This window comes from Protomyctophum parallelum (assembly GCF_964188405.1).
Source record: "Protomyctophum parallelum genome assembly, chromosome: 16".
Taxonomy (NCBI): domain Eukaryota; kingdom Metazoa; phylum Chordata; class Actinopteri; order Myctophiformes; family Myctophidae; genus Protomyctophum; species Protomyctophum parallelum.
In genome coordinates this window covers 16,658,035-16,730,123 of record NC_139711.1, presented here as the reverse complement: position 1 = coordinate 16,730,123, position 72,089 = coordinate 16,658,035, and the positions used below count along the sequence as shown (strand labels likewise).

The 72,089-nt window shown below is 41.4% G+C and overlaps 1 protein-coding gene across 1 annotated transcript; it reads left to right on the top strand.

Moving 5' to 3' along the window:
- The first annotated feature begins 13,788 nt into the window (after positions 1-13,788).
- On the top strand, positions 13,789-70,682 carry tnmd (tenomodulin). Its single transcript, XM_083785837.1, has 7 exons — positions 13,789-13,936; positions 19,729-19,863; positions 49,285-49,425; positions 53,599-53,706; positions 57,653-57,815; positions 58,532-58,638; positions 69,365-70,682. The coding sequence occupies exons 1-7, from the start codon at positions 13,808-13,810 to the stop codon at positions 69,572-69,574; spliced, it is 993 nt and encodes a 330-aa protein (XP_083641963.1). The 5' UTR covers positions 13,789-13,807; the 3' UTR covers positions 69,575-70,682.
- Positions 70,683-72,089: the final 1,407 nt, after the last annotated feature.

The following is a 72,089-nucleotide window of genomic DNA, read 5'->3' as shown; positions in this document are numbered from 1 at the left end:
CCCAGAATTAAAACTAAAATGCAGTCTTGGTGTGAGCGACCTATTACCGTTATTACCACTTTATTCACATCTCACAAACTGTATACAAAGCTATAACTTGTACATAAGAGTTCATGCCATTGTTAGAATCTGTGTCTTGATTTTTCTTTTACTCCTACGGTACAAGCCAAGGTCTCTGACTCACTTGAACATTGCTATGTTTTGTATTGTATTTGTATTTATTGTATTGTAGTGCATTGCTGAACGACGACTACATATTTTCATCCAGTAACTCGCTGTTGAAGGTCTGTTGATAGACCATTCTGTATATAGTACATTCATTCTCGTATTCATTCAGACAGTCTGTGCCTACTTTACTGTACAGTATATGACATGTTTAGTGATTCAGAGTCCCAGTACAGATCTATAGTGCCATTACTAAACTATATTGTTTTAATTTTAATTCTAATCTAGTTTTGATTCTTGTTGCTGTACCTCGCGTTTACCCTCACTGCTGTTGCTCGACACCAATTATGAAATATCATGCAATTCTCCAAGGACTAGAGGTCAGAATAATTTTCAACTAATTTCACCATAGCTTTAATTCATGATAAACTAGTACCAAGCAGCGATAGTATTCAGCAGCCAGTTATCCAGAGCATATCACATACTAAGTGACTATTGAAATAGCCTAATAAGAAATTCCAGATGAACTTTTAATTGGTTTGATATGCCTGACCATAATACCGTTGCCATTGGAATTTTGGAAATAGTGGGAAGAAGTTTCAATTTAGTCATCACAAATGTCCAGCTAATCACAGCACAGCAATTATAACTAATCCTGCCTTCATCTGTTCATCTGGAATAAGAAATTCCAGATGAACTTTTAATTGGTTTGATATGCCTGACCATAATACCGTTGCCTTATGCAGTGAGGAATTTTGTAAATAGCCTCCCCCTGCCCCTGCTACCAGGGAAACTCCTCCTGTCAGGTGTAAAGGAGCAAATTGGACACTCATGCATGAAGGAAGCATGAGTTCAAGTCCGTTGCTCTCCCCAGGTTGGTGGAGGGTGTGTAGAGCCCAGGATCACATTAGATAATTGACACAGGGGTGAAAAATGGGTTACAAAATCGTGGGATAATTTTTTTTTATAAAGAAGAACAAATGTCCAGCTAATCACAGCACAGCAATTATAACTAAGCCTGCCTTTTATCTACTGTAAATCAATCACATTTAGAAGAGAGGGTTCATATAGGTTGATTGTATTAAAAAAAGAATACAAATCATAAAGACGCTCTGTGAGCTCTCTGCATAATACAATGCTGTACAACAAAGTATAGGACAGGACTTAAAGGGGGTGTAACTGATAGTGTATATTATTTGTAATAAATAAATAAATAAATCAATAAATCAGTAAATAAATAAATCAATAAAGTTAAAGCTCGATATTGAGTCTCTCCAGCTCTTTAGTAACAATGCATTTTTAGGTCAGGATACCACTTTTATCCAATCGGGAGAGAGAACTCGAGAGATAACTTGTTTATTCCCTATCCTGAGCTCTCAATGTCATCATGATTGGATAAAATGGTTATCCAGCCAGTCACTGAACAAATACTATAGCAATAAAACTCCTGTAGAGTTATTTAATGCTAATTGTAAACAAAACATATTACTTACACCCCCTTTAAGCAGTTAAATTGATCATGCATTCGATTATTTCAATTAGGAAAGGCTGAAGTGTTATGCTTTGTCCATTTACCATTCATTTGCACATAATCTATGTTAATCAGTTTTTTTGTCAGTTTCATTAAATTGGCAAATGTAATCAAATACTAGTGGTGTGCTGCCTCTGTGTGACGTGTGGTGCACGAGCACAGGAAATAAGATGTGTTAATACGCAGAGATATGATTTGATGGCCGGCAAGTATGAACACAACCTTCTGTTCAAACACTTCAGGCCTTTATTAAATTAGTCAGGTGAAACTTCCACTTTTAAAATGATTATTTTGATTAAGATATCTGTTCCCGCATGCAGCTTTCATGAAAACCAATGAAGGTCACTCAAAAGCTCTTAACTGAAAGTCCATCGAAAAGTTGAAAAAGTCTATTATTTAAATAAATATGTTTTAAAACATTCCCCACAGTCTCATCTTACATTGTTAGCAATACAATTAAAACCAGTGTTACACCATTCAAAAGTATTTTTAAATACTTAACCCTGTAACACCCAGCATTGCAATAATACAACATATTTTAATTAATAAAAAACAAATTGTTATTTTTTCATCTAAACATCATCATTGATGTTCATTGCAATGCCATTGGTCATGATATTTGCATATAAATACCCCCCACAGAGGCTGAAATTCACACAAATAAAAAAATCTCTGGACTGTAATTTTGAACCTATGACCTTTGACCTTTAACCCTGATAAAAGTAAGTAAAATAACTGTAATATATGTTTTTTGTGATCATTAGAATGTCTAGAACATGTTTTATTTATTATTGTGAAAGATATCCCCCAAATGTAAATTAGGGGGATTATTTTATTATTTTAATAATTATTATAAATGTGCATACAATTTGCAAAAAAACGTCCTCTGATAAGTCCTAGTAGTAAAAAGTAGTAGTAAGGTTGAAATCTTTTTTTTGCAAGTAGAAATTAATCCGGGTGTTAGAGGGTTAAGTATCTCTGCCAAACCGACAGGCCAGGAGTGTTTTCCAAAATGCCAAATTCCAAAAAAAGGATATTATTTAATCAATAACTATATCGGCGCTGTTAACCACATCCTGCCACACTAATAGCCAGCGCAACACCCCATCCTTTGTCCGCCTTCTCCTACCAAACCACACCGTTTGCACACATCTCACCATGCACAACACCAACAGCATGCCAACCACTACTTTGCATCCATGCAACTGTCATATTTACAGTACAATACCCATTTCTATGAAAGAACACATTCCACCAAGACCAAGACCACCAAAATCGTCACCACTTTCCCGAGTTACGCCAACTCCGTTCACTTCATAGGGCCAGTTCAATGGCGCATTGTAGTCTACGGCCTTCACAGTGACACACGCGTTACATGAACCACACGACCGGGATGATTTCCAACCCCTCAATGTCCAACCTCGCTGCCTCTGCTCCACACCAGCTCATTCTACCTCAACCCCCTCCCCCTCTGGCTGCTGTGCCGTGAGTGAGTGCGTGCAACAACACATAATAATAATTAACTAGAACTGCACTCTGTCGAGTGCATACTTGCTTGTTGCACACTAGTAGGCCATAAATGGCCAACTAGTGTGCAAGCAGAGCGCGCAAGTACTTTAGACAGTTATAAACTGTCACTTTTGATGCGTTTGCACCGTCCCTGCAAATTGTGCCTGATACGGCAGTGGTGCCAGATTACATACATGTAGACCAGGGGGGCAGTCAGCCAGATATTTCGTGAAGCCTCATTTGAAATCGGTAGTTCATATAATGGCCTGTTGTGGCGCTGGACTGGACCCAAAAAGCCCCATAGCTCCATAGAGGCCCATGTATTTTGGCCCAACTTCACCTAGACTGTATTACCTTAATAAACATGGTCATGAATACTTTCTTCTTCCAGTCACTAGTTTAAAGTCTCATTTCTAATGTCATAATATTCTTTTTGGAAAATTATGGTCCCATTAATTAAAAAAATGACCATAAAGTCGCGTATGTTCTGAGGGGCGTGGCTACCGTTACAGTCTATGATCGGGATTCCCCTCCCACTCAAGAGTCTTCTCCTCCCACTCGAGTCAAAATAAAAACCAACGGAGAAGAAGGGGGGAAGTCCCGCCTCGTTGTCTGGGCAGCCAATGACCAGCTGGTACAAAACGGAGCCAGCCAATGGCCAGCTGGTACCAAAAGATGGCGACTTACATCAGGAATTAGCATATCATTACAGGCTTCATTTTACGTTCATGTTAGACCCGGGGAACGCTTTGTCCATATTTTTTACAGTCTATGATGTAGACACAGGAGCATTACCTTTAATCCTCCCAACACTAAAACATATCGTCATTACGTCACCATCGAAAACCAATTACACTCTGGCATTGGGTCCTTTAATCCACATATTTCTTACGTCATCATTGAGAGCTAGTTATACATATACTATGTATATGTAATTTGTAAGTTGATTAGCGGTATACTGTGGTTACTTTGCGCCAAAAACCGTCCCAGCCAACCCGCCACTTTTGATGCGTATGCAAATAAAACAGCAAATTGTGCCTGATTTGCTGGGACCAGATTACATACATGAACATATTTCTTACGTCATCATTGAGAGCTAGTCATACATATACTATATATATAATTTGTAAGTTGATTAGCGGTATACAGTGGTTACTTTGCGCCAAAAACCGTCCCAGCCAACCCGCCACTTTTGATGCGTATGCAAATAAAACAGCAAATTTGTGCCTGATTAGCTGGGACCAGATTACATACATGACCATATTTCTTACGTCATCATTGAGAGCTAGTCATACATATACTATATATATAATTTGTAAGTTGATTAGCGGTATACTGTGGTTACTTTGTGCCAAAAACTGCCCCAGCCAACCCGCCACTTTTGATGCGTATGCAAATAAAACAGCAAATTTGTGCCTGATTTGCTGGGACCAATATTACATACATGACCATATTTCTTACGTCATCATTGAGAGCTAGTCATACATATACTATATATATAATTTGTAAGTTGATTAGCGGTATACTGTGGTTACTTTGCGCCCAAAACCGTCCCAGCCAACGCGCCGCTTTTGATGCGTATGCAAATAAAACAGCAAATTTGTGCCTGATTTGCTGGGACCAGATTACATACAAATTTGTGCCTGATTTGCTGGGACCAGATTACATACATATTTCTTACTTCATCATTGAGAGCTAGTCATACATATATACACCATGTACTCTGGTCCCAGCAAATCAGGCACAATTTGCTATTTTATTTTACAGATTATATATATAGTATATGTATGACTAGCTCTCAATGATAACGTAAGAAATATGGTCATGTATGTAATCTGGTCCCAGCAAATCAGGCACAAATTTGCTGTTTTATTTGCATACGCATCAAAAGTGGCGGGTTGGCTGGGACGGTGCATACGGACTGGGCGAAAATATTACTTGCGCGCTCTGCTTGCGCAAGTAATATCCCATCCGTTACTACACTACTGCAATTTCCTTCTTCCCATATTGCGCTGCAACGTAACTCCGTAAAGGGCGGCGAAATTCTAGTTATTTTAATTTCCAACATTAGAAAATGATGTGATAACCAGGTATAGTCTGGTGACCACCGGAGACACGGGTGACAGCCGGAATGTAGACGGCACCCCGGGAGCAGTATGGGTTGACGCCCCAGCCTGCATCCTCTGTGAGGATGAGGCCTTTAGGAGGGCCATTCGAGCCACAAGTGGAGCCTGCAGTACCACTGTTGCCCAGGTGGAGCCTGCAGAACCATTGCGGCTCAAGAATCCACCACTCCTGAATGAAGTGTCTGGTGAGTCCTGGCTGTACCCCTGGTGAGAGCAGGAGTGGACCTGGTGAGACGTAGGAGGGGCCCGGACAGGAGTCAACCCACAGAGCCTAGTCGCTCCACATGCCAGAATTGTGCCTCCCAGTTCCGGCAGAGTAGTTCCGGAGTGGTTCCAACGGATTGTGTGGCCCTGGTCTTTCCCTAGTGGGTCTGATCGAGGGTATAGCTACTGTGACGTAAGTCGGGACTTGATCACGCCCGCTGGGTCACCCGAGTGAGGGGTATGATGTTCGCGAGACCCGAAACCCCGATGATACATCACTGAGGATACGTCCCAGGTGCATCCATGCGATGTATTTCCGTTCTCTGTTGCCCCATCTTTAAACCTTCCAAACGGTCACTATCCTCCAAATGCAACCCATGCAAACCCAACCCACACGTCTCCTATGTGTGGGCTAGAGTGCTTGATGGTAGTTTATGACAAAATAGACGCAGGTGAGCAGAAAAGCTCGAGTTCCATTATAGGACTTTAGTTACAATGTTCCCTTGTTTGTTTATTTTCACTTTTTAACAATGTTACAAAGTCATTAAAACATGTGAAGGAGAAAGCCTAAAGACCCTCCAGGGGATTAAGACCAAACCGTTCTTAAGGCCAAACGGCACCAATGTAACTAGTCGCAACTGCCATTGGGGATAAAGTATTTGCATGTTGCAAGGAGTTGCATGGTGAAATCATTGGTGTTACAGGTAATAGTCAAGAAAAATTACGTGTTTCCTCTTTGACTTCCTTAACCAAGGTCGACCTTAAATAGACTACCATACCTTTCCATTCCTTGGGCTGAAACTGAACACAAAATAAAATACCCCCCAAAAACCATTACTCATTTATAAACTGCATATCAAATTAAAAGTGATAAAGTGAATTATCCCTCTTCGAGTAATTAAGATATAGTTGTGTGCAGTCCAAGTCTCACTTTAATGAAAGCGCCAGAAAAATGGCTACATTAAAATAATTTAGGGGCCCACTTTCAATAATGACTCTTAGAGAGTAAAGGTCCATTCAAGTACTCCATAGCCTATATAATTCCTTTTTCAAGCTGTAGAGAAAAATCATGATAATGAATGTGCAGTACAGGTCTGTTTGGTCCCAGTGTTGAATAATACGTGCCTATACAGTATATGGAATACTTTTCATCTATTTGTCTCATGTCAACTTTACTTCAGCAAGTTCCAACAGATGACATTGAAGCAATTTACATCAACACGAACAGAGGATTTCTTTGCATGTGGGTCTATATTCTATTTGCAGTGTGAAATTGCCAATCAGATTACTTGTGCTCATATCTTACTACTTGTCAGGTTCAGTATTTTTCTTCACTCACATTTCCTGCCGTTTCAAATTATATTAAACCCACCGTTTTCAAACAGGGAGCCACAGGTAAATCTGACATCTATTTGCCTAATTGGAGGCAAGACACGTCCTAGTTTTATCTGTTGATTATTTATATTCTTTGAGACTGTACACATACAGTACAGCAATTTCGGGTCATGGCCGAATCCGCAATTCCTTCATAAACACAGGTTTCACCATTGGAATTGCATAATGGAAGGTACTGAACATATAACACGTTACATTTTATGGGTTTATTAGATCAAATAGATCGAAACGAATTCTCAATAAAGGTCTTTCTTGTACCTGTGGTGTGCGGGCTCCATCCAATATCTACTGAAGTTTCTTTAGCCCAGCACCCAGCCTGTCGATGTGCGTGTTCTGCATCCGCTCTCTCTTTATTACGTCATAGAACAACATATGAAGTATTGTACTGCAGGTAATTGCAACAACCACATTGTGAAAAATGAAAATGGGAATGGGAAAAAAAATGAAAAGAATATTCTAAACTTTCTGCAATTTTGCCAATAATCATATTCTTTGAACCACACATCCAGGTTTTTACCAGGTCAAATAAGGAATCATGTCACCTTGATTCCTTTCCCCTATTCGCTCATAATAGTTCTAGGACATGATGTGTAGGCAGAAGAATGGTGCTCTTCAAATTATTCTAGTATTATTTGACTTTGTTCCCAGCAGTATCTCAACGAATAAAGCAACTATTATTTTTGACATTGCCTGCTGTTTTGACCCTTTCCCTGAAGGGAGTGCAAAACCATTACTTTTGAATGTAAAGAGTAGCTCAGTAGAATCAAAAGGGGAATTCTCTTAAATATCTGATTCATACATCCATTATTAAGTCAATATGCCCTGCTGGTTGTGAGATCTGAACAGAACTGAGCCAACATAGTTGCTAATATGTACTTACTTCACAGGACCGAAAGCCTTTATGAAAACGGAGTGGAGAACTCTTGTAATGATTCAGTCTATAATGGTCCGCTGCTATAACCTACAGCGACTCGCCAATAGTTGCTTAGGAACCAACGAAGCCCCATTGTGAGAGCTCCCTGTACAACTTAATTTTTTTCTGCTTTCCTAAAGCCTGCAGGTTCAAAAATGTGTCATTCACCATTCACCTCCCACTGCAGCAGCTTTTGGCAACAGACATTTAAATTCTTCACTAAAGGCAGAAGATCCAGATGGATCCTCTGTTCACTTTTACATTCCAATTAAAATTCTCACTTTGTGTTGGTATCCAAAATGAAAAATGTAACCTTTGACAACTGAAGATAACTGCGGTATAAACATCATATTATGTGCTCACCATAGCCCATGATGAATTAATTACTAGTACTTACATACATTTGTGAATTGTAATGGTGATATACTGTAACTGTAACTTTTCACTGATTCCAGTTCTGTTCCAAGAACAGTTCTCCCTCATTTATGTGGGTCAGTGCTTGCTTTCGAAGACATTGTACACCTACACTGTGGAATTAACATGCATTCTGATATGAAATAATTCAGAGTTCTCAAAGCAGGAAAAAATAGGGATATTTGGAAACATGTCACCAACCCTTTTTTACTAAAACCAACAGATATAGAGGAAGCGCTGATTGAGACACATATCTTAATTTGCAGCTCCCGATGAGCAAAATTATAGTGGTGCTGCTGAACATAATGAGACACGTAATAAGTGCATAACATAATAAGTTAAGCGTATCCATTGCCCTATATGGAACATTGCGTCCGCCTGTAAATCTAGAAAAGCCTCTGGGACCCGAGGCTCACTGGCCTTTTACCTGTTGTCATTCACCTAGAGGAGTCAATTGGGCTGCTCCTGCATGGTGCAGAGGTAATTACTCTTTGACTATGACTTACGGTCAGCCATGTTTGTCTGCCTCTGCTCTGTGCCTACAAATAGTGGGATATTGGGGACTGGAAGCTCATTTAGCAGACTTTTGCTTTGACCATGCCAGTCAAATGTTCCCCCAGAGAGCTGTGCGGCTATAGCTAAACAAAGCCCAGCCAGGATAGAGCCCTGATTGCCAAAGCGGGGGGAAAAAAAGAAAAAACTCCACCGTGTCTATCTTTTACTTCAAGTGATTTATTTCTGGGAACACCACTTTCAATGCATCCTTTAAAAAACAGTATTCTCTCTATCAGTGCTGCCTCCCTGCTATTTTAAGGTGACTTTCCCAGAGAAAAGTTGCAACATAAGGTGAATGATATTGCAATTCTGCTGCCGAGATAATTTTCATCTGCCTTTCTTCAAACTCAGAATTGTATTAAAAATGTAATCGCATTATAAATTGGATGAGGAATACAATTATCTAAGTAAATACACCTGTCCCACCAAGCAAGAAATTGAGAAAATCCCCACCAGGTAGCTTTCCTCTGAAGGTGAGATTTACGAAATGAATGTATAAAGTTGGTGAAGATTTGCAGCGTCGTAATCCGCATTTCCATTCATTCTTCTAGTATATGTCAATTCAAAAAGAACTCGGTGGATATGATGTAGAATTATACCTCAAACTTATATTTACACTTTTTTCATCACAGAACTACCGTTCTAAACATCTATTCTAAACATGATGTTTTTTTAACACGGTACTATGTACACAGTATGTGCTCAGCTATTTCACAGTGAATAGAAGTTCTTCTCACATTCATCTCACAGAGTAGAGCCTCTGGAGCTATTGCTGCAATCTCAACAGTCTATGAATTATCTTTTTTTTTCTTAATACATGCTCATAAATATGACACAACAGCTGCTAAACCACAATACGTCAATTCAGCCACGTGCATGGTCATGAACCACGAGACAATGGGGGTCATTTGCAGGGCGACTGTCGCTTCTCCAAGCATTGTTGGCAGAGAGAAAATACAATAGTGCATTGTGACAGCGTGTCAGGGTTCCACTACGGTCTGCTAAGCAGCCAAGTGACTCCTGGGAAACAGAGTGACTTACAAGCTAGCTGTGCTGGACTACACTTCTTCCACACCTTCACTGAAGCGTGTGGAGATGAACCTCGAGAAAATAGATGGAGAGACAGACAGAGAGAGAGAGAGAGAGAGAGTGTGATTGAGTGAGAGAGAGAGGGAGGGAGGATGAGATTCTCAGATCCTTCCTCCAGCCCAAGTCCGTTTCCATGACTGCCCCTTCATGTTGTCACACATCCCCAGCCCACTTCCACCCCACCTCCTCTTCCCCTGTAATGAAAGACTTGGAGCTGCAGCAAGGCAGGAGGTGGATAATCGAATCACAGAGGATAATAAGCCATATTTGACCTGTCCGTGCGCGTGTGCGTGCGTGCCAGAGTCTAACTGTGTGCAAGGAGAGAGGGCGTGTTGCAGTGCTCCATTCCTCTCTTGCTTCCTTTCTCTCTTTTCCTTTCTCCTTGTGCTCTCACCCGTCATGTGGGCGGGACTGTTAATCTGTGTCGCTGCCCGCCGACTGTGACAAGATGGATGTGGGCCTGCAGTAGAGAGTGACAGGGAAGTACAACCAAGCATGTAGCCGGCTGTGGACAGGACAGACGTGTGGGTGTCAACCATCATGAGTCGGTTCCTCAGTAAGGGAGAAATCAAAGCGATACTTTGTCAAGCGATTAAAAAAAAAAGAAGAAGAAAAAAAGAAAGGGAAAAAAAGAACAGGAAAACTGGCAATTACTTTCCTGGATAGCATGGCTACTGTGAAATATGACATGGTATATTGAGGTAGTGATTGATTGGTGTGCCACAAGTTCATTTGGATAGAGCTGTGTAGCTGAGGTGCGGCCCAGCGTTCTTAGAGAAACACTCAATTTAATGAAGCAAATTACAATTGCACTACTAACGGGTATCAAAGAGCTGAAGGGTTTGTGTTTGGTGTTTTTGTGGCACTTGAAATGTGTTGAATTATCACTTTCATATCATGAAAACTGACACCTTTCTGCTCTGTGGCCTGGAGTGAAATCCATCTTCGACTTTTAATGGACAAACGCTCCCATGAGCTGTAAGCAACCGATACAATTTTGAATCTAGAATTTAAGCAACTGAACTGATAGAATTTGTTCTTTCTGCATTACACCTATTATCACGACCCTTTGTTTGATTTGTAATTGGCCTTCCTGTGGCATTCAATGTGTGCAAAAGATATTAAAACATCCTATCAGTGCTATCAGGACTGAACCTCGGAGAGGGAGAGAGGGAATGTTTACGTTCACGTTCTTCCCGGCTTGCTTTGGCTGCTCACACTAACACCTGCTGTAATCTGCGAGTATCTGTCATGCACTCTAAACTAAATTGCTGTTTATTCTTTTCTGTGGGCGTCAAAGCCTCGGTCTGGCTTTGAATGCTGCCGAGGGAATTGGGGGTCCCTGGATGCTCGACTCTGATGCTGACACAACACTATTCCTGAAAGACCTGCCACTTGATTTACCCAAGCCAAATGTCACAGTAATTGTGAAGATTTATATCAATAGAAAAGAGCTGACTAGGTCGTACAGCTATCAGATCTGACAGACTTAATGTGTGCTCGAGTGTTGCCTGCCTGCCACGCTTGCAGCCTGACCAATTCTATCCGTGATTTTCCTCTCTAGTGTTGAGTGAATTTTTATTCTCCCCTTGTCTATGTTTAGAGGGATTTTTAATCTTGATGGAACACTGGAATGATTTCAAATGTGTCAGAGCACAGTAGCCTATTTGACAGTAGATCACTGTTTAAAGTCTTGCTTTTTTTTATCAGACAACATAAAAGAAAGGTTATTGGATTGTTTGTATTGGCAGCTGATTTTGTGCAAGTCAGTTTATAAAGCTATTATCATGAATTACGCCATCACTTCCAGAAGATATTGATGTTTATTTTTTACAGTCCTGAAAACGAAAGGGATAGGAACATGTAATTCTGTAAGAACAATTCTGCTGCGTTATTGTGATTGTCCAGGAACCCTTTTTAAAATGGTACTAGTTAAGTGTAACGTAACACACAACACACACTCACAACATACAGTAGGCACAATATGATGCAGCTTTCACTGCCATGAAGTTAACGTTCCCTAAAATGCTAAATGATCTGGAAACTCACAGAATTCCAGATGTTTCCTCCTCTGGAGGTTTGCACTCCCCTGCCTTTCAGAGGCACACACAATCGAGAATGTTCTTAAGTATGATGTATTAATATTACTGTAAAAACTATGAGTGTTATACAAATGTATCCATCCCCAGAGCTGCACTGCAAAAAAGCAGGATTTTTGCAGTCTGTGTACTTTTATTACAATGAAGGCTCTGGGGGTTGCCAGTCTGAGAAGGACTTCAATTACTGGGTGTGTTCTTTAACCCCTACTGGGTGAGTCTGCAACTCATTCAATGTTAATTGCATCCCAAATACAACCAAGAGGCTTCTCAAAATGAAGTTCCACACAAGCATAATTTTCCCTGATAATTCAGAACATACTTATTTACACGCACCTCGACAGTGGGTGCAGGGCCAATAAAGCAAACATGGAAGGAGGTAGCGCGCGCACACCATTCTTTTGGTAAAGTATTACTTTATTGAAAAAAAACGTTTCGATCTTAGTGGATCATCGTCAGGTCAGTATCAGTGACGAAGTCATACTGACCTGACCAAGATCCACTAAGATCGAAACGTTTTTTTCAATAAAGTAATACTTTACCAAAAGAATGGTGTGCGGGCGCTACCTCCTTCCATGATATTTGCCATAAAAGGAGTAGTTCACCCCAAAAAATACTTACTTATTGTCTCCACCAGGCCGAAGGCATGGGAAGAAAGTATGTTTTGCACTCCGTCCGTCCGTGTGTGTGTTGTGTCTGTCCGTCTGTGTACAGATAATCTCCGGCACCGTTAACCCTGTCGATGCCAAATTTTCCACACACTCCCTGCATGCCAACGATGAACCTCTGCACCAAACTTTCAAGAACGGCCTGTTATAGCGCCACTTATAGGCCGACTTTTGTAAAAAATTTAAATTAAATTACTCCTCCAGATTCTGTCCAAAAATCGTTACACAGTATCTCTATAGTCATGTGTTTAAGACGGATCTGTCCAATATTTCATATTCCATCCTAATTGGCTAACATTGGCTTTCAAAGTATGCAGGATTGGCCAGTTTTGAACAAAAAGCCTCAAATCATGAACGCAGCGTGCAATTTACATTAAATCTTTCACAGACTTTCCTACTAGGCTCAGGAATATATCCCACCCTTTTCACATTGGCCTGTTATAGCGCCACCAACAGGTGGATTTTTGCAAAACAAATTTTTTGGAACAAAATGCCTTAAATCATCCAATTGCCATCCAAGGCGTAAGAAGAAATGCCACCCTTTTCACAATGGCCTATTATAGCGCCACCAGGAGGCCACAACCTGACCTGCCCTGGTGGAGACCTGTGCCCCGAGGGGCACTTTATCTAGTTTGATACTCCTTTCCTCACTTATGTAGGCTACATGTGTTTTGTCATAATGCAAATACAGTAGCTACATAATTTATTGTATTTATCAAACTAAGCCTAGCCATCAACAAATCGTCACCCAGCTCCTTTACCTTTCTATGCAAGGCACCTAAATAGGCTATGGAATAAAAGCAACAAATACTACTCTTTAAAAACCTATAGGCTATGACTGAACATATAAATATATGTAAATTCTGTTATTCTTACATTCAACAAGGTGTATCTTCCATGGGTGAAAGTTCAGAAAGTGCCACTGCTGAACCAATTGTCACTCAAAGTGCTGAAATGTAATTTACTGAATGAAAAATGCATTGTCTCTCAGTTTGCATAATGATTTCTCACCATTCAACTGCATAGAGCAGTGCAGGAGACATCTGCTAAGCTTATAATGGGGATCACAAGTGCTTTTGTAATTCCACTCCATCTGAAACTTCCCTCCCCTTCAGCACACGTACTCCCAAATTATCAATGGAATGAAGCTGACTCTGCCTTCCAGAGTCTCAGTATTTTCTACCCCAGCTTGGAAGAAGGAATCTTTCTGTGCTCTATTCATTATGGAAACTAGATCTCAGGCCAGCAGTCAACAGGTTCTGTGGAAAGATGTGAGTTAAGAAATATGATGATATTTATTTATTTCCCATATTGTGCTAAAGAAACTGTGGTTAACTGTGTGACGTCATCATTATACAGTCAGCTTTAAAAAAAAAAAATTGAATTGATCTGTAGTTTTTGCTTGCTTTTTTGAAAATCACACCTTTTAGAATTGTGCTTCTCATTGAAAGAAAATATGTAGGTGGTTGTCAGAGGTGGCTTGGGGGAAAAGGAGAGGGCGGAAAAAAAGCAATAATGCTTTTCTATTTTTTTTATTTTTCTTTGCCACAATATTTGACATTGCTGTTGAACTTCTAAACTTGAACACAAGCAAAAAATGTGAAATAGCACAGGGCTTTATATCTGAGCGAGTGATGATGATATCAGAACATTTTCAGAGAAATCATTCTTCCTTCTGCCTTGACTGTTAGACTCTCTCTCCGTCTGTCTCGGCTCCACCTGCCCTTGCTTTATTCTCACCCCCGTGCCTCACCTTCATTGAGCTTTGAAATCTTCCTATCATTTCTTTTTCCCTTTTTCTTCTGTTGTGAACTCATGGTCAAGTGGTGTTGCAGGCAGGCACAGTATTGGTTTTGAAATCCAAATCTCTCATATGCAATACTATACCACAGGACACAGACGTGCAGGTCGAAAGCAGCGCAGGGCTCTGGCTCTGCAGCGTTATTACCCGTGATGAAGCATGCTTTCTAGCCATCCATCATGTCCCCCCCCTGCCACAGCAATGCCAATCGATCTAGCAGTCGCAGAAACGTTGTCCATGGTATACGTTGAGAATTATGATTAGGAAACCACCTGTGGCTTCACATTCCTGGATGTCAGCCAATAGTTTTCAAATGCATTCAGTTGCAGTGAATATTAAATCAACCGTCCTCATCTTGTCTGATTGTCATGAAGCAATGTGATACAGTACGCTGTTAGCAGATGGTGTCTTGAACTACCTTGATCAGTGAGGTACAGTAGTACATACTCAGGGGTTCTGTGATTGATGTGTTCTTTCTCTTTGACCTGAACACGTCACTGTGAGGTGACACTGCCAGAACAAACTACCTGCTTTTTAAGATATGCCGTTGCTGGGCAAAAAAGGTTTTGTTTTATGTAGCCTAAGTAAAAGGATCAATACTGTAATGTAGAAACACTCGTACAATAAAAAGTTTGGTAATCAAACTTGACTTGTAAAAAAGTACAAAAGTGTAAAATATACTTAATTTTCAAAAAAGCCAAAGTTGAAATAGGGCTGAAGTGGTTAATGTTTTGTAAGAAATAATCAAAATATACAAACTAACTACAGTAGTAACTAAAGTTTTCAAATACTTGTAGTGGAGTAAAAGTACAATATTTGAGTATATGAGTATATGAGTAGAAGTATAAAATAACACTACAGTAAATGTATCTCAAAATTGGACTTGAGTAGATGTTCTTAGTTACTTTCCACCACTGGCTCCTTTTTTTAAGGACGGGTTCCGTCTTTTCACAAGAACAGCAGGGGGCTCCTTGGCCCTGCTCATCACAGAGCACCAGGCGTCTGAATCTCATGCCCCAGACGCCTTGAACACTGACCGTCTGCTTTGGTGTGTGCGTGCGTGCGTGCGTGCGTGCACACACACACACACACACACACACACACACACACACACACACACACACACACACACACACACACACACACACACACACACACACACACACACACACACACACACACACACACACACACACACACACACACACACACACGTCTTTCTCTATATCTGCCTCTCTTCTGACTGTATCCCCCTCCTCCTCTGTGAGTACCGCAGACGGAGGTTTGTCCTCCAAGTTAAGTTTCCATTGCTTTTGCTTCCCTCCAGAGCAGAGCAGAGAGAGACAGACAGACAGACAGACAGACAGACAGACAGACAGACAGACAGACAGACAGACAGACAGACAGACAGACAGACAGACAGACAGACAGACAGACAGACAGACAGACAGACAGACAGACAGACAGACAGACAGACAGACAGACAGACAGACAGACAGACAGACAGACAGACAGAGAGAGAGAGAGAGAGAGAGCAAGAGAGAGAGACAGACAGACAGACAGAGAGAGAGAGAGAGCGAGAGAGAGAAGCCACATTTTTCTTTTCCACTAAGAGATTCTCTATGTGAGGAATGTCTGGCTCTGTGATTAGGTCTTCTGCTTCTCATCATACCTTGCTGCAGGCTTCATGCTTTGATCTGAATCACTTTTTGTTAACGACCCACTGTCGCAAACACGTTAAATGAATAACAACGATGAAATATTCAATAATATAAATTAGTAATTGAATCCCATGTCTAAAATGCATTACAAAAACACGATTAATGCATTATACTGTAATCTGCTTATAGCATAATCATAGTTACAGGAAGTATGCTTTATAAGAATTATCACAAAACATTCTAAATCATTTTAGTGTATAATGGCATTGTATGTATAAATGCATTGTAATCAGCTATAAGCTGATTACAATGCATATATACTTATGTCATTATACACTGTATAATTACAGTTATAAGCTCTACAAGCAGTAGATAAGTACTCATAATGCAATTATAGACCATTATAAAGCCTTTTATAATGACTTACGAGGGTAACTTTCATAATACTTACTGGTCTCACAGACTTTGTAGGTGTTGTTGTTAAATACAGTGTTCTAGTAGCCCCTACTTTACTGCCACCTCCTACAAAGAACTATCGCATGTGTTACTTACATTTTTAGACCACACAGTGTGCGGGAAACTCTAGTAAACCCTATATATTTTGACTAGGGTTCCGTGACAGATTCTACAAATGTCTTTTAAATCAGTAGTGCTCACACTTAGACACACTTAGACACTCCCACTTGGACACTTTCCAGCCGGGCTCATTCATTCCAATGTAAATATCATGGATTTTACACATTAAATACTGGTTCATTTTTGGAACCAGACATTCAAAATCTCTTCCAAATCCGTCAACAAGGCCTGCCATATGCACTGGAAAAATATGTGAGTGACATATATTTTTTTAAACAATGTTTTATCATATAGGAAAACTATTGGTGGAGAGGTTTGTCTACTCTAACCCATGTTATGCTTAGCTGTGATTGGACCATAGCAGTTTGAGGAGGGGCTTAGCTATAGGCCAATTGGTGATAGTTTTACTTCATCCTACGGTCTGGGGTGTCAGCAGGGAATGAATGGGAGGAGGATGGTGGGCGGTGGCGCTATACATCCTCCCGTTGAGGCTCCTCACTGGCAGGTGAATCAGTAGGATACAACAGCACGTGACAAACACACAAACGTGTGGAGTTAATTGGCATTTACAAAATTGGGGAGAAAATAGGAAAAAATTAAATAAAATAAAAACAAAGTTAACAAGAGTATGTCCCTAAACCGTTTTATAATGAATAAGGAATTGATAAAGTATTCCCCAATCCACTGTAGCCAAACTACCGTAACAACCTCAATCATAATGGAAGGGCAAGGCTGCTTCATCATCACTACACACACAAAAAGACATGCAGATAAGCAACACCAATGTTTCTAATTGAAGTTGGTTCAGTTTTTACTTCGCTTTCTTTTGTCTTCTGAGAGCTTCAAAAAAAAAGTCCAGTGTGAATGAGACGCTTTCATATAGTCTCCCTTGGAACTTTGTTGGAACAAAAGCTTGCCTTTATTAATTTGTGGCCATAAGCTTGGGGAATTTCACTATAGCAGGGAGAGTTTTAATTTGAGGAAAAGTTTAATAAATGTGACCTTTTTGAAGTGCGGCTCCACCATATGCTATGCCTCGTGTATCATTGCTTTCATTGTATGGTTTGCTTTTTTCATTACGATACAGTAGCTTCATTGGGGAGCATTTTTGTGCATGTCATGGGTTGTATGGAAGTAGATTGCTTGCCTTATGTTCATGTTTGTTTGTTCTTTAACCAATTCATCTAGCCTTTTGCGAGTCATTTGAGATGCAAGACAGACAGCAGACAGCTTAAACTATTCCCACATCAATCAATAAAACAGACCATCAATCACAAATAAAAGCTGAAATGACAGGGTTTTGGAAAAATGCGCCGTCTGGCATGCCAGTTTCTAATTTAGTTGTAATTAATGCAGAGGTGCTACTTTGATCATTTACTAGGACGATCTATGAGGATCCGTACTGTACTCTACTTTTCACTCTTAAACCCATTCTGGTGTTTTAAGCATTATGTTGTACTTTAGCTGTTGAAAAATAGCATATCTACAAGCTCAGAGCTTGTAGGTCTGCTATTTTTGAAAAATCGTGAAAATGTTGCTCAAATGTTTGAATATATTCTTTCAGAGCGAACGTTTTTAAAGGACAACTTTAGTTTTTTTCAACCAAGGTTCATGTTTTAGGTTGTTATTAGAGAAACTAAAAGGTGAGTGTTAATTTTCTTTCATTTGCTGCTTTCTTTCGTTTTAGGGATTTTAGCTCTTTTTGACAGGGGGGCGGGGGCATTCGAGCATGGGGCTAAATGTATTTTTTTACCAAATTTTATTTTATTTATTTATTATTTACTATAGTCCTAATAAACCCCAGGAAATTACATCTGGCCACAGAAGATCATATGATCTACTGAATGTGAAGGTAGCCTACTGGGGGAGGCTTATACTGTGTGTATAGGCTCAATATATCAGTTTGTCACATTCAATAGATCCTGTGATCTTTTGTGGCCAGATGTAATTTCTTGGGGATTATTAGGACTATAGTAAATAATAAAAAAATAAATCGCCATAATATTTTGTAAAAAAATACATATTTAGCCCCATGCTCGAATGCCCCCACCCTCCTGTCAAAAACTGCTAAAATCTCCAAAACGAAAGAAAGCAGCAAATGAAAGAAAATTAACACTCACCTTTTAGTTTCTCTAATAACAACCTAAAACATGAACCTTGGTTGAAAAAAACTAAAGTTGTCCTTTAACTCAAATCTTCTGGGGGGTCCCTGGAACAACATATTTTCAGATGGGGCTCAGCGGGAAATTACATCGATTTTTGGGGGTCCTTGACATGAAAATGTTTGAGAACGACTGACAGAGACATGGGTTTTTCAGAAAACTGGTCTAAATGGGTTAAGCTACTACAATAGAAAATGTTTACTTTTCACTCCATTTCGTTCTGGTCAGACTCAGCACCTCATTGCTAGTGCTACCATGAAAGATGCATGGAATTCTCCCTGCAAGCATCATCATCATCACCCACAGCACCACGACCATATCTAAGAGTTAGAATTTCTAAGATACTTCAAAGCTGCACTATGTAACGTTCCGCTTCTATACGTCAGATTTGAACGTGGTTTCCAGCGTATGTGCTCACATTTTGTACCATTGAGCAAATAAGACCCAGCCTGCTTGCTCAGGGGAAAACATTCAATCTTGACCGTCAAGTCAAAAGTTGTGTCTAGGTTATGACCTTTGCCATTATCTACATGTCTGAATAGAAGAGCAGGGAGACAAAATACAACCACACACATTGTATAAGTTATTGTATTAACATACTCTACCATGGTACACATTGGACAGAATTTCATATTCATTAAGAAAAAGTTACATAGTGCCGCTTTAAGAGTTTTACTTGAGTGGTCTAGTAGGTGACACTTTCACTTTCACATTCTCTATTAACATTATTGCCTGTGGCAAGTGTGGCTTTCAGGTAATCTTTGTATCATATTGTAGCAATAAATATACTAAACCTATCCCTTCTGAGACAAAAGGATAAAGTTGCTACCTAGAGTAATTTCCCCCCAAACCTTTGTTTTCAGGTCGAGGTGGGGAACGAGAAGAAAGCCAGATACCGCAGCTACCAGCGAGGGGCTCTAATTCTAGGACTGCTCTTCCTGGCTTTGACCCTAGGTGTTTTCAGCCTGTGGTACTTCTGGAGTCCAAGCCCAGGACAGGTAAGACTAAAAACAAAACTGTGTTTGTTAGACGCACAGTCAACTCTGTGAATTCTGCCAGTGAACCAAAAACATTTTTCAACCACGGAAATAAAAGTGCTGCACATTTTTCAGTCGAGTTTTGGTTGAGTGACGGTGTATGGATTAGCTATAAGAGCCAAAGACAACCCTCATTCTGTATTTTATTATGCCATATGAAAGGCTTTGTAGGCAATGGGAAAGACAGCTGTGTTTTGCTCTGCCAATAGTCTTACTGTCAGCTCTATGATTCGGGGGAACTCTTGGGACAGATCACTGGAATCTTGCTGCTGGAAACGTCGGCCTGAAGCATAATTTATCATTTACTCTGTTAGCAGCTCTTGCACATTGTAAACATCTTGTCAGTATGCAAGATCTTGATACCTCCAATCAGGGGCGGCCTTAAGGATCGGGAGGCCCTGTTCATCATCATTTTAATAATGAATAATTATAAAAAAATAAAAAATAAAGTCAGTGTCAGTCTGTAATATCAGACTTCAAAGCATGAACAGCATACACAGCCAAGTAGAAAATACACAAAAGCAGCTTGCTTGATTAACCAATTTTTTACTTTAAGGTATAACTGGAAGGCAGCATAGGCTATACAATGACGCAACCGCAACACTCAGTGCTGCTAGTGCAGTGAGTGCACACACTGGGAAGTGGGAACAATTACAACCAAACAACACAGGTCAACGTGACATGACAGATCGAGTACCTGCAGTGATTATTAGCTGCAAGTGGACGTACAGGATGAAGCTGAATAATTGACAAGTATATATATATATATATATTATTATTATTATTATTATTTTTTTTTTGGGGGAGGCCCCTGGAGGCTTCAATTGAAACGATTGAAACATATTACGATTGAAACATATTACGATTGAAACATATTACGATTGAAACATATTACGATTGAAACATATTACGATTGAAACATATTACGATTGAAACATATTACGATTGAAACATATAAGGCCGCCACTACCTCCAATCCTCAGCTTAATTGCTGTTGGCCTAAACAGCTGCACTAGAATTCAAGGCTCTTGGTGATATAATTGGAGTAAACTCTTGTCCCAGCAATTCATCTTGTAAAATCCAATTCACTCACTTTTGATAGAGAACATTTTCACTCTGCTCCTTCTGCAGATTTTCCCAAGGGGCCAAAAAAGGCTAATTTACTCAAGTCCGTGGCAAGTTGGCAACAATATCGATACTTCACATTGACATTCAGGTGTTATGTAACATGGAAATTATTGAAATCATTGTATTTCTTAAATGGGATCCTTATCCCATTCTACTTTGAAGCCCACATATTGTAGAGTAAATATCTTCCACGGATCTGACTGCAAACCAGAGCCGCAAACCTTGTGCCCTAATGCCCATGGGCGAATAAAGAAAAAACAGTTGTCGTTCCTTGGAGACATTTAATATTAATTCTGACAGTTTCAGAGACTATTCTTCCGTCCCTGCATGTATTATGTAAGGTGTAAGGATAATGTACTGGGAACAAGTCAGTTATGAGAAAATAACCGCATGACAGTGGGGTGCATTTTTCCCCTTGATGTGCGGATATCTTCGGGATTCTTCGCATAACTGACTTGCTCACAGAAGCTGTGTGCGCAGCAACTAATTTCACTGATGTTTAAATTATGATATTGTAATAAACAAATCTCAGCGGAAAAAAAGCCATTTGGAAAAATACTCAATATAATATTAAAATAGCCAAATCACATTTTAAATGCTGCAGAAAAGTAAGACATTTTGCAACCATTCATTATGTTCATTGTTATCATACTGCTGACTTGATTCAAGAAAAATGACATTAAGACAAGAATGAGGAAATCAATGTCTTTCTCACGTGAAATTGAAATGGATGAAAACCATTATTATATAGATAGAAATTTTGCTGGATGTTGGTGTGCTCCAGCAAACATTGTGACAACTTTATCCATGCTTTATCCAGTGTGTTGTTTATGTTTAATACGGAAGGTATGTCAAGTAGTCAAAGCATTACAATGCTGAAAACGGCATTGTAAACGACAAAGTACGTTTAGAGTTTACGTAGAGTAAATCATGGAAATAATGAAGTTACCGTAAGCACTTCATGAAGTCGAATTCTAAATTCATAACAATGTATTTTCACAGAAATAAATTGTGACATTCTGGCCTTGACAGCCCATACATCCAAACAAAAAAGTCCTATCTGATTGCTTTAAACTTTTTCCCTCTTCTTTTGGCAGGAATACTTGAATGGCAACAAACCGCTCCTTTCCTATAGAAAATCATTTGCAGGCAGAATCAAAATTCCGTGTGATCGTACCCTAAAATGGGATATGTCTATGATTTTTATGTTGCCATATTTGGTAGTTTTATAAAAAGCAATAACTCACTCTAGGCCATGTTTATTGTCATTATATCACACCTAAGGGGGCTGTCAGGCCAAATGACAATATAGCACGGCCTGTCATGAGTTATTGCTTAATCATACCATGGCCACGGAGAACACTCGATTTTGATTGACCAGAGGGTTGCGTATTATTTTCAGATTACTGCACACCTTTGATGCAGCTGCCTTAACATCCTAAATTAATATGCAGCATTAAAAGTATACCATACTGAAACTAACATAAAAGCTATCCATAAAGCAGCACTATGTAGTTTGGGTATAGTCACTGTGGACACAAATAACATGGAAGCAAACGTCTTTGACTTTATTACCCAATAGTTTCTGCAAAGTCAAAGATGTTTGCTTCCATGTTATTTGTGTCCACAGTGAGGTTGGCCATGTCTTCGCTTTGACTGGCAGTTCTGCCTTGGGAAATATCAGGATGAAACTCTGTCGCACCTACAGTATACATAGCAATAGAGTCCCTATACATCATCATCATTTTTCGACCGCGGTCGAGATCATGGATTTCACAATTTTAACTACTTTGAACTTTATTGAGAGGATGGCCCCTTGAGATGCAGCATCTCGTTTTAGAGGGGGTCCTATACGTACAAAATACAACATTACAGCAGTGCAGGTACACAGTACTACAGACACATAGGTGCAACATGACATACAGTACAAATACACAGGAAATACACATACAGGTACAGTTAGCTTGCTCCCCTTCTCCCACCCCACCCCTGACCCCCAACCATAGCCCCCAACTCGTTTATATATGGAAATAGAGAAAAACAGTACTATAACCTGTGTCGAAGAAGTAAACATGTGAGTAAGTACTGTAGTATTAGAAGCATGAACAGGTTGTTTGGAGACGTGAATATAGGTCCTTGGTAGTTGATCTGAGTGAAAGTGGAAGGTTGTTCCAGTCAGATGGAGCTTTGTAGTGGAATGACCTGCGTCCAGATACCGAAAATATTCTGTTGGGAACCATGAGATAGGGATGTTGTGTGTGTGTCTAAGTGGGTATGGGGATGTGAATGGTTTCAGGGACTGTTTCAGGTATGAAGGTCAGTTGAAGTGGATGCATTTGAAAAGGAATAGGTACCAGTGGTGTTGCCTTCTAGCCTTGGGCTACAGCCAGTCAAGTGAGCTGTACAATTGGCAGTGGTGGGTTCTGTATGGGTATCTAAGGACAAATCTGGAGTTACATAATACATTAAGTGGCTTGAGGTGAGTATCAGTGGTGTTTTGGTATACAATAGTCTACAATGGGGAGTAATAATTGAGAAATGATTATTTTCCTCACTTCGAAAGAGAAACAGTTGATGGATGGGTAGAGTGAGCACAGGCTGCCATAGGTTTTTTTTAACTGTTTGATCAATATGATGTTTAAAAGAAAGTTCTGGGACCATCGTGACACAGAGGTATTTAAATGGGTCCACCTTTTCAAGGTTAGAACCGTCCTCAAAGTTGATCAATAAATCGGAGGAGCTTTGGACATTGCGTGAGTGGCCGAACAACATGCTACAGGACTTCCTCATATTCAGTAACAGTTTATTATTTTGTAGCCATTTTGGACCAGGTTACTACACAAAATATTTTCAGGTGAGGATCCGTGGACAAATAACTATCAAGTTGGGGGCTGGCTAACCCTTGACATGAACATTTTAATTATAATAAAACAAGCACAACATCACCTTGTATAAGCCCTCATGGATTTCCTTTCTCAGCGCCACTTATTTCTTTTAATGTCTTTTAATAATGTTACCTTTTATTGTGTTAAAAGAAAAGAAGAAAATCATGAAAATGCAACCCGCAACTACCAATATATCCAAAGGACTTTACCAAAAGACAAGCCCAAAGTCACTTATAATAAGCAGACTTTGCAACACTGGTCCTGAGCTCAGGTTAACCAAGGTTCACCTCTGCTTCCTGTATAGATGGTACATCCACGTCCGCCCCCCTTCAACACAGATATAAATCACCTTTGAGCCATCTCCTTTGTCCTTGTTAAATATTTCATAGCGGAGGAAGAGCAGTCATTATTTCCACTTTAATAAGCTGTGATCATTGTCACGTGGCACAAAATACATTGATGGCAGAGCTTGCCCGGGCAATGAACATCAAACCCACAGACCCAGGGTTGTGCTTTAATGGGGTCTTGAGGGGGAGCGCTCATTCTCTGGCCTACATCAACGAGCGAAATGGCGGCACTTCAAAGCTGAATCACCTGTCTGTCAGCTTCGAGCCTCCACCAACCTTCAACCCCCCTTACACACACCATCAGACAGACAGACAGACAGACAGACAGACAGACAGACAGACAGACAGACAGACAGACAGACAGACAGACAGACAGACAGACAGACAGACAGACAGACAGACACGCTATATGAATATTTCACAACACTACACACTTTATGATGGCTGTCCCTGTTCCAATGAGCTTGCCCTTTGAAAACCATGTTAATACATAACACGGGCGAACGGGCGCGGCGCAGCACAAACGGGATGAACCGAAGCGAATATAGTATATTCAAGTCTGAACGCAGCTTTAGAGTTGCAATTAGAAGCCAGTTTTCCCCCCATATGCTGCTATAAGGACTCCTATTGTGCAATATCTGTCTCTCTATGAACTAATGGTGCTTTTTAATGTATTTGTTTTTAAAAGTGGATTTTAGATTTTAATAGTATTTTAGTTTCCCTTTTAACTAGCATACTAAAAGCCAGTGAAACGACATTTCGTTCTCTTATGCATTTTATGTATCTGCTGAATGACAATAAAGTTATCTATCTATCTATTTGTCAGTTCTGGGCGGTACAAGCTCACATAATGACACACTGTTAGTAAAGCTGTAGCCTGGGCATAGAGGGGCGGAACAAACTATAGCGCTGGAAACCGACACAGACTTCCGATTGGTTCACCAACATATGAGCCCGCCAGCCTCCCTCCCCAGTAGAACGCAGCGGATAACACTGACGTCACCAAATTTGGAGTGACTCTTAATGGTTTAGCAAAATACAAGGTTCACTCCCACTCCTACGCCACTTTTCCTGCTGGGCTTTTTTTTCCCTTTGAAGACAAAACGCCTGCGATCCTGAGGCTAGTAAAGCACATTTGAGGAAGAATTTGGAGAATCTCGGACAGTGATGACATGCCCAAAATAGGGACGCCAGATTGAAAGTGGTTAAACTGGCATCCTATGAATTGAATTGAGATTAAAGTTTTATATATACACATTATATATTTATGAATTTTACTCTCCCTTTCAATTGGCCCCCCTGGCGCACCCTGGCAGCCCCCACTTTGAAAACCTGACTGCTAAAGCAATGCGATCTGGAGCCCTGCTATAAACAACCATGGAAAGGTAATTTGCTCTGCGCATTGTATTTCAATATGCCATGATAACCACTAGGGAGCTTCTTTTAATTACTTCCAAACATATGTCGTTACAGAGGGCTGGCAAAGATAGTTTGCCATCAGTCTTGCTGCCAGTGTGTGCGGCGCGCACGTGCGTGTGCATGGGGGACATTTTGTATTCCTGTGCATTGTGTGTAGTCGTGTGTTAGAGACTAACCACATTCTTCTTTGGCTTACGGCAAATTTCTGCCTCAATGTTTACTATGTGCTCATTATTGTTCTGGGCCACAGAGCTCGCCAGGGGATTTAGCTTCCTTGTAAATTAATTCACTGTTATTATTACCAGTTTACATCTGCAACTGCATGAAAATAGAATCTGGACATTGATTCTAAATAAGAGAATAGGAGCAAATGACTTTGCACATATAATTTGAGAAAAGGAAAAAGCCTGGCCTTTAATAAACCAAACAGTTTTTCCTCCATATGGTGGAAATTGGTTTATTTTGGGCTGCATCTCCATTTCACAAACAACCTTAAGCTAGTTTCACTTCAACAGGGCAACAAGACACAGGGTCATTGAGCTAGTTTCACTTCAACAGGGCAACAAGACTCAGGGTCATTGAGCTAGTTTCACTTCAACAGGGCAACAAAACTCAGGGTCATTGAGCTAGTTTCACTTCAACAGGGAAACGAGATACAGGGTCATTGAGCTAGTTTCACTTCAACAGGGAAATGAGATACAGGGTCATTGAGCTAGTTTCACTTCAACAGGGAAACGAGATACAGGGTCATTGAGCTAGTTTCACTTCAACAGGGAAACGAGATACAGGGTCATTGAGCTAGTTTCACTTCAACAGGGAAACGAGATACAGGGTCATTGAGCTAGTTTCACTTCAACAGGGAAACGAGATACAGGGTCATTGAGATAGTGTTAGTTCAACATGGCAACAAGGCACATGCATGCAGGGTAACTGGTGAATGGTAGAGGCTGTAAACAGCCGTATGCTGGAGAGCTTTGACTGGCTCACAGGTGTTTGCAAAAGTGCCCGAGAAATTCACGGGTGTCAGGCCTGAGGGAAGTGCTCCATTATTCAAGCTACAATTCCATTGCTAACCTTGGCATGGCTCCTTATCCAGTCCCAAGGTGGCCACAGAGTCGCTGCTCCTGATAGCCTCAGGGGATGGCTGGGGGGAGGGGGGGGGGGTGTCAGGAACGCCTTCTTTAATGAACCAAAACGCACCTGCTGCTTTTGCAATGGACACATGCTTTTCAAGGCCTGTGTTTATTTATCGTTTCCACGCTATGTCCACCCCGAGAATCCTCTCAACGTCCTTGTGTCAGCGTGAGAGTGGGGATGGAACACTTGATCGCAATATCATTCCATCTTCCTGTCATGCATCAATTTCCGCTTTCTCACTTTGTCCGTCCGTCCGCCCGTCCCCCCGTTCTGTTTACCGGGTCTCTTGCAACTTATTATTCTGGTGAAGCAACAGAGCTTCGTCTGAACAGGTGCTTTTGGCAGGACCTTCTGGGAATCTATGCCCTCAACCGGGTAATCTTTTCTGAATTTTACATGTCAAGCTCATTCATTCATTAGGAGGCCTGCGTTCACTGGTGTTTCTCCCAAGCTGCTGAATTAGGCCACTACAGGCTCACTCTCTTAAAATGATGTATTATGTCTCCCACACAGGGAGGGGGAGGGGGGAGAGAGAGAGAGAGAGAGAGAGAGAGGAGAGTTGTTTAAATGAGAGTCAATCCAAGGGCCTGAGAATGCACCTGTGAAGGCTCATGGCAGTTTGTGGCACGCTGCTTTCATCTGGGACAGGGATAGCAACAGACTGTCTGCCACTGTGCAACACCACGCAGCGTTGCACCATTTGCGGGTTTCCTGGTGTAAATTCTCGACTAATGGGGAGGAGAGCAGAGATTAACGTTTGAAGTGCCAGCAGTTCATGTCGCCAATCCAGTAGCAAATTGTGCATGGCGCATTGCACGCCTCTTACACACATGCGCGCCCCACAACACACACACACGCGCGCACAGCGCGCGCACACACGCACACACACACACACACACACACACACACACACACAGTGCAGCTGGTAAACGACGGAGACACAAAGTGTGCCCCCCATCCTTTCTTTCCAGCATGTGTGTATCTCATCCCTCTCTGTCTCACAGGCTGTGCCTGTCAAGTAGCATTCTCCACTCTGTTGTATAATTTGCTATGATTGAGCTTTTGCATCCAGTTTCTCTCTCTTGCTCCCAGAGAGCCTGCTCTGGTCCACCCGCAGTGTCCACTCACAGCCTCACAACGCTGGAGAGAACTGCAGACTCCCTGACGCAGTTTCTGCAATGTATGAACACTAGAAGCTTGACCCGCCTGTGACAGGTTGAGCGTCTTCTAAACACACCAAAGGGTCACCATGCAGCTCCTTGGGTCCAAACGGTTGCAAGGGGTTAACGCTAAAACCGTCTCGACCCTTTGGTGTGCTTTGGGCCATTGAATTCCATGGGTTGAATCACTAGGGTCAACATGCAACAAGACATATCACACCGCAGGGACAACGCTAAAACTGTCTTGACCCTTTGGTGTGATTAGGGCTTTACGCCACAAATCTCTGTAGCATTGCGATCCGAGTGTGTCTTTTATATTATATTTATTATTATATTTTGAGTATTGTGCCCATTTTCCCCATTGTATGCTGGGATTGTGTCTGAAAAGCAGTAAGAAGATCTACATTGCATTTCTGATCCAATGACACGATCATCTCCAGAAACATGCGTGTGGTTTCAGATCAAAACTTTTGCTGTGTAACCTTATGCGCCGCTCTTCAAAAACTTGTCACCATTACTGTGATCTATAGATGCAATGCTGCCACTCTGCCAGACCTAGCTGAAGGCTTGAATGTCACCTTTGTCCACCAAACTTTGGCAAGGCATTGCCTTGCCAAAGTAAAACACATTTGTGTTATCATTTTATCATCATTGCCTTCAAGGCAATGATGATGAAGCTCGAGAAGATGCTGTTCTGTCTGAAACGAAATGTTAAGAATTATGGAGATGATGCTGAGGCTTGTTTTGATTTAGAGAGGGTGATGTAATGTTCATACAAACTTCAACCCAAGGTTAGCTTTGTCTTAATCTGACATGAAATGCACAATAGAAAGGAATAGCAGACGCTGGTGCAACTATGATACTCTTCGTAAAATACAGCATAATGCTACATCGAAATGTTACATAAAACATCACACTATTGTTGACTATTCATGCGTGTGTGTGTGTGTGTGTGTGTGTGTGTGTGTGTGTGTGTGTGTGTGTGTGTGTGTGTGTGTGCGTGCGCGCGCGCGCACGCACGCACGCTTGCACACGCGCGTGCACATAAGATCAAAGGATATCATCTTAATCAGACGTATGCAATACTATGCATCTATGTACACTATGTGCTATACTCTTGTAGGGCTTCAACAAGGAAAGCAGAAGTGTGGTCAGAAGTTGTGATTTGTGATCCTTCATGAAGGATCTTTTTCTTTTCTTTTTGGAAAGAAGAGTTTCTCATATTCTCTTTAAGCCCATCTGTATGTTAGGGTCTGGGAAATGGAATTTTCCCAGTCTTTCTTTCTTTGTTCAGTATTTTCACTGAGTTTTGGCTACTCACTTAATTCTCAAGTTTGAACCACTTGCCCCCCTCCCCATATTTTCGTGCAGCAAAATCTTTACCATAAAGCCATTTTTAAAATGACAGAAAACCTTGTTATATTAAAGTAATCTTCCCATGGTTTAATTTGGGCATATTTAACGCAGGGAAAAATTGTTCAAACATTTCATAGCATATATTATTTAGACTTCAATTTAGGTTTGTAGTAGTTAGTAAGAATTTACCTTTTACAGTTCTAATTCTTTCTTGTTTTCAAAATCAATGTGGCTCGCCCTCATTACTTCAAAATGGGATTTTGCCTCTGAATACCCAAGCAGGGTAGAAACATGGCTCATTACTTCTGGATTCACATTGGAGTTTAGTTCCTGAGGTTTCAAGGAAAGGTAATGACATAATTTAAAATGTGCACCTCACGGCACCTTTATAGATCCAATATACCACTGACTATACCAGTTTTGGTGTCGCTATCCTTCCCTTACTCTGTATACGTTCCTCTGCCTCCGGCAACTGAATTTCCCCCGCTGGATCAAAAAAGGTTGTCGGTTGGTCGCTCAGTCTGTCTCTATAATACTGTACAGTATATATACACAGTTCCAGCAGAGAGCTCCAGACTTCCCTTCCCTTTAGCCACTTCCTCTGGTATAATGGGAGATATAATCCCCCATCTGGTCCTTGGTCTGCCTCTGCCAGGGGGTCTCCCATCAATGGGACGTGCAGCAAGGACCTCTTATAGGGAGACACTCGGGAGGCATCCATACTAGATCCCCGAACCACCTAAGCTGGATCCTTTCCAAGTGAAGGAGCAGCAGTTCTACTCCGAGTGTCTCGTGGATGACTCAACTTCTCGCCCTATCTCTAAGAGACAGGCCATAGCCACCCGTCCGAGAAAAGTCATTTTGGCCACTCGTATCCGCGATCTTATTCTTTTGGTCATGAATAGGGTTGCCAACTCCCAGTAAGGGACATCTTTGCCGCGCGGCCGAAATGTTTTCGGGTCAATTTCAGGGTTTAAATTTCGTGTCAAACCCCCAAAACCCCCATGCAGGTTGTTACTGGACACGTCTTTTAGATTCCAAATACAGAAAGAACACGCATTTTACGGGGCGGCTGGTAACCCTAGTCATGACCCACATATATACTGTACATGTATTTTCATTCACGGTCCCAAAATAATTACAGTCTCACAAATAAAGTCTCACTTCAGGGAAAATATAATACTCAAAATGAAATGAAGCTGTGATATCCGGGTGGAGCAGGGGTAAAGTACCTGCCCACAGGAGTTTCATTCCTGCAGTGCCTCCAGCTTGCCCAGGCGTGCCAAACGAACACAATTGCCTGTCACTGCTCTAGTGACTAATACTACAGGTTGGCCTGTTCAGCAGGGAGCCCTGAAAAGAAGTGGCTTGTGATTCTATGTATATCGAAGGAGACACGTGGTTGTCTACATCCTCCCCAGAGCAACATTAGGGGAAAGGGACTATATGCACAAAAGGCACAACGACTAAATTGGGGAGAAAAATGAAAAACAAATAAATAGCTGATTAAAAACACAAAACTGTACTCGTCTTAAACGTTATATAACCTGGTCTATATAAAGTTTTATATTATGTGTCCCCAAATGTCCTGGTTGTGTGCTACTGTTGTTGTTGAATGCATTATAGGCTCAAGTGAAAAAAGCAGCAAGGCTGAGAAAACTATAAGAAAAACTCCAGAGTTATGCTTTATGAAAGCGTATGATACCCTGCCAAGTACAGTGAAATAATACTTCATCACAGCTGGTGAGCCAAGCATAACAAACTTAGGCTATTTTCCACTCTTCACTGCAGCTGCCAAGTGGCCTTTGGTACAAGAAAAAGCTTACTTTATTGGACTAACGATGTGTTTTGATTTTTAAAAGAAGAATCTTAATGTACAGCTACAGTCAAAGTTTAGACAATATTTATTTTTGCCCTGGGAGACATTTTGAGGTGTCATATCAGCAACAGCAGAAGACTGAAACAGAGGAACAGGTCAAAATAAGAGACAAAGACCAAACCAAGATACTGACTATAGATAAGACTATAACATTGAAATATATATATTAGTTAGACTAATGAAAATACTGTACATCTATTGATAAATGGTAAAAAGTGCATTTATATAGCGCCTTTATCCAAGGCGCTTTACATAGATTGTGCATTACATTGTGTTCAGAGTGTCTGATGAGTGCTGTCTGACAGCTGAATATCCACTGCCTTTTGTCCAATCATTAACCAACCACACTGGTAATGTCTGAATGATCTTCTACTGTATATTCTTTCTGTATATACCTTTTCCCCTCTCAGACCAAATGGAGGCTCACTAACAGAGCCTGTCTGTATAGTGTGTGTACATGCATGCGTACGTAAATGCATGCGTGTGTGCATCTCTATGAGTCATAATATGGTGATGAACTATTTCTTTAGACTATTTCCTGCACATGATAAGTGGACATGATGCCAAGATAAATGAAGATTCCATTGCCTACTGTACCAAAAGCCTGACGAAAATCTATCAGAAGTCAGAAGAGTAATTTCAGGTAGGCTTCCATTCCATTCAGTGGACGTGAAAGGGGCTGAAATGGACATAAGAGTGGAAAGTAATGATCACCATTAGATGCTACATAGAAACATGTGTCAGAGAGTGTGGTGTAGCTTGTTTGGAACCTAATCCAGCAGAGATTTAAATGCGTTTAAAATGGATGGTGTGACGTGTGATTAGTGACTCATTTACAATGAACCGAAACCTAGCCCATTTGAAGAATCAGAAACAGTTGAATAAGCTTTTCTTTTTCATAGCACTAAAATGTGCACGTACATCATATTCCATAAGTGTCTACTTTCTAGCTTAGTGTATCCATAAATTGTGTTGAATCAGATGGTCGTGACCCATTTCTCAAAGAAGCATGAAACAATGTTTCATTGAAAGTCCTAGATTTATTCACCATGGGGACCATAATGTGTTCCTCCAGTGGGTCTTCCAAGAATTATTCAGTCTTATTAAATAAAAGGCCCAGCGATGCTGACATGTAACCCACACCGGGGCCCATGGCAACAGAACAGGGGTGTCTCATCAGTACCAGTAGTCCCAGTGAAATACACTTTAACAAAAAAAAGACAGTCTTTATTCTATCATTCTAGACAATGTGTGGCAACCGTTTGTGAAAGCAATTTTCCTGTATCCTGAATGACATGACTGTCCTCCACAGAGCCCCGACCTCAACCCTATCAAACACATTTGGAATGAATTGGAACGTGAAATGTGAGCCGAACCACCCGAACGTTAACCCATTTAGAAGTGAGGCCGATTCTCAAAACACCTTCAAAATCCTAACTCATGTTTTCTGAAAAATCTATATTTCTTATTCAAAAGACTTAAATGAAATGATGTAGCTATATTGTCTGTCAGGTGGAAAACCTAATTCATGTCCAAAACTGTCGAAAACAGAAATAGCAGCAGATCAACAAGCTCAAAAACGTGTTGATCCACACCACGTTTCCACTCCAGTTTTCCTTGCAGATCGGCTACTTTTTATACTTTTGTGTGACACTGTGTAGTATGATCAAGTAGGGCATTACAACCACTTATACTATATATGGTAAATTGGTAATATATACTATACCATATACTTAATACTGTATACTAACAACAAAAGCACTTTAGCAGACACTACTCAAATAAAATACTGGAGCACTCGACTGGACGGCACGTATTTATAATTTTGCAGGGATGACTGACAGGGGTGAAGACTTACAGTCTTCAGTTTGTTTCTTTCTTATTTTTTCTTCTCCAAGTTAGACGCAAGTTGAAACAGTCAATCCTGCTAAATTAATAAATATGTGCACTGCAGACCAGTCGAGTGCTCCAGAATTTAATTTGTGCAGTTATTCTCTCTGATTCAAGTTGTCCATGTCGAGGACTGACGGACCCTTCCATCTTCAACGGGTCGAAGTGAGCTGGACTTCTCTTTGTACCTAGTTGTTTTTTATGTTGTTTAATGTTGCAGGACAGTCAAGTTCTTCCACACTCATCTCAACAAACTATGTATGGGGGAGCATGGGGGGCAGCACACAGGGGACTGTCATTCTGACACAGGAAGTGGCCTTGCGTAAACTGTTGCCACAAAATTGGAAGAACACCATTGTCCAGAATGTCACTGTAGCTGTAGCATTAAGATTTATATTCACCTGAACAAAGGGCACCAATTAGAAACACTAATTAGAAAGGGCTTCCACTGACTGTTGGTCATACTCTCTATACTCTCTATAGAGTAGCTCAGATGTTTGTGCATCACTATACCCCTTTTATGGTGTTTTGTGGGCAGCTGCATCGTGTAAACAACGTTTGAACAATTATGAGTCTGTAAATCTCTCGGCAGGTCTCTTAGGGACTGTTCCCAACGGTCTACCTTGTACAGACACAGCTAACAAGTTTTCTGTGTAGTAATAAGACAGTGGTGAAACTCACTGTCCTGTGGGATTCGCTGTTCTGAGAATATCATATTGTGAGTGTGATCATAAAAGCAGAGAGACGCTGACACACATGGTGCTTTGTTTGTAACTTTGAAAGCCCGAATAAACCACAGAAAGTCCACTGGAGCTGCTGTTATATTTAACAAAGTTGAAATTCTTGCACTTTACCAAATGTATACGCAGTACACTTTTACTGCTTTCCTTGCAAAATTGCATTTTGAGAAACATACAGCAAATCAGTGCTGTATAAGAACACTGACACTGAAGTCACGATTTAGATCATTTTCTACGATTCCATGAATAATGATGTTCCATATCACCGATATTACAAAGTGAATGTGAGTGGTAGTAAATCGAAAATACTTGGGGAAAAATCCTTGTCTCCATTTCCAGCAAATGTTCTTCATCCGGGAAAAAGTATACCATACATTTAACTACAACTACAGATTTGCATCTCTCACAAGCTGTTCCTTAAAGGTCACTTAGCTACAGGAGTCCATCACACACCCTTGTTAATTAGGAGGAGGAGGTGGTGTGGATGAAAACCAGCAGGGCAACAAGGAGACAGTAGAGGTCAGTCTCATGATGGCTGCCTGGCTCAAAGGTCAAGCACTTTCATATACCGATTTTATGTATCAGTCTTGAGTTTTTGTTTTTTAGAGCAGCCAAATATATATATTTGTTACTCATCTTTTCTCCAAATTAAATCATTAAGACCTGAGGCAGAGTCTACAAATTCTGAAAAACATATGTTGCTATATCAGTGTTTCATGTCAAGGACCATCAAAATTATATTTGGCAGAGTGTGTTGCTGGGACAGAGAAAGGTTGATAATAGTTTACACACACACACACACACACACACACACACACACACACACACACACACACACACACACACACACACACACACACACACACACACACACACACACACACACACACACACACACACACACACACACACACACACACACACACACACACACACACACACACACACACACACACACACACACACACACACACACACACACACTTCAGTGACCATGAGGCTAAAGAATAGTTCAGAATCTGTGTTCACGTTCATTCTTCCATTGGAATTAAAAGACTCCAACATGCTTCGAGTCTTCGTAAAAAGACAGCCACCAACTGTACTTCAAGCAGATAGCAGGTCTTTACATTTTTTTGTCTTGGGCCAGATGCACCACGTTGGATTCGACCCCATGTTAAATGGTAAATGGTGCATTTATATAGCTTCGGCTTTACATAGAATGCATGTGCATTACATTCCCTCATTCATACACCGATGGCGGAAGAAAGCATGCAAGGCACCAACCTGCACATCGGGAGCAATTAGGGGTTCAGATTCTTTGTCAAGGACACTTCGACACTAACTAACATGTTAGTGATCAGCTACTTAACCAATGCAAAACGCACAGAATTTTTGGATTACACAAACTTTCTCATGACAGGAGATTGGTCAAACTCAAACAGTAGAAATTTGTCTTTGGTAATCTGAGACAGGATTATTCAATGCTCTCTTCACAAGACTGAGTTTGTTCATTGGGTTACAGTGCGCCGTTGACAAGTACAAAGTTACATGGACGATGTAAAGAGGAATAATACTAGGAAGGAACAAAGTAAATAGAAATGTAAAACTCAGGCTGGAGTATCCAGAGTTGAGTTAAGACTTCTATAGCAGTGACTTTCAAAATACATGAGAAAAACTTTATTCCCTGTACTGTAGTGCAAAATAAATAAAAACATTTTGCAGTTTTCCTTTAGATTTGTGTTGGAAACAAACGGTACATCAGACAACAATGTTTCCTAGTGCCCGTGTTTGCTTCACAACAGCATGTTGACCGAGAGCAGACAGAATATTCCCAAAGCTCCCTCACTCTCCTCCCTCCTGGACGTAGCTCTATTATAGGCACAGTAGCACGTATCAAGGTGATTTATTGCCACAGAGAGCTCAAGTTGTTTAAAATGGCTGGTGTGATTAGTCATATATGCTTTGGAGCTGAAAAAAGGGGTGCACGGGGCTCCTGCAAATTAACAGCAGCTGCAGACTGTAGCCGACCACAGCAAGGTGGTCAAATGTGGCAAGCGACACAAGAGTCGCCGGGGGACAAGGAGAGAAAGTGGGTCATTACACTCCTTTCACGTAGGAGCAGGATGACGGAGGAGAGTGGTGCACTACGTCCAGGATGGTGCATGATGAAGCTGGTGAATGCCGGCTTGATTTCAGGAACATAAACACGATGCAGCTGCATCATAATTTCTGAATGGAGCTGAAATTCCACTTTAGTTACCCTACAATTATGTTCTTGAAATTCCTTCGTTATCTCCATGATGGATTACTGAGTAAAAGGGAAAGGGGTATGACAGGAGGCCATTGCATTTTAAAGGGCAACTGATTTTTGCTCCTTCAAGAGAAGTTTTTGAAGGGTATAAAAAAAGAACATTGCTTTAATTTAGAGCGCCTTGTTTGCACAAGGACCCAATACATAATGGTTATAACATTGGCTGATCATGAGTCCTGGTGACCAAGAATGAATTAATTTGCGTGGAACCTTTCCAAATATGGTTCTCTACCTCACAAGGCCTAAAGTAAGTAGCCTTGGAAACCATGGTTCCCAAGCCATTTAGTCTGTAGGTCAGAAAACCATCTCTTGCTTAGCATGATGCTAGTATGCAGGGACTTGGACTCCAAGTCCAACCATTGATGCTGAATGCCAAGCAGGGAGAAATTGGGTACCATTTTATAGTCTTTGGTATGACTCAGCCAAGGATTGAACTGCCGACCTGCAAATCTCAGGGCAGACACTATATGCAAAGCCACTGAGCTGCATTGGTAAAAACTTAAAAGGACCCATTAAACAGTGCTGACAAGTATGTTTTATAAACAGGCAATGTGAGTGGATTTTAGCTCTCTTTTCTAGTTCACTGGTGAATTGTACATGAACTTCACTTTTGTTGCTGTAGGGATTGAAGGTATAGGAAATGCGAATCCCTTGACTCCTTCAAAACCGCTCTCAAAGGGCACCTACGGACGGCTGCAATTCGAAACTGGCCCCCGTAAAAATCTGAATCCCCCCCACCGCCCACCCCCTTTTCCCCTCACTGTATATGTTTATTTTCCCTTTTTACCTCCTTTATGATGAATTCCTGTTCTGTTCTTTGATTATATAGAAGTGTCTATTTGTCTATCACTCAGATGTCAAATATGGTGTGACAATTCTACCAAGAATCTGGAAATGTTTTGCCTAGACACATATGGAATATCCGATCCTACCATGGCCAAGGTAAACAGAATAACCTCCCACACCAATGGGACAGGAGGGGATGGAAAAGCTTTATCTTGTTTAGAAATACTGGCTGCTGTCTAAGAAATCCTCCAGGCCAGGGGTAGGCAATCTTAGACACAGGTGCCAACATTGGCACAGTGAAGGCTGATCACTGGCACACTGGCATAAGTGTGAGAGAGGATTTTGCTTTTTTAGATTATTAAATTAAATTAAGCTCTCTCTCAAATGTGTATAGTATAGTATAGTATAGTATAGTTTCATTATATAGATATTCCACTGTTACGTTCTTAGCTTACGCATGTTTCATGATAACTACTTTTTATGTATGTGATGCATTGCCATGCTTTTTGTTCTTGCTTAATGTAAATCGCTCTGGATTAAGAGCGTTTGCTAAATGCCTACATTGTAAATTGTAACTGTGACTGGGGAGGGAGTCTAGGAGATAGGTGGCTTATTTATAATGATAATAGTCCAGAAGAAGAAAGATGTTATATTTATGGGCAATCAACATCTGTTGGAATGTTTTTTTATATAATAATAATAATTCAACATAGTATTGACATGGCACGCTGACTATCAGGAAAATAAATAGTCAAAAAGGTTAGCGACCTTTATAGGTTACTTATCAAATCAAAGCCTCAAGCCAATTTTTGCACAATGAATCCACTGAGTCTTTGTATAGCCCTTTAGAGTGTAGAGTTCTGCAAAGAATGTCTGCAAAGAATTTTAACATTAAACTAATACTTAAAGTAATCGCTTGGGTGAATTCCCAAAAGCAATCTAACGAGTTCCTAACGCTCCGCTAAATGCTACATACCACAAATACAGACTGTGTTTTTTGTGTGGCTTCCAACAAACATTTAAGCCAAGACGAATTTGGTGAGAATGCACAATATGCAATGCTGATTATGCTTTTCTGTAAGACTAGAATAGATTTAGATTACATTTGTTTTTTTTTGCTTTTTATCTACCATGCAGATGGCCAAAGTTCAGTATAGACTTCAAGTCAAAGCTTTAACAGGGCTATTGATAGAAATTGGAGAGGTCTCAAAGTTAAAGAGAAGCTAGGCAAACTTCAGCACTGTTTCTCCTTTCCTAGTATCCGGCAAAGCAATGTATATACCTCCACAATTAACAAAACCACAAAAGAGCGCTTGTAATTACAATGCACCAGTGTTTCAATGCCTTACAAGTATTTATATTTAGAGCTTGTTCTTGATTTGGTGTCCTTTCATTACATTGACTTGGCACATGTTTACGTTCCCCTGTTGAAAGTTGAGGACAAAAAATGCCTACATGCTATAATTGAAAGGTTTTTCTCCACTTGGGTTACAAAAGGCCATGTATGATTATTTGTCTATCACAACAACTGACCAAGAGCAGTATGCAAAACACAATCTGATTAACCCATTTTCTAAAACGCCTTCTAAATACTGAACTAAGTTTTCTGATTTTTATTTTTTCAAATATTCATTAAAAAAAAGACAAAAATGTCATGCTGCTAATATACTGTACATATACTACATAGCAACAAGAACCCCAAAAGGGGTTCCCATCCTGAAAGGGTAAAACACCAATAGGGGTTCCCATCCTGAATGAGTTAGCAGCCTTCATGGTGTTCAGACTGAGTGCAAGCATATAAAAATAATGGGCAAGTGATGACATGTATGCCAATGGGCTTATAAAGTTGTGGCCACTAATAGCAGATGTTTGGTTAAATTAGGCCCGCCACAATCGCCACAAGGCTCATCAGTAAATGTTGAGTGTCTCTGAACAACATCTCTCAACAGTGATCAGAAATAATATAATCAAGGAAAAGGAGAAATTGGCATTGATGGCGAGTCGAAACTGCTCACTGGCGTGATCAAACAATGCACAACAAGAAGCAAAATACATAGTGTGGCTGGATCTGATATTGATGTCACAAAATGAGCCCATTCATTTTACTGTACATCCTCTGCAATACGTTGCACTGCATTGTATTCCGTCTGCTGTCAGGCAGTCCTCACTGAGATTGATATCGCACACCATCAGTGGGCCCATTTTCCCTCGTACCAACTAAGTTGATGATGCATTAGCGACTGACCACTCTTTTCTAAATTGAATTTTCCAAGCTGGCGTGCATCCAAGAACAGCTGTCTGCCTTCAGAAGGCATCACCAAACAGCAGCCTGGATATGTTTGGCGGGCCCTGAGCTTTCCTACTCCATTTATCCATATTCTACAGGCCCTGGGAGTTGACAGGCCTGGTAATCAATGTCCACAAGCATAATCCCCATGTCTCCAGACATGACACAATCTCTCTCTCTCTCTCTCTCTCTCTCTCTCTCTCTCTCCCTCTCTCGTGTACATTTGACATACTTGTGCCATTGACATGCATATGATAACAATAATACCATGCATATAAGGGTGACTGATATGACTTGATATGACTTCAAAATAATCAATATCATGATTATTTCTAACTTTTATGAAAGTAGCACAACAAAGTCTTGTCAATAATACCAAAAAAAGAAGAGAGAGAGAGAGAATGTTGATTTGTTGCATAAAAACATACTAGATTATTCGATTTACCTATATGAGCAGTCGGTTACTGGTTCTAAATGTTGGTTTAGATCTATCTCCTGTTGCTCAACCCTAATGGATATTACAGAATACAAGAGAACACATATTATATATACACAGGCACTCTCTCTCTCACACACGCACAGATATTATTGAACTTGTGTTTACATGTGTGAAAGCCATCTGCACCACTGTCTCCGATTGATCTGTTCTGGGTGGTAGTTATTTCCCCTGTGGGTCTTCATTTTCCTTTAACACATCCTTTTAGCTTTTTCTCCTTCTACAGTATATCTTCTCTACTTAATGGCAAATATTTATGTGAATTGTCCCTAGTTTGTTTGCCTCTTGTTTATCTCTCATCTTGTTTTTGTATTTATTGTGTGACTGACTAGGTTGTCCATCTCTTTGTATTACACAATTCTATGGGGGGATTAATTATGGTGGTGGAAAGCTTCAATCTTTTGCTGCACCTCTGCAACAGTGGCCATTTGCAATGCGTAACAGAGATGTTTCCTTTCACCGTTTAAAATAAATAAATAAAGAAAATAAAGGAAGAATTTAAGAGAAAGAAAAAGTCAGCTAAAACAACATTTCAAATGGCAGTCCAAACCCCTTGGGAGACTTCTACCTCGCCTCCAGGTCAGTAAAATATGCGCCCTGCCGCATTCTGCTCCTGGAGGACAAGGAACCAGTGGAGTTTGCTCTGCTAGAGTGGGGAGCCAGGAAAGAAAGACAGAGAGAGTGGGTTTGTGTGAGAGAGCTAGAGAGGGGGGGGGGGGCTTCTGATACGTCACAAGAAAGCAGGGATAAACAACTGTCTCCCCACCCCCTGACAAGCCCAGCTGTTCCAGGTTTAAGCTTTGCAATAAAAGAGTCGAATGACTTCTCTATACCTGGGAGGCAACTAAAGTACCTAAGACCCAGTTCTACTGCTGCTACATGCTGTTGATAATTCAACAAGACACTGTCTTGAAAACAACAAAAATGTTCTCAAAGCTTTGCAGTGGAAGAGTCAGATGACTTCTCCATAACTGGATGGCAACACAAGTACCTGCATCTCAGTTATAAAGCTGCCTGCAGTGCCTGCTGTATTACCCAAGAAACTGTCTCGTAAACAATAAAATAAAATAAAAGCCTTGTGAAGTTTGTCAGGCCAAATCTAAACGAGACCCTCTCACATTTGAACACAACCAGTACAGAAACAGGACTATAATTAAAATAGGACTGATTGTTGCCCCGCATGGTTGGTTGTCTGAGCGCCCGCCCACCTCGATCCATCACAGGGCTGCCTAGGGCTCCCCGGAGATCTGGTGCTGTGTGCAGGGTCCACCTCACAATAACCTGCTCTCCCCCGCTGTGAGTGACAGGCATCCGGTTCCACCTGACTAGAGCCTCTATCGTCCAACCTTCAAGGACAACTAACTGGGGCACATATTGTCATCTCATCCCGCCCTTTCTGGCAAACCAGCTCTCCCCCACATGAACGCAAAGCGCCACACAAACACACACACACCAACACTATCCCCTCTGCTACACACTCACCTATGACAATATCAGCATGACCTTTGCTTAATGTCTTCCAGTGCCACGCCAGAGCCATTCACACAAAACAACAACAACCTGTGCGCCTGGTTGTGCCTGCAGTTTCTCATTCTCTCTCGCTCTCACCGTGGGTGTACCGCGCGCGTGTGTGTGTTGTATGAAAGCATCTGGATGGAGGTCGTTAAAGACCACCTCAGAGAAAAGTGTAAGAATAAACAAGCCATTGTCATGAGGAGGTTTCTGCACAGTCGTCGTCCCCCCCACACAATGTCCTCCATGCTGTGAAGCTTATCTCATTAGCAAACATACGATGGATATGTAATCGAAACGTGCATAGATTTAAAGGGTAAGACCACTTTTTTTAAGGTTTGGGTTGTGTAGTTACTTTGCCATGATGCAACTCCAAATGTGGACAAGAAATAAAAAATAATTGCTCCAGTGATTAGAAATTGATAATTCAAAATTTGCTCCTCATTGACTTACATTGTATCTAAAACAGCTCTCAAAGTCACTCTTTTAGTACGTAAACAAACACAAACAATGTTGATTCAGACAATATAGAGCATCACCAAAACTCAAACTCAATTTCTAATCACTGGAGCAGTTATTTTTTATTTCTTGTCCACATTTGGAGTTGCATCATGGCAAAGTAACTACACAACCCAAACCTCAAAAAAAGTGGTCTTACCCTTTAAGGGATAGTTTTTATAAAGAAATTTGCGGTCTCTGCTCCATTACGTAGCTATGTGTGTCCGTATGTATGTGTGTATGTGTGTATGTGTGTATGACTGTATGTATGTATATGTATGTATGTATGTTTATGTATGCATCCCAGCCCTGGTCCAGTGCTTATCGCGAGTATCTCACTAATGCCCTGATGGGAATGCCTTTGCGCACACGGGTAAATTCCACTGCTGTGCGAGCGGTCCAACTTTTTTACCGAAAATAAACAAAAATACTAATCACCAAAACAAAGCCTGTTTTGTGTTGGTGAAAGTCTATTCTCCAGGCTGGGAAGCGTGCGTCTCAGGTCCCTAGCTTCTCTCTAAAATGCACTTTGTGCCATTTTAATTCTTTCCATGCTGCTAGCTGTTAGTTGCATGTGAGAATGTTGATTTGTTGCATAAAAACATACTAGATTATTCGATTTATGCTCTTAAATGGCACAAAGTGCATTTTAGAGAGAAGCTAGGGACCTGAGACGCTTCCCAGCCTGGAGAATAGACTTTCACCAACAAAATCCGTATAGACTAATCACTAATGCATGTCAAACTGGGGGTCCTTGAAATTAAACGGGTTGAGAATCACTGCTAGAGCCGTAAAAATCTTCTCTTATGCGGGTCCCTGGCATGTATTTTCTAATGGGGGTCCGCGGGCATCGGTCCGAGTATCAATTTTGGGGTCCTTGACATGAAAATGTTTGGGAACCACTGCACTACAATACAGTACAGTAACTATAACAATAGAAGAATGAGTTGCACTGCTCACTTCACACAGGTGTGATTTTGTTTTCTATCAACTTGAATTCATGGATATTTGAGGGGCCAAGCCCGAAGGGCCTATGGTCCCTCATTGTATTTGTATGTTTTTGTATCAGCTTGCAGAGCTGATCAATGATCAAACTTACTAGCTAGTCACATGGTCTAGTGGCGAGATTTTCATGATTGGCTGGCCTCTATTCTAAGCCAATGGGAAACTAGGCCTATACGGCCCAAAGGGACACTAAGCCACACGGCCAATGGGACACTAAGCCCGCTAAAGGACAATAGAGAATGGAATGCAAGCCGATATAATGACTTGAGTCATTTCTTGTTTCTTCTCCTTCTTCCGCCACTTACTGCAATTCTGGATTAACCGTGCAGTCGGTTTCTGCGAAACGCGTTAAGGGCAATTGTAAACAGAGAAGACGCAAAGCCCACAACCATTGGCCAAAGGGTGGTGCTTATAGCACTCAATTGAAAATGCTAACTTTGAACAGGCATACTTTAGCTCATGAACCGTTCGACCATCAGCAATACAACTTTGACACACATAATTATACGTCTCCTCATGCCGAACAAATGTGATACAGGGAACTTTGTGTTCTGACTTTTGACCTCTGACCTTTATCCACTATTATGAATAATTTCTTCTGTCTGCGATCCAGGCCAAAGTGTGCAGTTGTTTTTTACGAAATGCAGCAAAATGGCAGAGGGCTATGTCACCCTGCTTAGACATGAAGCCCACTGCACACCACCACTGGCCAAAGGGTACAGAGATCAATTGAAAATGCAAACTTTGAACAGGCATAGTCAACGGAGCATTAGACAAAGTGAAAGGCAAATTTACGATTACGCAACAGGATGGAACTTTGGGTTCCACAGTTCCAGCATTATTATTTCTTATTATAATAATAAAAGAATAAACCTGCATAGTGCACACAGCAAATTGCCAACTTGCAAGGTACAAGAGAAAAGTTTAATGAAGCAAAGCAACGTTTCAGTTGTGAAGACCTTCCTCAGGCTTCTATTCTATTATTATAAAAAATGAAATACAATTTGGAGTGGGTGGGCAGGGGGGGCTTTCTTTTTTTGCAATGATTGTGCTCACTTTGCCACAGAGTTTTGGTTTGGAATATGACCTTGACATGTTCAAAAAAAATTGCTGCTTTAGCAAAAGAAAGAAAAAAAGAAAAACATACCGGTAATTCAAAGAAGAACATTTTCTTGTTGCTGTTGCTTTGCTGCCATCTCTGAAATAAAAACTCTTATTCTTGTACAGTATGTGTCATTTCTGGCACCCTGTTGTGTTCTTAGAACACAACAATTGAGATAATTAGAGGATGATACAGTATATATCACATGAGTATCTTAACCCATTTAGACCTACAAATATCTTCAAATGCAAATCCTAAAGGTTTTCTGAAAAATGTTGCTATATCAGTGGTGCTTGCTTGCTTGCTTGATTGACCTTTTTTTTAAGCACAGAAAAGTACAGGATATTAAAAAAAAGGGAAAAAAAGTACAGTTTAAAATAAACAATGTTAAAAGGATTGAACTCAAGAAAGCATTATGGCTTGTTTCCAGAATAGTGTGTATTCAATTAATTGAAGAAGTGCTCAAACTTTTACATGTCAAGGACATGTATTTGACTCCGAACCTACGAATGTCAAAATATTTTTTCCAGAGACCTCTGAGCAAAGATTTCAGTTAAAATGTTGGTAAAAAAAAGATATTCAAAGATTTGCATACATTAGCGCACAAAGAGCAGATCTACAAGCTCACACACACAGCTCACAATGACGGTTCAAACAAAACAAAAAATAGGCAAAACAGACGATCTACAGTACAAGCTCACAATACATTGCGATGCACTATGCTATTCATGATGCTAGTTGTTGCATGAACTAAATTATATAGGGTTTAAGACTTTAAGTGGTTAAGACTCACAAGTAAAAGCTTACACAGTACACACCAAGGTAACCGTAGCCTTATGCAGAAGGTCATTTAAATTGGAGTCTTTGCTTGGCCATTTACCACCTACTTATGACCATACGGACAGCTAATTAACTTTCTTTGTCATTATTTCTTGGAAAAGCCATGAGTCTCTTTTGTTACAGTAGGTGAGAAAGAGTTTTCTGCACAGGTTTCTGAGAAAGGTCACGGTTTAGAAACTGGTTGTCATTACATAACCTCAAATGTCCAATACTACATCTTCAGGCCGTTCAAATCTAGTTAAATGTTATTTCCATACAGTATATGGGAATCCATCCACCCACAAGGCGGGTGGACGGTAATTGCAACAGTACAGTAGGTCGCAGATTGCTATGAAAACCTGCAAAACCTGTCAGTCCGTCGATCCGTCCATCACGCCTCCATTATGGCCGTAAGTCCCTCACGCCTTGTGACACATCATCACGCCACCATATATGGCCGTCTCCATACTGTATATGAAGATCACAACACTGACCTCATCAAACCCTGGATAGCCATACATGGAGAAGACTGGATCATCACCTAGATCTGCATATATGGAGCCGGGCAACAACTCTACATCTGACCTCAAACCCTTAGATCTCCTCTTCTCCATTTTGACTGATATCTGTCCATTCAAACTCTAGACAGGCCCGCCCCAAAGTTATTAGTGCAGGTGCACCCAGCAGCCGGCGAAAACTAGAGTTCTCAACAGGCCCAGGCCCAACACTGAATTGTGAGCTTGTAGGCCCTACCCATAGACTGGCCCTACCTGGGCCCTCATCAAACCCTGTACACTCAAGACACTACCCCCGCTGCAACCCTTAGATCTCCATATATGGAGCTGACCTGTTCTGACATTCCATATGTTGATCTGACCTGATCAAACCCTGTACACTCAAGACACGCTTCTTATGGCCAGTACAGAATTCATTCCATATGTTGATCTGACCCCCCATGCCAAAGCGCCAGCGCTCGCCCAGCAGTCTGCTGTCACCCAGGCGGATGCGTGCACGTGACCTCACTTCTCGCCCTCAGGGCGTCTTACTGACGTTAGATCATATCAGATCCAGTGTTTCAGTGAATCAGATACAGAATCAAGCACTCAACATTTTCAGTTACAGGAAGAGATGTATTCATAGGTGAATGATAAAAAGAACAATTGATAGATGGCAGTACAGAAGGCAGGATTTGCAAAACATGTGCAAAACATATCCAGCAGATGAAAAGCACTGTTTCGCGTGCATGGTTTAAGGATCAACATAGCAATATAAAGCTGAATAGTGTGTCACCATCTCCTGTGCATGATATCAACTGCAAACATACATAACTTGAAGATGATGAAGTTTGTCACTGAAACTACACAATCCTGATAATTTCATGAACAATTAGTTTTTTTCTGACAACGTCTAACGTCTAATATACTTGACACATGTAGTTGACCAGATTCCCAAGCATATATCTACGTAAATGACGCAGCGGTTGCGCAAAGACCCGCCCGGCAGCACTGTATAATGCAATTTATTTGTGCGAGTTATGAGTATTCTTTGTGTTTAATTACTCATGACAAAAGCATCACGCTCAAACACTAGTTCTTTCTTTCAATGATTTTATTATTATTAATATTATTTATTATTATATTTTCACAATCTGATACACAGATACGCCGACTACTTTCTAATGTTTTGATCATTCGCGCGACAGATGTATGCATACGACGGTATATAGTTTCAAACTAGTGTATTTAAGAAGAAGAGGATCAGGTAATATAATTGTGAAAATAATAATAATACTTGGTATACTGTTATTACTTGGTAATAACAGTGCTGCCGGGCGGGTCTTTGCGCATTTAGATATATGCGATTCCCAAGGGCTCTATACTAGGGCCCTTCCTGTTTCGTCCTATACCAAACCTCTTCATAGAAAATAGCCGATCTACAAATCACAAAGCATGAGTCACAAAGCATTGTGTTGCGGCATGTTGTGAGCTTGTAGATCTGCTATTTTCCTGAATGAATTCCGCTCAGAATAGGTTCTGTGTGTCTAAATTGCATTACAAGTTTCACAGCACACTGCCGCATCTACCCTTAAAGCATACTAAAGAGAAGCTACTGAAGCCATTAATTTCTATTTTCAGAATGCCAATTACACTGCACTGCAGCAGCTTTGGATATTGAACCGGCTGAAGTGAAACTGTTGTAATACATTTATTATCTATTTCAACCTGGTGAGGAGGGTAGAATCTCACTGCTGGAATTCCATCTAAAGTGATTGCCTGCTGAAAATGTAATTCACTGATTTAGTATTAATCAATACGTTCCCAGAATCTATTACCCCTGTGCAACCTTCATGTTAATATTGAAGTAAAATGCTCAGATAGAACTCTAACTCTTAATTTGGCCTCCCATGAAGTACAGTGTTTTAGGTCCAACTCCGTTTTGTAACAAGGCCATCGTGACCCGTACTTAATGGAGATTCATATTCCAGTGCCTTCTTTCTGTGATCGTCTATTAAGAATTATGTTATATTTGATAATTATTACTCAGCTCTCCCATAAAAACATGTGAATGAACCAACAGCATGCTAAATGCACTGTACTGTGTACTGGATGATAAAGTAAGGGCTGATTTTGGGCTAGTATGTTAGAGGTCCTTCAAATGTATTTCATGGGGGGATATAACTCCTGATGGACTTATATAATATTCATTAATCACTCGTCTCATTGGCCAGGCTCTGATTTGCCACTGAGACAGATGAAGATGAACTCAGCAATATATTTCTCATCATAACACAGCCCTCACATAAATATTAATAGCATATTTTCAGCTGGTGGGCATGAATCATTTTTGTAGACAGGGAGTTTTAAGAGCTATCCATGCGTATCCGAGAACAGTACATAAGCAAGCGGCTGTGATAAACAACACGCTTTAAGGGAACAGGGGGGGGGGGAGCTAGAACCAAACAGGAGGCGTTGGGAAAAAATACATTTACTACTACTTACTTCAGGCAAACTTCTTGTGATGCATTTTTTTTCTTCATTTAAGCTTGGAGCTTGTCAATGTAAATATATTCTGGGGACTAGCGATTGTCGTCACTGAGCCTGAGTTTTGAATATATGGCAGCTCGCAGATTGAATGCCTGGGGCTCAATCGCTGAACCTTGTGTAGATTGTATCAATTACATTTTGTGTTTGAGGGACAGATAGCATTGCTGCAGGTGAATGGAGCAGCATGATGCAAGCTTGACATGCAGGCAGTGTTGATTTCGTCGACTAAAACTAGGACGAAAAGTGTTCGTCGGCTACGTTTTTTCACTGAGGAAAACTAAATGGAAACTAAATGAAAACTAAGCTATGATGACTAAATATATTGACAGTTTCATCAACATATAAAAACTAGACTAAAATGTTAGTAAGGGACTAGTGGACAAGAGATCCAGTATAAGTCATTTTACAATAATTGGTTGCATGCTGAAAATAGCCGATCTACAAGCTCAAAACGTGTTGCAGCGTGACTAAAATCTGACTAAAGATGAAGATGAACTATTCAAGAGACTATGACTAAAACTAAAATAGAAATTTGCTGACAAAAACAATGCAGGGAGCATTTAGTCAACAGGACAACCAGCTACATAGAGATGCAGCCGTTTGAGCTTAACAAGAAGACTGACTTCAAACTTCCGATGCTAATGTGCCATAGTGTCTATATACTGTAGCAAATCACATAATCTTAAAAAAAAAAAGAAATGAAAATTTAAACACAAAATCAGACATTCAGTAATTGGGTCTTTGATCAAAATAAAAATGCTATAATGTGTAAAAATCACACCCGTGTGAAGTGAGGGGCGCTCTTATTATCGTACATCATCATGACGTGTGTATTTGCTTGAGACATGTGACGTAAATTCTCATTGTCAATGGGAATTAAATCTTTGTGTAGGACAGAAATACCGATTTACTCGTCCACATATGACGTGAATTCTCCATTCGTTGTCAATGGGAATTTAATGATTGTGTAGGACAAAAATCTACACTAATAGCTGAATATAGGAGGGGCTAGCAACCCAAAAAACAAAATCTAATAGTTTTTTCAAGGAAAAGTGTTGCCACGGAGACATCTGTCCATTTACACGTGGTTGACCCCTCGGTTTCTGTATGTGCAGGACAGGTGTACGAGCATCACTACAGGGCGCTGTTGTTGACCCCTTGGTTCGGTGTCCATTTATTGACAGCTAATTTTGATTTTAGTTTTAGTCATAGTCTCTTGAATAGTTTTCATTTAGTTTTAGTCACATTTTAGTCACCTGGAATGTTTTACGGTTAGTCTAGTTTTAGTCGACTAAATATCATAATTTCAGTCAACTACATCTACAGTTCATTTAGTCGACTAAAATGTATTTTGACGGTGCCTTGATGCCGTCGTAACTGATTTTACACAAAATTGCTGCCGATCTACAAACGTTATAGTTTTTATTTGTTGATGAAATTGTCAAGTTAGTTAGTTTTAGTCGTTTGTTAGTTTCAGTTCATTTAGTTTCTATTTAGTTTTTGTCAGTGAAAAAACTGCAATTTCTTTTGTCTTAGTATTAGTCGACAAAATCAACAGCGCCTTGGTTCCTGTGTGTGCAGGTGTACGACCATCACTACAAGGCAGTGTTGGACGGGACGGAGACGGACAGTGTCCTGGAAATTGACCCCGCCCACCGCATCGAGATCTTCAGAATGGGGAACGGAAGTGACGAGGTACTGGAGGTCCACGACTTCAAAAATGTAAGTTCAACAAAAGACAAAGTGTGACGTATTCACTCACTGGAAAGATTATATATAAGAATGATCACATGACTTCTTTCCCCTATGGCTTTGTTCACAGTCAGACTGCAGGTACTGATTTGTTTCTCATGTCTGATATTTAGGACTGATTGTTATTTGCACATGAACGACTGAGTCGGATTTGTTCATACATCAACGTCACAACTGCATTGGTTGCTATAGTAACAACACGATGGCATATCATATGCATGAGTCTCGTACGATGGGTGTCACTCGTGAAAATGAATAAATACAGCATCCTCACGACGCGTTTCTGCTATTTTTGGCAAGTGACACCATAGTATAAGTAGTATACTATGGTATAAATAGTATAACTCAGGCTTCAGTGTCCGAATCATGTCATTTTTGCCACACTGCATGCCACAAGGCACCTTGACTGTCTTCTGAAATCACTGTATAGTACAATACAGAGCTTATGACAGTAACACTGTCCGTCTCACCCCTCTCTCTCTCCATTTCTCTCTGTCTCAGTGTATGTCTCAACTGCCTATAACATTGCACATTGATATGTGCTCATGCGCCATGGCGCGCGCGCACACACACACACACACACACACACACACACACACACACACACACACACACACACACACACACACACACACACACACACACACACACACACACACACACACACACACACACACACACACACACACACACACACACACACACACACACACACAGGCTTGCTCTCCTTCTGTCAGTGAGGCGAATCAACCAGGGAGATTTACTTGATCCTATAGCCTGCACCAAGAGACTGATTAACAATTGAGGGAGCACTCTAATTCAAATCCTATTGTAATAGGAAAAAGAACAAGAATAAACTACATTTTTCATACTGAATATAGTGTGTGTGTGTGTGTGTGTGTGTGTGTGTGTGTGTGTGTGTGTGTGTGTGTGTGTGTGTGTGAGGGTGTGTGTGTGTGTGTGTGTGTGTGTGTGTGTGTGTGTGTGTGTGTGAGAAAAGGGATGCTGCGTGTCATTACACTCGCTAAAGCCACCTCTAAAACAATCTCCACAGAGCCCAAGGGCTGAGCAAGAAATTGAAAATTGGGGGATTATGCCATTAGGAGAACAGACCACAGGCAGAATCCTCTCACCATTGTTTCAGGCGAATACCAGGCACTTTTCTGAAAGGGATGGACGGACAAAGAACTGATAAGAATTCCTCAGAGACGACCAGACAGAGTTACATTTTACATTAATTCTGGGCTCATAAAATATTCATAACATCTGAATGAGCACTTCATAACTGCTACATGGCACATTCATGGGAATTAACTTCAGACATTCATCTGAAAACTTTGTTGAATAAATTGACACTGTTCGACAGCTGTGCCTCAAATGACGCGAGTGTTGTATGAACACCTTAATGAGAGCTGACATAAGAATGGTTTCCTTATTCATGAAATGTGCCAGATAGCTGTAATGAAGCTCTGAGGCTGGAGTCCTTATCGTGTTTCCTTATACGAAACTAGTCCTGCCATTATTTGAATATAACAAGATATCGGTCCAACAATCTTGTTACGAGTCGCTCAGGGCCTGTCCATGAGGTAACCTGGGGTAGCCTCCTGTGAAATCTGATTAGCTAACCCCAGTTCTACAGATCTATAGATATCTAGTTATTTAACCTATTATAATGCCTGATGAAGGTCTGAATGATGGAAACATTGCTCAATAAATCTAATTCTAAGTGAAAACAGTGTGCGGGATCCTTTTTTCTCTAAGTTCTCCAGTTCCAGTTATCTGACGCACCTGTCCACTGTAGGTGTGCAAAAGGACTTTTTTTCTTCTAACCTATTATAACCTAAAATAGTTGCTTATAATAATAGTTGTATTGAAAACGTATTTAAAACACAGTTATGCGGCAGCTATTACGTAATGGAGTGTTGTACTGGTATGCTATGATATGCCATTGATAAAGCACTGGAAGTGCTAATAAGTCATTGCTGCGATAATAAGTCATTGCTGCTTGATAACTTACTGTGACATTAAAATAAAATAAAAGGTTTTTGTCATTTTTCTTATTTTAGGTTTTCTGAGCTCATTAACACCATAAAACTTTTAACATTCAGTAGATTTTCTGTGGTTTGGGGTTTTCTTGCTCAAACAAGTGCTCTGATTTGCCTGTGGACTGTGATGTAACAGTCCACAAATCCCATATATGACATAACAATTTGCCAGCAGATGTCACTGTTGAGGGATTTTGCCTGTTTTCATTGCAGCTCAAAAGGCTTCAGAACAGTTCAGGTTGTGTGGGTGTAATCGAGGTCATGAAACCTAACGAAAAATAAAAATAAATGAAAATGAATGTCATGAAATGTCTTCCCTATTCTCGTACATGGCTGCAATTTTCTGCAAAGAGTGAACACAGGAGGGGGCCTAGTATAGAGCACTGTGGGCGGTTAACTAACTTTAAGTGGTTAATAAAGGTGGAGGTGCATCTTTAATGTTTGTGTCCTCCAGACAGTGCCTGCGCTGACAGTCCCTCATAGTGTTCGGGGGACATGCTGCTCGTGTGACAATGATTAGAACAGCCTCCACTAACCTTTCTCTGGGATTGCAAGGTACTAAGCCTCCAATCAAAACATTGCTCACAGACGTGTATACTGTCTGTAGACAGCCCACGGATTCCAGCACCGTCTCTCAAGGCCTCATCCCGTTTCCATTCCTTATGTATGTAATGATGTGTCTTTTTTCATTTTCTGCTTGACCAACTTCAGTAATCATCACATCTCATCACAAGATTGTCCCATCCTCCTTGCGCCGTGGCTTGCCATTACAGTAGAGCCCAAATTAAACAGCGACTCATCACCATAAAGCCCGGCATAAACATTATGCTTTTGTGTTTGAGACTATTAGTGCCCCATCTTCTCCCCACAAATATGAGATTACATGCAGTGCTCTTTGACAGCCATGTCTTGAGCAAGCCAGTGTCTGCTTTTCAGAGTGGCAGCGGCGCTACGCGCGGGGGGGGGGGATTTCAGCACCTCATATGGCCCAAGTTATCCGATTTAAAAGAGATGTCATAGCAATCACCGTGTCAGTGTAATTAAATTAAGATGGAATCAAGTCCATTTTCATGCCGCCGCTTACACAATCTTCTCTTGATACAACATTAAAGTGTCTGTGGCAGATGTAGATCCCGCAGTCTTATTCTCATACAGTATTCTGAACGAGCCACTCCATTCGGCAAAGGATAAATTGGATACAATCTGATCAGGCTCAGCCTTATATTCCAGCCGAACACCGCAGATTAACATAAGAGTGGTGCCGGGAGAGAGAATTAACAGGTCTTTCTTGTCTGCCGCCGAGGCTCCCTCCATGTCAGAGCGCAGAATGGGGAGCGAGTCCACATGGTGGGTGATCATCAGCTGAAGAGAGTGGCTCTCCTCACTTGACTGCACAGATTAAAAGAGTGACAGGGACCTATGACTGGCTAATTCAATGGGGGCACGCTCTGTAGAAAACACTTCATTCCCAACAATGCACTCGGCTCCTTTGTGAGATGTATCCCATAATGAAGTATTGTTCAGCCGCAGTGAAGCCCTCACAACGCTCAGCCCTGTCGCTTCCAGTAGCAATCGGCTGTGTCGCAATGGCTGAGCGAGCAGTCGTCGGTGTTGAACCACACAAACAACAACAACAGGAAAAGATCAGAGCACACCTCGCCAACTAGGTTTTCACTTTTAAACCAATTAAACCAAGCCAACTCCTTTCTTTCCCCTCAACCCCAAATGTCTTTGCTGAAAATAGTCAATCTACGGCCTGGGCCATGGCTCAGGCCGTTCGACCCCCGATCCTGACGGCTTTTAATGCATGTCTTCCCCCCATTTCCTGTCAGCCTAAAAAGGCGAAAGCCACAAAAAAATAAAGAATAAAATAATTAAGAAAATAGCCAATCTACAATCTCACAATGCAGTAGTTCGGCTATCTTTGGTTTTGCCAATTTGATTATGATGACATGCACAGAATAGGGACGCAAGGGTTCTAGTTGGTTAGAGTTTTGATTATCATCCAAAAACAACACAGAGAGGGCAATGAATATATGATAGGCCTACGATCCGAATGGCTGATTAATTTCTTTCTCCTTTTTTTTGTTTCAAAAAGGGAATCACTGGGATCAGGTTTGCCAAACATCAGAGGTGCTACATCAAGACCCAAACCCGGAGTCTTCCTACAGTGACTGAGGTGGAGGCAGAGGACACACAGTTTCTGGTACAGTATGTCTATGTCTCCTCAGATGCTCGCCTGCGCCACAGAAGTGCTCATGCATATAGTAGGCAGATATCAAGAGAAGAGCGATGTGAGCTCCACAAAAGAAATCCTCAGCCTGTCCATCTCCCCCGCCTCTCTCACTAGAAATATAAACTTGGGTTTGTAGTGCCTATGAAACCACCAGAAAGCTGCCCACAGACCCGTAGACCCTTTGTGGCTCACATCAAATGGTGTTTGCTGTCAATCTTGAGCCAATATTAATTTTTAATCATATCCTTCCAGAAACTCTACCCAAATACCCTTAAGGGGTAGAGAGGTCTGAGAGAGAGGTAAGCCATTAAAATTGTATTTAAAAAAAATACATTTAAAAAAGAGATGCTTTCGTCGTACATTTCGCTAGACTCCACTACAAGTTCAGCGGTTCATCTTTTTTCTCTGGGTCTTAAAACCGCACGTGAACTTCAGCAAGAGAGATGGAAGAAAATTCTATCAATCAAATATCCAATTTCCAGACACACTGCAATATGCTGAGTTGGCTATGTATTCAAAGAGAAATCCTTCCCTGGAATGTTTCTGCTGCTACCGCATTCATTTACATTCCACACCGGCATAGAAGTAACCGGCAATATCTGACACTCTCTGTTCCCCGCTTTATTCTGAAACCTGTATAAACCCATTGTCTGTACGTGCTAAAATCAAGCATCCTTATTTTACTTTTAAGAACACATGTTCTGGCTGAAAAACAGACTGCATCGGCCTTCTCTCATCTCCCCATTGTCTGATCCATGTTTACAGATACTAATTGCTCAGGCAGCACCATATGTCTCTACCATTTATGTTTTACTGTGGAACCTAATTGGCTTAATTCTCAGCTCTCAAATTAACTCATCTAAAGTCATAGAGAGGAGTGTGGTTATTTCAGAGAATTAAGCATAATAAAGCACATATTCATTCCCTAAACTCAATCCCCTGGAGTAAGACAACTATATATATATGGACTTGTAATGTTATTGCTTGTGATGTCAATCATCTATGATGTCCAGACAGACACTCTTACAATGAACCCCTGCAGAGCCGCATCATAAAAACAATCTTGACTGTCTGTCGGACTATCTGTGTGTCCAGAGCTATTCTTACAAACCACTGACAGTGGCAAGTGTTTCTGCACACTGCCAGTACAGGCCACAGAATGAAGTCTTCACAGTATGTTTTATTATACTTAACCACCGGACGGCCAATGAGACTGTTAAAGTTACAGCTGTGACAGTCAAGCAAACTAGAGTGCCTACAATACATTGGACACGGGTGTAATACTACTTTTGATGATTGTCATATTACTCCATCCTATTCACACAGACAAAGAGGAGGGGGGAAAAACTTGAATACTTTTCTCCAACAAGTGGTCAGTAGATGGCAGCTTGTCCTTGACACGACCTCCCGTCAGATTAGAGAGGCAGCCCGTGATCCATGTTGCATGAGAATCCTCCCACATGTTCCCCTGATGAAGCCCAGAGCAGGTCTCACCTCAGGTGGTGACCACATGAAGCTCACTGGGGTTAAAGCCAAGCACTAATGGTTCCTAGCTCAGCCACAGCCGCAGGCTTCGCTGACATGGGGCTCAGAGCAAGCGAGGCAGGCTTTAAAGCAGAGGTGAAAAACAATGGGAAAGAACTGGAGGGAAAACTGCAAGTGGCTGATAAGGAAATAAAGCTCCCGGGGAGTAGAACCTGGTGACAAACATGAATTGTTTACCAGCATTTGTTTCTTCATTTTCAATTTGTTCCCTCTATGAAACATTGGAGAAAGTAATCCCAGGGCTTTTCCCTCGCACCCCGCAACATTGTCAATGGATGACACTTGCTCCATTAAACACTCGTTTAATATTGATGACCAAAGCTTGCCTGCCAATCCAGAACCTCCCACACAGACAATAGGTGTAGACAGGAAAAACAATACACAGACAAACACAATGAAAAAAATAACGGAATAATGTGCATAGCTGTACTCAGTTTGTTTTGCTCCACTTTTACTCAGTGAAATGTTCCATTATTTTGTGTATGTGCACACTGTGTCACACTGTGTAAGTAAGTTGTGTGTGCTGTGTGAGCTCAGATAAATACACCAGGGACTGGGCCCACAAACCAAATTACCATCATTCACCAATGTCCAACACAGAAACGGTTTATGTCACAATATATAATGTATCAGTAGCAAAAATAAAAGAAAATGTAATGTATATTTTTTTGTTTGTCAACTGGTATTGGTTAGTCCCAATACTTGATTCTGATTGGCTGGTTACCGTTAACCCACACTGAACTGGGGAAGGGGAGCGCTTGATTGCCTTACAAACCCATGCCGTGCGGGCGTCTAAGCACCGCCCGGCTCATATGACTGTGAATGTGTGGCTCCAGGCAGCCCCGTAAAGACATCAAGCGCTATTCTCCCGCCTACTTGCGGAGCAAAACAAGGAAGTGATGTGGCTCGCTCTGGTGGCGCAAAGCGTAGCTACTTTTGTGAATTTAATAGTTTTATTAGGTTAATATTGCTATATGTTTGTAACCGTTTTAGAAAAGCAATAAGACACTCGAGGCCCCAGCTTACCGGGTATTTTACAATGGCTAGGAGGGTAGAAGACGTACGCCTTCCAGCCATTGTAAAATACCTGGTAACCTGCTTTACTTTACCAGCTCCCCCTAGCTCTCTACTTATTGCATACGTTTCTCAACTGTGAAGTCAATGTTGCATTTTGTAAGCCCTGTGTCGTGACCTCCGTTCACTTTTCAGGAAAGGCTCACAAGGTCCAATTAGAGAGCAGCGGATGTGTCGGACGAGTTTTATTTTAATTACTGCTGTCTAGGGAATTGTAAACACTGCATACTACTACCTCCCACCCACCAGAGCAGTCTGTCCACCGAGTCATCATTAGAATAGTGTGATCTGGCCCGGGCTAGAAAAGTGAGAGAAAACAGAGCACCGTCTTTGATCTGACGGAACGTGCCGAGTGTTGTGTTCTTTGACTGCTTTCTTCTCCGCAGTTTATCTATCGCCTTTATCCGCAAATGAAATTAGGCGATGAGAGCGATTGTGTTGGAATATAAAGAAGAGTGACAGCAGTGAACAGGAGGATGGGAGCATGACCTGATATTAATGATCCCTGCTCCTACCATAGCCCGCAGGATTCTACATCAAGCTTTACTAATGTGCAATTAAGCTTTAGACTGGGAGAAAATCACCTTGTAAAAACATTTGTCAAAGTGAACTGCTTTCCTGCTCGGCTTTGCTAATTAACAAGGGAATGGGTAGAGGGCTTTGTTTGTTTATGTATTTACATATACATGAAGAAAATAAATATCTGCACTGTTGGGGGAAGGCATTACCAAATCCCCTTCATATATCTCTATTAGACAACAGTGACATGCGGTCGCTATCATTAAGCAATAATAGTTTACTTTACAGCTCATGAACTACAGTATCAACAAATTAAGCCTGGGTGCCAACTGAGGCGCTGTGGTTTGTTGAGGATAGAGGGAAACACCAGGCTTTATTGTGTCTGTCATATTTAACGATATTGCCGCCACACTCAGAGCAATAAAGGCCACTGAAGTAATTTAAAAGTCAAATCGTCACTGTCTGTGAATTTAAATGATGTGAAATGGAAGGAGCAGCCCCGTGGCATGCGAGGATGGTGAAGACGAGAGAAAAGAGGAAGTCAGGGCAACAGGAGTCAATATTCAGGAAGTTGCCCCACTCCCCGCGGACAGGATGAGGCAATAGATAAAAGGATAGAGTTAGAGGTGGACAGGAGAGCAAACGCATGCCATACGAGGAGACTATACGCATGCAGCTTCAAACGGTTGTGTAGGCTCTGACATATATTATATAGCGTGTGTGTGTGTGTGTGTGTGTGTGTGTGTGTGTTTCTTTTTTTTTTTTCTCTCTCTGGCAGGTGGGTGAGGAGACAGAGGTCATGAATGTGAAGGTGGAGGACTCCCAGGTGTGGATGCCTGCAGAGGAGCCCATTGCTAACCGAGCCTTCCTTCTCAACTCCAAGATCTGGGAGATGTGCCAGGAGCTGCCCATCCACTGGATCCACCCCTCCCCCATGGGAGGTAAGGGCACGGGGGCACCTCTGCCTCTAAACGCAGCCCATTAACACTCCCATCTCAAAAGACACACCCCGTACAGTAGGTCACAGAATGTCTGTAGAGACGATAGGATTGTACCGCCAAACAAAGAGACTGACTCATTTTCCAGCGCCTTAGAAGTTTAAAGTGAGGGATGGTCATCTGGAGAATGCCCTTTTTAAAGCATTTTTTCTCGAGGGACGTGCAAAACAAACTCAAGGAAAATTGCCTATTGTCTGCAGTGTGCACTGAGTCACAACTGCATTACTGTTGCTTGAAGGCAAATAAATGTTGCCTTTATTCTTCACCGGATGTTAGCAATTAACTTCAAGCAGCAAAGAAAAACAAGCCAACATCCTGACTGCATGCTTTGCCATTTGTATCACTAACAATGGAATCGCTGTTACAGCGCGGCGCAATGCATCACCATCTGCTGTCTCGCCTGTTTCTTCCTATTTATTTATTTTTTACTTTATCTTTTTCTTTTTTTTCCATTGGCTCGCCTCTTAAGCCTGATTTATGCTTTGTTGTACGACGCTGTCGCTTATCGAAAATAGCTGACATGATCGGAAATGTACTGTGAGCTTACAGATCTGCCATTTTTCAGCAATTTCTCTTACCTTTTCCTCCGTGTTTCACTCTTGCTGCTGCTGCTGCTGCTGCCGCCGCCTGACATGGCTGAATCTCATCAATGTGTTCAGATGCCGAGTTCCATGATGTGGAAGACGTGGAGGACACACCTGACACAGAGGTCGCAGGTCAGCGATTCACCCGCGACGTTCAGGAGCATCAGCAGGTCAATGACTATGTAAGTGCTGTATAGGCCCATGATGATGAAGGCTGGCCTCTCCTGAAGCATGGGAAATTAAAACAAAAAAATGATTTGTATTTCTGAGTGAGTGTGAACCTCCCCGTTTGTGATTCATTGAACAGTTCATTCGGACAAAGCACCAGAGTGGTCAGAGTGCTGTAGGGCCGCAACTAGAGATTATTCCATCAATAATCTTTTGATTAATTGAAAAATTGAGAAGCGTTTTGAGATTCTTCCTTTTTCAATCAACAAGAAATTATTTTGTAACTGATGAACTACTTAAGGCAGGGTAAGTGATTTCCTTTGGTTATAATAAGTGTAAAATAGGTCTATATACTGATGGTACTCAAACTCATTGCTATAATAGTATAGAGTGTTTGTTCAGTAACAGGTGTCGCCATGCATGTCTCTCTTCTCTTTATTAAACAGAAAATACATTTTCAGGTCAGGATACCAATTTTATCCAATCAGGATATAGAGAACCCAGTTCAGGATACAGATTAAACAAGTGGAATTGGAAGTGATGACACAAATGAATGACTATGAGCAGACACAATTGGAACTGGGACAGTATACAAATGAAGCTGATAAATGGGTTCTCCTCCTGACTGGCTGAAAATGTATTCTCTGTTTTTTAAAGAGCTGGAGAGACATCAGAATGTACTAAGCTGGACAAAGCTACTTTTTGTTTTTTAAGCAAAAGAAAATCACTTACCCTACCTTTAAGCCCTATACGTTGTTGTACAACGGTGTCACACAAAAACAGCACGCATGTGTTGCTTTTTGATATTCTTAGTGAAGAGTTGATCATTTATAAATTACGGATAAGGGGTACAGGGACAGATGGGACTTTGAAGGAGGGGACAGAATAAATGATGGACTTCGTCTCAAGACTCAACTCTTCCGATTATCGTTTATTTATCTTTTATAATCGATTAAAATCGATTCGCTCGATTAACCGCGTCACCCTGTACAGCAGAACCACTCAGACACTAGGAGATTCAGTCCCTCATGGGCTATATAAGGCTGTACTTCAGAGCGCAGACCCTCACTGCATATAAATCGCTCACTAATAGATGTTAAAACAGACTTGGTGCACCAGAGGGCATAGCAATTGCTCTATATATCTCTAAGTAAGGCCAGTGCATTGAAGACTCCCTTAATGTCTCTCGGTTAATTGAGAGGAATATCCAGCTTTCAAAGGCAGCAAACTTCTCCCTGTATGGCTTCCGTTAAGAATATCTTCTTCTCACTTTGTTTCTGAAGCAGCAGCCACTGTACAAGGGCCGACTCCCAAGGTCACTCATTACTGAATAGATATGCCGAAGTTATTAATTTAGCATTAATTATGAAAGCATATAAGAAAGAATGGTCCTGCAAAATTACACATTTTGGAGCGCTGCGCGTAAAACTCAATACTGTACATTTAATTATCCTTGACTTGAAGAAAAGATCACATGCAGACACTGCATACACGGAACATTATGCAGTCACACAACCGTGCAAGCACGCCGCAAGCACGCACACACACACAAACACACTGCCTCATTCAACACAGACAATGTCGGGGCTGTCTCAGTGGCCACTAAAGCTAAATTTGAGGATAATGAGCTGAGCTCTGTCTTCTCCGTAGAGCTGTACAGAAACCGTGAGAGACACACAGTGGAATGAGACGCCCTATAATATTATTAACATTTATCAGGCCAGTCCCAGAAACACCCTGCTGCACTCAACAACCGCACCCACGATACGAGTCTTTCTCCCTCAACTTCTGTGGCTTGGCTGCTTGCGCTATGCAATTAAAACATACCAGGGGGATGAGAAACTGTTGAGGCTTTTGAAATGGTCCACCTTTATCAACTGAGTAATGAATACCCGCCGCAGCGCAATGAAAGACCACATCCAGACAGTGTTTGTGGGCCTGGCGATAACAAAAGCCTTTGTGACCAAGCAGAGGGGAAGAAGGCAGCGGACTGGAATTGGTAGGCGGAACCCTCGCCCATGCCAGTGGGATGCCACATGTATTATCCCAGACATTATTATTCCGGAGGCGCAACAGCAACTCGTTGCTAACAGGTGCGCACCCACCCACATACATCGAAAATTCGAAATGTGTGAGTGCACAAACGCAAAAGATAGACCCACCTGGACCCTTGCAGTCACGGATGCGAGTCAATTAATTTTTACTTTTACTATACCGTTTCTCTTTATCTCAAAATATTTACATCTTTCTTTTTTATATAAAATGTTATCCTGGGATTTTGTAAATCATTTTTTACCTGGTGCCAATTTCCTAAGCTATCCTGGGCGCTACTCTCCCTCTGTCAACCTGGGGAGAGCCACAATCTGAGCTCATGCTTCCTTCAATGCATGAGGAGTGAGCAGGCCGCTTCTTATCGCCTGGCAGGAGGGAGTTTCCCCGGTAAAGGACGTAGCGCGTGGAGGGAACACGTTATTCCAACCAGTTCCTTTCCCCTCCATCAGGCTGACCAGGAGTAGGCTGTATAGAGACCAATATTACTGCCTACTTTTTGTGAGGGTACCTACCTAGCAGTGATGTAAAGTAACTAAGTACTGTACTTAAGTACAATTTTGAGGTATTTGTACTTTACTTGAGTATTTCCTTTGAGTATTGATTATTTCTTTTACTTCTACTCCACTACATCTGGGAACCAACATTTTTACTTTTACTCCACTACAATTATTTGAAAACTTTAGTTACTAGTTACTTTGGAGATTTTAATTTTGATTAGAAAACATATTAACCACTTCAACCCTATACATTTCGGCCTTTTGAAAATAGCAGAACTACAAGCTCACAATGTCTCACCGCGATGCATTGTGACCTTGTAGATCTGCTGTTTTCAATATATTTTGTACACATTTTGAACTTGTGAAATGGGACATTCTGCAATATGAGTACTTTTACTTTTAGTACTTTAAGTACATTTTGATGCCGATACTTTTGTACTTTTACTCAAGTACATTTTCAATTCCATACTTTTACTTGTAACAAAGTAGTTCTAAATTGCAGTATTGGTACTTTTACTTAAGTAAAACAATTGAGTACTTTTTCCACCACTGCTACCTAGTACCTACTCTAGCATAGGGGACACACGGAGAACATGCAAACTCCACACAGAAAGGCCCTTTTGCCAGCCCCACCTAGGGTATTGGCGTTGACAAAACGTAGGAGAGGACCCCAGCGCCCACATAGCGTCCCTGGCGGGAATTGAACCCGGTACCTTCTAGCTGTGTGGCGTTTTACCTCTCTTTCTTTACCCTATACCTCACTTTCTCTCTCTCTCACACACACACACACACGCACGCACGCACGCACGCACGCACGCACACACACAAACATCCCCTCTGATGTGTCGTGGCCTTTCATCCACCTTCTATAGGTGACCTGAATCCCATCACTGAACTGCCTCTTTCCATACTGCACTCTTCTCTCGCTCTTTTTTTTTCGTTAGGCAGAATAATCATTAGCGTCCTTGTGACAGAGGTTGGCAGATATATGGGGGTGACCTTTAGCCGTAGCTGCCACACTTGTAGCCTGGTGTGTAGCAGAGCCAGCCCTGGATATCTCCAACTGAATAACTATCACCCCCGCAATTAAGGGTGGGCTTCCAATATGATTGGACCATGCTTCAGCATAGGCAATAGGCATGCACACGCGCGCACACACACATACTGGTAAACAGGGTTTTGGTGTGCATAACTTGTGTTTTATAGTAGGTCTTACAAATGTGTTGCGTATCGAAAAATGGCGATCGACAAGCTGACAATGTGTGTCGCCCAGCGATGCGTTGTGAGCAAAGCAATCCAGAGATTTCACACATTTATAGTAGTAGTGCATAGTTCCCACAGTGTTGTTTTTCCAAGAAGAGATAATGGGAAGAAAAAAGGGGGGGAGGGGGGGGTCGAGGGGATCAAGGCAGAAAAAATATATAGTTTGAGCTAGTAAGTAAAGGGGTTTCCCTTACATCGGATATTGTAGCCTTTGCTACAAAACGTACAACTTTTTACCACAACTAAAAGTTTTTTACAAGGTCCAAAAAAAAACATTTGCACATAGTACCCGAGATATATATAATTATATATATATATATATATAATATTAATATATATATATATATATAAATAAATGAAGGTGCATGAGCATAGCCACCGATGTGTTCTGTGCACTATATACTTGGATTAGATGGAGTGCCATAGTTTTCTACCTGAAAGGCCCAATTGAAATACACCACTTTAGTGAAACACTAAATAGTTGAGGAGCTTAGGGAGAGATAAGGGTGATTTCGCACTAATTCGTCTAAAAGCCAATTTTTGCACTGATGTAGCTAGGGCGTTCAAGCGGTGACCTTCGAGGAGTGATTTTCGTGCAAAACTAATGCTTGGAATGGATTCAGAATCATGAAAACCCGTTTGACACGTCACATGCTACTTAAAGCATAATGAAATTTATAGGTTCCTTATAGGTCGTTAATGGTGACCATATGGATTTGGCCGCTATGGCGACATCAAAGGTCGCCGGCTCGGGCGCCCTAGCTAAATCATTAGAGCACGCCCTGTGCTACATCTGTTAAAAATGTGGCGCTTTTAGACGAATTAGCGTGAAATATTCCTAAACTCTTCCACTAAAAATCATCCCCTCCCCTAACCCCTCCCCCATTATCATACAATAACAGTTGTTGTGGGCGTTGCTTCAGTTCAGGTGAGAACTGGAACTGAATTGGTGGGTGTGGCCACATAAAAACATCATTTATACACTTTCTGTACGCTTTTTTGAGATGTGTGTGTTTTTGGCCAAATACAACGAGACTGTTGGGGGGTGTGAGGGGGTGCACAGCAAAAAGGTTTGGGGACCGCTGAACAAAAACAGTCATGTGAAGGAGAGGTCAAAGTTGAACGAAAGTTGCGCTATATGGTAGAAGTAGGTCAACAATGAATACAGTACGGTATGTGGATTCATATCTTTTTGAGTGCCCCCCCCCCCCACTCCCCACCAAATGACTTAATAACTTAATATTCACCTAAACCAGACCTCCCACCACGTGACTCAGGCAATCAATTAATACTTTGCAACCACTATATTAATGGCAAGTATTTCCGACAGCTTTAGGTCCAAAGATCTGAACAAACCCTTTGAAGGACCTATAACATAAACTTGGACATTGTGGTACTGCAGCAAAAAATAAATGCCATGGACTGGTTATATGAAGCCCAACACACACCGGGTGCGCAGCGACGTGGCACAGGCGTTGCCGCGCAGCAACGCCTGAAAAATAGAACAGTGGCGTATCGGAGCGTCAGGCGAGGCGTGAACGCGGCGGCTGTTTTGACGCGCTGCGTTCGCAGACGGTGTGTGCAAGGCTTCAGAGTGGTGATTGAGGCTCAAACGATTACAAATAAGTTTGAGGGACATAGACAATATGATATTAAATATTAAAAACTGTTTTGCAACAGCCTTTCATACACTGTGTGTGTGTGTGTGTGTGTGTGTGTGTGTGTGTGTGTGTGTGTGTGTGTGTGTGTGTGTGTGTGTGTGTGTGTGTGTGTGTGTGTGTGTGTGTGTGTGTGTGTGTGTGTGTGTGTGTGTGTGTGTGTGTGTGTGTGTGTGTGTGTGTGTGTGTGTGTGTGCGCGCGTGCGTGCGAGCCCCTGGGGAGCACACAGCGGAATATGAGACATCTTGTCTCTGGCAGTTTAATTTGATATCAGAGAGGACATGATGAGCTCGGCTATGAGATTTAATAACATAACACCCGGCATGTGCTTCAAGCCTATGAAGAGTGGCAATCAGTGTGTGTGAAATAGCACCAACAACTGTGGAAATGAAAGGAGTCATGCTTTGATTCGCTACATCTTATTGAATGACTGACAAAGTTTTCTACTTGACAGACTCATTCATATCGTAGGCCTCTTAATATGCATGAAGGGGTGTGTGTGTGTGTGTGTGTGTGTGTGTGTGTGTGTGTGTGTGTGTGTGTGTGTGTGTCTGAGGTTGTGCATGTCTGTGTAATGACATCAGATGCAGCAAGGGAGTAATGACTTTTACTCTTCATTAATGCTGCATGTTTGTGACTGACTGCCTAAGATTTCCCAAAGTGCACCATTCTTATCACCACAGCATCCCACCTAAGGCGGGAACTCAAAGCTAGAGTGATTAATATGTGCCCTCTGTTTTAAAAGGATAGCTTTGATTAATTGTCTCTGAGGTGCAATAGCACCTATTGGCTATTTGTTTTGATAAATGCAACATCATTTGAATAAAATATTTTCTTCATTTTCCGGGCTAGTGCTCATGATCTTGTAGCGTCACACTTTGGGCTGTGAGAAGCAGATAAGATTAGCATTGGTCCATTGACAGCCTTTGTGTTCTTTCCATAATAGATTGTTGCCTGGAAGCTGATGACCCTAAACTCAACTAAAATAATAAATCATTAATTGCCTACCTGACTTTGTCAGAGCAATAAATCAAGCACACCTTATACATCATCTTTTTCTCCTTCTCTATGTGTTGTCCCCTGTGTTACCGGCATGTAATTTAACTCCATTCATCATCGTTCTGAACAGTTGGGATGGGACTTGTGAATTGAATCCTACTACTGCGTTTTCTCGTGAGACATTCTGGTTTGATTTAAGAAGTTATGGCGAGATACCAGCCACAAAGGAAAATGTACAGATCTGTACTAGTCTGCACCACTACATTTGATGTAAATACTGGTTCAACTTCTCATTGACTGGCTCACTGTACTGTACCATAAAGGAGTAGCTGGCTCAGTACCCTTGGCGCCTTAAAGGGACACTTTTTGCAAAAAAACATATGTTGATGACGTTTAGAAGATTTAGAACACTTTCCTGGGGGTCTTTATGTGTGTAATATGTGGCTTCCTGAACTACATGTTGTCTCAGTAAGACAGCCCTCCCCCTATCCACAAGGAAGAGCAGTGCACCAAAGCATTATGGGACTTGTATTCCACATGCCCGATAGCGTGTTGCGGGTTCGAGTCATTCCCAGTCTCTCTCTCCCCGTTTCCTGTCTCTCTCCACTATATCAATAAAGGCCCCCAAACCCCCAAAATATCTTTAATAAAATAAAGGTTGAGAACCACTGCTGTAAAACGCCCCTGTGCAGAAACCCAGCCACTACCCTGAAATCCCTACATTTCCTAGCAAGATTTAAGAATGACCTCATATCATGGCTCAATAACACTAACTGGTTAGATCCCTACCCCGGGTAGCCAACTTTGCATTGGATTCTTCTCTTGGGGTACCTCTTGTATTGCTTCCAACTTTATATATATATAAGGATTTACTTTTCCTTGTTTAGTGTTGTTTGTACAGCTTCCGGTGTGTGTGTGTGTGTGTGTGTGTGTGTGTGTGTGTGTGTGTGTGTGTGTGTGTGTGTGTGTGTGTGTGTGTCCACATGAGCCGGCCGGGACAAATAACATAACTCTATGCCAACGACGGGGCAGTGTGATTGTGTGTGTATGTGTGTCTGTGAGAGAGAGAGAGAGAGAGCGCGAGAGAGACGTGTGTGAGTCCGAGGAATACACGTACCCCCCCCCAGGGAATGCTTCACGGACCACTTGGGGGTCCACAGACCACATGCCTAATAATAATAATGTTGTGCCCATCCCACCTCAAAATACATACATCTATTAAAACACATCACCCACACTGTACATAATTTGGTGTTCATATAGTCGAACGGATAAGGCCTAGTATAAATAATTTCACCTTTAACAACATAAATATGCCAAAAACTAAATAGGGACACCAGGTTTAAAGTGGATAAGGTGGAAGGGAGCCGTGTGTTCCTGTGGGTCCAGTTCTCTCATAACAATGGCCCTCACATTCTGTATTCCCCACAGTGGACTTATGTTTTGTTCTAGTCTAGAGGCTGTTGCAAGTAGCTGACTCACTGTAAGCATGCATGGTAGAGAAAGATGCCAGCTCGCATCGCACGACATAGAGGTCCAAGAAGGCCTTCTTTGACTCTTTCGTCCAGGCTGTTTACCCATTAAGAATTTTTTTTTTTTTAAACATATTTGAAGGTTTTCAGAAAACTTAGGTGAGGATTTCGAAGGCGTTTTGTAGAATCAGCCTCAGTCCTAAATGTGTCTACGGAGGATTAGTTTATATTACTGCAGGAGATTGAAATGTGGGCAAACGCGCACCGAGGGCAGCCGCTGCCTCCTCAACTAGTGGGGCGAGTTAAGTGGCACTTCTCTGAACCCTATTTGGAGTTGCTCTTGATCAAAAGGCATGACACTCGGCGCCCACGGGTCTAGAGAGGGCATGAACCGACCATCACAATGGAAAAAGCCAAGGGCCATTAATTCTACCCAATTTACCTTTCGTTTGGGTTTCATTTGGCCCCTCTATAAATTGTGCCAGTGAGAGGAGCAAATGAAAGGATTCTTGTTAGGCGATCATTACTCCGCTAATTGCTTTAGGAATGTGCCATCCACTTAAAGTCAAGGTCAGAGGCAGGGCGCCGCGACGTAGCCAGCTCTAATCTGAATGCTCCAATGGAGGAGGGGCTACCATTTTGGCGCAGAGTGTGGGCCGTGACCGAGGGAGTCAGAGAGGTCAGAGATGAAAGAAACGGTGTAATTATGCTGGTAACCACCAGCGTTGGAGAGTCCCTTTTATTGAAGATGGCCCTGGTGGTGGAGCTAGGATCACTGGGTCAGAGAATGGAACACCGAGCAGCCAGGACTAAAGTGCTATACCTCTGTCGTGATGGAAAGGTCAAGGGCATATCATCATCCTTGGAGCTTAAATCTAGGTGTCCCAATTTCACCAACATCACGTTCCCTTTGTCACACAGCCATCAAGTATGGCACAACTTGTGCGTGATACATAAATTCTAATATTTTTGGACATTTTACCCTCCTTGCCTACAAAAGCAGGAGTAGGGCTGTCACAATTCTGAAAAATTACTGTATAGCTATACAAAGAAGTGTTTGACATATATTATCTTATAATCCTATAATCTTATACTAAAGAAAGGAGAAATGCAGAAATGGCTGATCTACACACATAGTCACTGACATGTTGCGTAAGCTTAGTTTTATTCAATTCTATGTTGTCACAGCTCTCTAAATTGCAGTGGTGTAAGTTTTGTAAGTAACTAAGTACTTTTAATTAAGTACTGTACTTAAGTACAATTTTGAGGTATTTGTACTTTACTTGAGTATTTTCAATTTCCAGTACTTGTACTTCTACTCCACTACATCACAGAGCAACAATGTGTACTTTTACTCCTCTACAATTATTACAAAACTTTGAAAACTCCGGGTAAGACAAGTGCAATACACACATCCTCCTCTCAGAAATATCACTTATATCGACCTCTGAAGTAACCTTGTGTTTGTCATTCCTAGGCTCTGTATGACAATTGAAATGGAAATGGAACGCTGGGCTCTGAGGCATGTGTAACATTGAATGTGGAACTTGGAACGCTCCACTCTAGCCGTGGAACTTGGAATGCTACACTCTAGAGGTTGAACTTGGAACGCTCCACTCTAGCCGTGGAACGCTCCACTCTAGAGGTTGAACTTGGAACGCTCCACTCTAGCCGTGGAACGCTCCACTCTAGCCGTGGAACGCTCCACTCTAGAGGTGGAACTTGGAACGCTCCACTCTAGAGGTTGAACTTGGAACGCTCCACTCTAGAGGTGGAACTTGGAACGCTCCACTCTAGCCGTGGAACGCTCCACTCTAGCCGTGGAGCGCTCCACTCTAGAGGTGGAACTTGGAACGCTCCACTCTAGCCGTGGAACGCTCCACTCTAGCCGTGGAACTTGGAGCGCTCCACTCTAGCCGTGGAACTTGGAGCGCTCCACTCTAGCCGTGGAACTTGGAGCGCTCCACTCTTGAGGTGGAACTTGGAACACTCCACTGTAGAGGAGAGACAGTTGGAACACTCCGCCATAGAAACCCCCCCCCCCCCAGAGTGTGAACAGAATAAAGTAAGTTAAAATACCTACCTTATAGAGCGTCACAGTCCTGCCCCCTCGAGAGCCCCGGAAAATAAATCCCCATTAATTTTCCTCATAGACTTTAGGAAAGTATTTATTTAAAGACGTTTACGCCACGGACAAAGCCAACTATTGTCGTGACCAATCATGACAACAAACACACATTTTTTTGTTGTTTTTTTTTCTTTGTAATTATTTGTTTGGTCCAAAATATTGTGTGTGTTGTCATGATTTGTCACGACAAGAGTTGGCTTCGTACGACGCTTAAAAGGTCTTTAAATAAATACGTTTTGAAAAGCCTATGGAGAAAATTTATGGAGAATCATTTCCTGGGCCACTCGTCGTTCTGAAAGGGGGAGGGACTGCGACGCTCTATAGGACTAGGCTAAAGGACGACTCGGGAAGGGTCGTGCAGAAGATAGAAGACTAGAACGACAGAAGAAACCACTCTACCACTTACCTCCAGCCGGTCCGGCTCCTCCTCCTCGACGACCCCCCCCCCCCCCCCGAATAGAAAGTGCTATTTTGATTTACTGTCTGAATGAAGAGACTGAAATCTGTTGTGAAAATTAAATTAAATAAAGAAACCTCTGGTTATTCAAATCCTGAACATTGACTCCTGGGTCGTTGGTTTGGTATCAGTCACCACGGTACTTTTACTTAAGTAAAACAATTGAGTACTTTTTCCACCACTGCTAAATTGTGACCCCGATCTCCTTTTTAGAGAGACGTTGGAATCGAGCTGGACAACCGTCTGGACGAGAATGGCTATTGCTGCCAGTACTGTCGCCGTGGTTACCGCTACTGCAGACGCTACCATGAGCCCCTGGGAGGGTTCAACCCATGGCCGTACTACTATCAAGGGGGACGGGTCATCTGTCAGATCGTCATGCCTTGCAACTGGTGGATCGCCCGTATGCTGGGGAGGATCTGAGTTGGAAATGTGTGTGACCTGTATGGCATATATTAAGGTCATTTTCGGTGCTATTCTCTCACGGTCAGTATTGCCAAAATAATCCATTGGCCATTTATTATCCAACGATCATATCTAGGGCTGAGCAATATGGAAAATAATTATGAATATATGAAATTCACCTGAAGACCTTCCAATAGTGTTAAATACCACAATGTCTGTAATTGTGGATCTGTGGATCATGATTCAAAATATTACGAAATAATCCCAAGACATGATCACACAATGATAAGGCAATAAGCGATAAATACTGACACATTACCCGGCCGGCTGGCCCGAAGCACACCAAATGTTTCTTTTCTCAACAGCCTGAATCAATTTGGGAATTGTGATTCTTTGTTGAAAATGCTAGTGCATTTTAAAAAACTGTATTTGTTCAGTGTCATCCTGTGCACTGAAGTGCAGTTGTGTTTTAAAAATCAGTGTGTTTATATAAATATTCGGCCCTGCATTTGTTTTCCTCAGGGGTTACAAAGCAAAGCTTTTTATCTTGATTTATTTTTGAGTATTTTGTATTCTGTACTGTATATACACTACAAGAATTGTAAAACTTCAACTATAATTATTGCATATGCTAGACATTTAATTAATAAATATATATCATCTCTGTTTTCAATATCAAGATGCACAATGCTGCCTCTTCCCCTTGAATTAGCGCTACAATTAGTTTCTGTAGTTATTGTTGTTTTGCATTGTTTCATAGCAAGCTTTAAGATGTGTTCAAAATCACTAGTGCCCCAGTTTAAACAGCCATATCTCTGAGAAACTTCCAGCATTAATTCAGCAAGGCTGGCTGACACAACTTTCCGCAACCAAGACTCAATGTTCACATAACTATAACAAAGTGGAGGCATTAAAAAAGCTGTATCTGTATTTGTTTCCCAAGATTTGTGCAAGTTCTGTGTTTCCTTAAATCCCAAATAGTTTCCTGGTGCATGTCAAATCAGCTGCCGTTGTAGAAGCAGGGAAACACCTGCAAGGATATGAATTTGGTGCAATGCTGTCAGACATCTGTTATGCTTCCCTTGTAACCATGAACATTTGAATTCAATTAAATGGTATGTCCAAATGTCCTGACTACTAGAATCAGCAACTTACTATTGTTTCCATTTCCTCACCTACATGCCTTCTATATATAGGGCCGGGCCTTAATTTTCGGGCCTGTTGAGAACCCTAGTTTTTGCCCGCTGCCGGGCGCGGCTGCCGGGTGCGGCTACGCTAATGACTTTTATATACTGTTACCAAAAAAAGACTTCCTCTTGCACTTGCATTTTCAGCAAGTGTAAAATCAGTTATTAAAACGGCATCAAGGCCCGCCAAAATAAATTTTAGTCGACTAAATCAACTGTAGATTTAGTCGACTAAAATCGTATGTTTAGTCGACTAACACAAACATTCCAGAGGTGACTAAAATGAGACTGAAACTAAATGAAAACTATTGAAGAGACTATGACTAAAACTAAAACAGCTAATTTGGATGAATTTGCTGCCAAAAATAACACTGAACTCTGGACTACCTTCACATTTGTGATACAAAGTTGGCAAATAGGGCAAAAATAGAAGGTTTCACACAGCCACCAATTCTGGATGGCAATGCTATGCAACGGAGTCCAGGGTCACAGATGAGGATATCTGTAGTCGTTTCTCGCCTTCTAATTGAGTGTCAATGTCAACGGTGACACGATGCTATGACTTATTACTCAATGTCAGTGATATTGATACCTAATGCAATGAAACAAATTAATGCGAAAATGAGGGCAAGACACATTATACTATGTAAATGTGTTAAGAATCTGTTCGCAAATGGGGCACAGGCTGCAACCAAATTGTATTTCAAATCAATAATGTCAATGGCCTGAAGCAACATGTCGGGTAAAAAATTGTGGTACGAGTTAACAAATGCAATAATTGCAAACATACTTCAAATAAACTGACACGGGTGGTGCGAAGTCCCCGAGGCCAGACTGAGAAGTTCATAAAATCAGTGTTATGAGTTTTGGTTGATACCATTTTTCTCCTTTCCACATCAAATGGTGGTTAGCTTTTATTAAACAGATACAGCACATACAGTCAGGGTGTTTTTGGTGCATTGGCATATGGACAATGGAAAGGTTTGTGAAAAGGCATAAACTGCTAGTAAGAGTTGGTTATTTGTTACAGTCTATCTATCCAGGTCCATGCAGTCACTCAGGAGGGTGGGGTCTTTTGTGTAGTTGGGGGAGTAAATTGCATGGGGAGACTTGAGCGTCATTTTGAATAGGATGGCATCTAACCCTTAGTGGAGAGACTGATAACAGATTGCTCGATTCCCTACAGCGTTTCAAGCCTGTTGCGATGAAAGTCTCATATTGATCGTGAAAGTCAAACTCCAATAAATGTACATCCCCCTCATAATTGATCTGACTGTTGGTCATTTCCATTTAATCAGGGAGAGTTGTTAGAAACCACCAGAACAGCAGGAGATAGTCTGTAGCGA

Bases quoted from the DNA above. Each gene is read 5' to 3' on its own strand.
- tnmd (XM_083785837.1), top strand. From the start codon at position 13,808: ATGAAGCTGACTCTGCCTTCCAGAGTCTCAGTATTTTCTACCCCAGCT. The intron at 49,426-53,598 runs GTAAGTTCAACA...TGTTTCAAAAAG, and splicing joins AGGTCCACGACTTCAAAAAT to GGAATCACTGGGATCAGGTT. The intron at 58,639-69,364 runs GTAAGTGCTGTA...TCTCCTTTTTAG, and splicing joins ATCAGCAGGTCAATGACTAT to AGAGACGTTGGAATCGAGCT.